The sequence below is a fragment of the Ovis canadensis genome, chromosome Y, assembly GCF_042477335.2.
Source record: "Ovis canadensis isolate MfBH-ARS-UI-01 breed Bighorn chromosome Y, ARS-UI_OviCan_v2, whole genome shotgun sequence".
Taxonomy (NCBI): Eukaryota; Metazoa; Chordata; class Mammalia; order Artiodactyla; family Bovidae; genus Ovis; species Ovis canadensis.
The window spans coordinates 8,149,332-8,221,420 of NC_091271.1; the positions used below are offsets into that span (position 1 = coordinate 8,149,332).

General features: G+C 44.0%; 1 pseudogene; it reads left to right on the forward strand.

Annotated features, from left to right (window-relative positions):
* The first annotated feature begins 8,324 nt into the window (after positions 1–8,324).
* Positions 8,325–56,956, forward strand: LOC138431237 (MYND-type zinc finger-containing chromatin reader ZMYND8-like; annotated as a pseudogene).
* Positions 56,957–72,089: the final 15,133 nt, after the last annotated feature.

The following is a 72,089-nucleotide window of genomic DNA, read 5'->3' on the forward strand; positions in this document are numbered from 1 at the left end:
AAAATTTGTGTTGTTGTTCAGTCAGTAAATCATACCCAAATCTTTGGAATCCCATGGTCTCTAGCCTGCAAGACTTCACTTCCCTGTCTCCCAGAATTTGTTCAGATTCATGTTTATAAGTTTGATGATGTTATCTAACCACCTCACACTCTGCTGACCACTTCTCCTTTTACCTTCAATCTTTCCCAGCATCAGGGCAATTTCGAAAGAGTCAGCTCTGCATCAGGGGGTGAAAGGATGAAAGAATACTGAAAGATAACTAAGTTTCCCAAGGAGAGGTCCTGAAACTATTTAGAAAACAGATGCAGGACACACTTTTGACAAAATTCAACACCCATTTATGATGGGTGTATGGGAAAACCAGGACAGGCTGTGGGATCAGAGGGAATCTTTATCAATCTTCCTAATGAAGGCTGCCACATATGGAGAAATCCACTGTAAACATGATTCCCAGTGGTAAGAAAATGAGAGCTTGTCCAGTAAGGTTGTGAATAAGCCAAAGATGCCCATTCTCACCATTGTTATTCAGTATAGTCTTGGGACTCTGAGTGACAGCAATCAGAGGAGAAGAAAACAATTTTTAAACAAAGTGGAAAAGAAGAGATTAAACTGTCACTATTTGCACATGACATGATACTATGCCCAGAGAATCCAAAGATGCCACTGGGAAATGACTAGAACTAGTCAAGGACTTTAGGGAGGTTGCTGGATATGAAATTAACAGACAGAAACTCTTGCTTTCCTATACAATAAAAACAAACAAACAAAACAAAACAAAAACCAGAAGCTAAGGAAGCAGTCCCATTCACCATGGCAACAAGAAGGGCAAAATTCCTGGGAATAAACCTAACTAGGCTGGGAAGAGACTGGTGCACAGAAAAGAATAAGGCATGGATGAAACAAAGGTGATGCAAAGAGATGGAGAGAGATACTACTCTCATGTACTGGAAGAATCCAATATTGTGATAATGGCTACACTACAAAATGCAGTTTAAAGATTAAGTGCCAGTTCTGAGAAAGTACCAATGGCATTTTTCACAGATGACAGAAAAAAAATTTTTTTTACAACTTGTATGGAAATAGTGAAGACCTTAAAGAACTATGCGGTCTTGAGAGAGAAAAAGAAGAGATGGAGGATTCAGACTCCCTGACTTCAGTCTTTACTACAGAGCTATAGTAATCAGTGCAGCATGGAACTGAAACAGAAACAGGAATACGGACCAATGGAACACAATAGAAAGCCCAGAGATAAATTCATGCCGAAATGGCCCCCTCATCTATGACAAAGGAGGCAGCAATGTGCAGTGGAGAAAATAAGCTCTTTTACAAGTGATGCTGGAAAATCTTGACAGCTAAAGGTAAAAGAATGAAATTAGGCCACTCCCTTCTAGTTGTCCAGTGGCCAAGTCGTGTCTGACACTTCGTGTAGCTGTGGATGGCAGCTCGCCAGGTCTCTCTGTCCTCCACCTTCTCCCAGAGTCTGCCAGGTTCATATCCACTGCCTCAGTGATGCCATCCAACCTTCTCATCCTTGTCTCTGGCTTCTCATTCTGCCTTCCATCTTTCCCAGCATCAGGGTCTTTTCCAGTGAGTTGGCTCTTCACATCAGGTGGCCAAAGTATTAGAGCTTCAGCTTCAGCAGCAGTCCTTCCAGTGGCTATACACGGTTGATTTCCTTCAAGACTGACTGGTTTGTTCTCCTTGCTGCCCAAGGAACTCTCAAGGGTCTTCTCAAGTCCCACAGTTCAGAAAGCATCAGTTCTTTGGTGTTCTGCCTCCTTTATGATCCATCTCTCACAACCGTATGTAGAAAGACCATAGCCTCAACTGTATGGACCTTTGTCAGCAAAGTGATAGCTTTGCTCTTTTACATATTGTCTAGGTTTGTCATAGCTTTCCTGCCAATGAGCATTTGTTTTCTAATATCATGGCTGCAGTCACCATCTGCAGCACTTTGAGAGCCCAGGAAGAGGAAATGTGGCACAGCTTTCCCTTTCCCCCCTTCTGTTTGCCATGAAGTGATGGAATCGGATATTGTGATTTTTTTTTGTTTGGTTGTTTTTTTGGGTTTTTTTTTTGTGTTTTTTTTTTTTAATAATGAGTTTTATGCCTGCTTTTGCACTGTCCTCTTTTACCCTCATCAAGAGGTACTTTAGTCCCTCTTCGTTTTCTATCATTAGAGTGGTATTCATATGCATATCTTAGGGGGTTGACATTTCTCCCAGCAATCATGATTCCAGCTGTAACTCATCCAGCCTGGCATTTCTCATGATGTGCTATGCACTTAAGTTAATTAGCAAGGTGACAGTCAACAGCCTTGTCATCTTTTCTCAATCCTGAACCAGTCAGTTGTTCCCTAGGCTGTTCTAACTGTGGCTTCTTGACCTGCCTACAGATCTCTGAGGATCCAGGTAAAGATGGTCCTGGATTCCCACCTCTTGAAGTGTTTTCCACAATTTGTTATACTTCACACAACCAAAGACTTTATCGAGTGGGCAGTGAAAAGGAGGTAGAGGTTTCTCTGGAATTAATTTGCTAATTCTGTGATCCTGCAAATGGTGACAGCTTGAGCTCTGGTCCTCTGATGTTGCTAAACCTACCTTGAACATGTGGAATTTCTCAGTTCATGTAAATCTGAAGCCTAGCATGAAGGATTTTGAGGATAACTTTATTAGCATGGGAGACAAGCACAATTGTGTGGTGGTTCCAACATTCTTTAGTCCTACCCTTCTTGGGAAATGGGGAAAGAATTGATCTTTTCCAGGCCTGTGGCCATTGTTAGGTTTTCCAGATTTGCTGATGTCTTGAGTGCAGCACCACCATGATACCACTGTCTTTTAGGATTTTAAGTAGCTCTGCTGGAATTCCATCACCTCCCTTGATTTCACACTTCAGAATGGCTGGCTCTGGGTAAAGGATCACACCATCATACTTATCTGGGTCATTTACCTGCATGTTGCTCATCCCAATCAATTTTAGTTCCTTGAAACCTAAGATGTTGAGGTTTACTCTTGTTCTCTCCTGTTGACCCCATCCTTCTTACCTTGATTCATGTACATCTGATTCCAGGTTCCTATACGGTGCCATTCTTTACAGCATCAGATCTTTACTTTGATCTCCAGACACATCCCTAGTGGAGCTTCATTTCTGTTTTGGTCCAGCCACTTTATGATTGCTGCAGCCATTGTTGCTGCTTGGTGAAGAAGCTGTTGCTACTGGCATCTGGAGCAGGCCCTGCAACAGAGATTTGCTGCATCGTGCCTGGGTTGAAGGATTTGGTTTTGGCACAAGAAACAGGGCCACGGGTTCAGCTTTCAATTTCAAAAGTTTGAGCTGCCTGCTAGATTCCTAGTTGGAGAGGACATGAGGGCAGTTGGAGTCTTGAATCAGGCCAGGTCAGGGCAGAACATGTAATTCTGAGAATATAGATTTATTCATGGGATTGGATTCAAAGCAGTAGGTCTCATAACTTAGGGGAAGTGGGGAATGAAGGATGCTGCTGGCAGTGATTGCTGACCAGGGATGCTGCTAAATTTCTGCAGTGCACGGAACAGTCCCCATGATGGAGAATTATGCAGCCGTGATGGCAGTCGTGCTAACGTTCAGAGACCCTGGCCCAGAGCATAAAGGGAAAGTGAGAGGACTGAGCCACTTGTCCATGTTGTTGTTGTTTAGTTGCTCAGTACTGTGTGACTCTTTGCAACCCCATGGATTGTAGCCCCCAGCTTCCTCTGTCAATGGGATTTTCTAGGCAAGAATACTGGAGTGGGTCACCATTTCCATCTCCCAGGGACCTTCCTGACCCAGGAATTGAACCTGTATCTCTTGCTTTAGCAGGAGGGTTCTTTGCCATCAGGAAGTCGAGTTGTGCATGCAGGCACTAGAAAATATGAGCAGAGGAGGCTGAGAAGGGAACAGGAGACAAGCAGAGAAGAAACACTTGGGGGTGTGTTATCTGGAGCCCTTTGAATATACCAGGTTTTAGGGATGAACGGGAAGCCACTGGGATGGATAGAGTGAACCAGCCTGAAGACACAGACTCTGGTGGTCATTGCCGTCTGGGCTCATCTTGTCCTGGGATGCCATTTTCAGATGGAGGAACTGAGGACTGGAGAGGAGGCCCCAGTGATGGGACTGCAGAAGCAGAGGTGGTGGAGCTGGAGCGAGTCTCTCTCCCCACAGAGGCCGAGCCCTCGTTTATCACAGTCACCTGGTCTTGCAGCCTAGAAGTGATGGGACAGTGGCTTGAGGGGCTCCAACTCAGGTTGCCTGGTGGGAACTCCTTATTTGAACATGCAAGGACCCGTTGGTCTCCTCAAGTGCACTCTGAGTTCTCAGAAGTGTGTTTTTTTTTTAACTTAAAAAGAAGTGCTTATATTTTTGTTGTAAAACTTTTTTGGAGGTGTGGCATGACTCATGGCATGCAGAATCTTAGTTCCCTGACCAGAGATGGAACCTGTGCCACCTGTAGTGATAGCAAGGTCTTAACCACTGTTCCTCTTATGGCTGGAGCCTTAGGTTCTCTTCTACAGGGACACCGCAGGGATGAATTGGCTGTTTGGTAGTGTGTTCTGATTTTTGCAGAATCACATAATTGAACAAAAAGCATGTTTTTATATGTAATGAATGCACAAGGGAACAAGCAGTCAAAATTCGATCCTAAGGTCTGTAGTCCACGAGGCTCTTCTGTCCATGGAATTCTTAAGGCAAGAAGACTGGAGTGGATTGCCACCCCCTTCTCCAAGCCAAAGTACAGAAAGACGATTAATGAAAAGCCAGTCTATACCTGTAACCTCTGATCACTTGTCCCTCTTTATCACCCCCGCCCCCACCCCAGCCTGTGGAAAAATAAAAAAAAGAGTGACCAGTGTTGGGTCTTTTTTTTTTTTACCTGTCCATCCTCTGTCCCTGTTAGCTCTATGTAGCCTCCTTGGGGAGTTCTTTTCAACCTCAGTCTGTGTGATCTGGTCCCCATTTAGCAATGTTTAAACACTTTTGAGATATCCCCTGGAGGAGGGACCGGCAACCCATTCCAGTATTCTTGCCTGGAGAACCCCATGGAGAGAGGAGCCTGGTGTGCTACAGTCCATAGGATCACCAAGAGTCGGACATGGCTGAACAAGGACGCAGAGACTTTTGAAGCAGAGAATCCAGGGGAGGGCTGCACTGTGTGTCTCATGTGGAACCTTAGTTCCCAGGATTGAACCTGTGCTTCCAGAGTTGCAAGATGGAGTCTTACTCACTGGCCACCAGGGAATCCCCGGGACCCCTTTCCATTGTCCCAGCTGAGCTGTAAGTGCTACTGCCATCTAGTGGGTGGAGGTCAGGATTGCTGTCAAACATTTTTCAGTGCCAGAACTGCTCGGGCCCTTTACCCTCAACCCACAGAGAAGGCAATGGCACCCCACTCCAGTACTCTTGCTGGGAAATCCCATGGATGGAGGAGCCTGGTAGGCTCCAGTCCATCAGTCGCTCACAGTCGGACATGACTGAGCAGCTTCACTTTCACTTTTCACTTCATCATGCATTGGAGAACGAAATGGCAACCCACTCAGTGTTCTCGCCTGAAGAATCCCAGGGACCAGGTAGGCTGCTGTCTATGAGGTCGCACAGAGTCTAACACGACTGAAGTGACTTAGCAGAGGTAGCAGCTAGGCCCAAATGTCCACATGAGAAGCTCAAGAACATTTCTGCATTTCCTTTCCTCCTTTTCTCCCCTATGCCAGCGCTAATGTCCTTTACTATTTTCCTTAACAGATGGACTTTCCATATCACCACACACAGAGCTATCATGCTATTATTTTAGTGGCTGTATTTTATTCCCTTTAAAGGTGAACAGTAACTTGTACATCCTGACACTTTAGTTATTGAGTAGTTTCCCATTTTTCTGTTGGAAACAGCTTCAGTGGGGACCCTTCTGCCCAGGTGAGAGTGAATCCACAGGATATGTTCCTAGAAGGGGAGCTGCAGGTCACAGGCTCTGTGCTGCTGCTATTTGGAGAGATATTCCCAGATTGCCCTTTCAGGGGTGGTTCCAATTTATGTTCCCTTCAGCAATGTAAGATTCATGCCTCATTTCTCTAATGTGGGTGTGTTTCTTTCTTTCTTTCTCTTTTAATCCCTGGTTTGCATTTATAGCCTAAGCTGTCTTCCTATCAGCTGAGAAGTTCAAATGTTGACAGCCAGGTTGGATTCTGCAGATATTCCAGATATAGAAGGGCAGAGATAGAAGGAGTCTTGATAACCTAATTTTCTGATAAGTCCTGATAAGCTCACATTTTTCTCTCTGTGGAGGACAGTTGAGTCCATACACAGTTGAAAGTTTGAGACACTTAACTCCTGAAGGTCCACTCCCAGGGACCCTAGAGAAGTTGCCTCCCTGGCTTTTGGTGGTTTCTCATTAGGATAAACATTACAATAGCTCATTGACCCCATATATTGTGAAAAGAAGTGCTTTGTTTTTCATTCCCCTTGATTATGAATATTCAGTTTTTAGGCTAAAATTAAGAGACGGCACTTAGTGTAGACACACACAGGGTGGCAACATGCCCTTTAGGCTTCCCAGGTGGCTTCATGGTAAAGACTCCGCCTGCAAATTCAGGAGACGTGGGTCTGATTGCTGGGTCAAGAAGATCCCCTGGAGAAGGAAATGGCAATCCATTCCAATGTTCCAGCCTGGGAAATCTCATGGACAGAGGAGCCTGGTGGGCTGCAGTCCTTGAGGTTTCAAAGAATCAGACAAGACTGAGCACACAGGCCAAAACAAGAGCAAAAAACAAACTAAAAAATGCAGTGTAGACACACACAGCTACACACACATGCTCATACTTGATTATTGTGGTGATGTGTAGATTTGTTTGTATGAACCCGAGGGTTTCATACAAGGTGCACAAGGGTTAACGCAAATCATGAGGCATTGTCTTTACTCACAGACAACATTGGTCCAATACAGGGGCTTACAGCCTTACCTGCCAATTGTAAACACCTGAGGGATATTCATATGGCCAATGCTTAGGCCTTCCCTCATGCCAGTGAATTTAGTCTTTTGGGGTGGGGTTAAGCAATCAGGGTTATTCTTCTGAACCTCTGGACTGGATAGGGAGCGATTTCAATGTTAAGCCAAGGTTAGCAGTCAGGGGCTGGCACAGTTTCCAACCTGTGGACCAAATCTGGCCCCCAACTAGTTTTCGTAAATAAAACTTTATTGGAACGCAGCCACATTCATTTCATGCACATTTGGAGTAGAGGCTATACTCCTGCAAAAGTTCATTTATTCTGTGGCTCTTTATGGAAAAAATTGATTGACCCCTACCTGATATGGCCAGTTGTGTTTTTCGGTGACAGCTGTGTGGAATCTGTTAACCACATAGGAATGTTGTGGAGAGCAGGATGTCCTCCTCTAACATGGGCAACACCACTATCTGCTGCTACTCTGCTTCATGGGAAGTATTTTTGTGAGACACTTCCTTTCCAACATTTTGCATGAAAAGTCCGCCTGTGTTTTCCGTTTGGGATGCAGTGGTTCCTCATTTCTGAGAGCAGAAATGATGAGATGGGCATCCTGTTTCCCCCCTTTTACTGTCATATTGTCAGTTCAGCTGTTGAAGTCCTAATCATGTGGCTGTTTAGTTGGACCTTCCTCTTTTCCATGTTCTTCAGTCCTCCTCCTCCTCCTTCTTCTTTTACTCTTTTTTCCCCTCTTTCATGCTGTCTGTTCACTTTGTAAGATGCCTCTCCAGTAAAATTGAGTGAATATTCTTTGCCCTCAAAAGGAGTTGTGCATTCAGCCATTCTCCTCGCAAGCATCTTCAGTCCTAGCCCTGAGAGGCTCTCTGAAAGGCCCCCGATCAGCATGTGCACACACACCAGACAAACACAAGCATGCACACGTGCACCCTTGGTTCAGGTTTTTTAGAGCCATTTCTTTACTGACAAGGATGCTGTCCCAGTGTGCTCTGAAAGCTCACTTTTGGAATCTCCCTGGTCGCCAACCCCAAGTGTATCCTTGGGGCAGGGCCCTTCCTTATCTTCCCTCGTTATGGTGATGAATGAAGCTGGAGCGATTTGTGGCTCCAGTCTTCTATGAGTGGGTTGGGTGTGGCTTTGGGGTGACTACCTGTGGCCCCTTAAAAGGGTAAATCTCTGGTGTGTGGTATTAGGCGCATCCCCCCTTCTTGGGTGCTGGGCAGAGTGCAAGGGTCATGTTAAGGGGAAGAATGAAGGCTTTGGAGGAGCCCTGCAGTCCAGCACTCAGTCTGTATCTTGGTCTTTGTACCAGGTTGGTGGTTGGAGGTGACATTCTGGGTGGGGGTAGTAGCAAAGAGATGGAAGAAACAGGTAGTGAGCTCATAGCCAGTGGACAGCTCAGAGATGGCTCATCTTTGTCCTTGATGGATCCTTGAGGGAGCCCACATCCTTCCTGACCTGCTTTCAGGGATCAGTCAGAGGAACTTGGCACACCTTATCAGACCCCAAATGCATTTGGGTCTATTGGAGGGGATGTCAGGATGAAAGCCCATGCTTCCTGCCTGCAGAGTCTCTCACTGCTTTCTGGGCCTTTGCTGCTTTCACCATTTTGTCCCGTTTTTATGTTTTGGGGGTCACTAGATGGACATGAATCTGAGTGAACTCCGGGAGTTGGTGATGGACAGGGAGGCCTGGCGTGCTGCAATTCATGGTGTCACAAAGAGTTGGACACAGCTGAGCAACTGAACTGAACTGAGAGGCAATGGCATCCCAGTCCAGTACTCTTGTCTGGCAAGCCCCATGGACGGAGGAGCCTGGTAGGCTGCAGTCCATGGGGTTGCTATGAGTCGGACACGACTGAGCTACTTCACTTTCACTTTTCACTTTCATGCATTGGAGGAAGGAAATGGCAACCCACTCCAGTGTTCTTGCCTGGAGAATCCCAGGGACGGTGGAGCCTGGTGGGCTGCCGTCTATGGGGTTGCACAGAGTCGGACACGACTGAAGTGACTTAGGAGCAGCAGCAGCAGAGGCAGCAGCAGAGGATGTGCAGAAGAAATTCAAGAAATGCATGCTCATGGATCCTTGGGATTCTGGGCCAGCTTGGTCAAACAAGGATCCACAGCAGACATGCGGGGGTTGGGGTGGTGGTAGGGGCAGGCAGGGCTTTTGGACCTGAGTCATTAAGTAGAGGCCTTTGCCCATGGCTGGTTTGAAGAGGAGTTGACATCTTTCCTGAGCAGGAAGACACAGTTTCCTGTCCAAGGCTAATCGGTCCCCATTCCTCAGATAGATACCAGGAGCCAAAGGGAGGTACAGCACACCAGCTGGAGTGTGTGCCTGTCTTCTATTTACCCTTTCTTTAAATATTTATTTGGTTAGGCAGGGTCTTATTTGTGAGATGCGGGATGTTTGACCATCAATGGTGGCATGCAAATTCTTAGCCACGGCCTATGGAATCTAGTTCCCTGACTAGAGATCAAACCGGGGTCCCCTGCTTTGGGAGTATGGAGTCTTAACGTCTGTACCACCAGGGAAATTCCTATTTTCCCTTTCTTTCTATATTGAGCTTCAGACCAGGTTGATGAAGAACAAAGTTTCTGGGTAAATGAGCTGAGGCCCATCTTTTATCAGCATATTCTCTGCGAGGCTCAGCACTGCTTTAGGTTACAAACCCATGCTGATCTGGGCTTGAAATTCAAAGCAAAGTGGCCCGACTCAGTATCACTTTTTTAGCTGTTGTTGAGGTTGAAAATAGTGTAATCTTTGACTTTGGAGGATCCACAATGTTGCTGAGCTTCATGGAAACCAACCATCTGGCTGGAGTAGTGCATTTTCCGTATTGAAAGCAACCCAGGTGATAGTTCAGTAGAAACCTGCCAAATGTTCTTTCAGCCTCTTATGTCCAAGTCAGCCCAGGTGGTCGAGTAGATACTATTGTTGGGATAAACAATAGAGGTATTTAAAGTGTTTTCCTCCTGAACGCAAGAACGTGTTTTCTAGAAGAAGCCAAGTGATGAGTGTTATTTGCTATTTCCCTCCAGTGCCTGATCTCACAAGAGTGTGGTGGTGTCTTCAAGATCAAAGCAAGGCTAAGATGAACCTGATGGAGGTGAGTGAGTCTGTCCAGCAGCAGTCTGCTCCTTTTTCTTCTCCTCTCTCCCAAGGGGCAGATTCACAGTAGATTCCAGCCAAATCTCAACAAGACATAGAGAGTTGCAAAGCACAGTGAGGTGTGTGTCTTGGGTCCTTGCAGGCAGCTGGTCTAGGTCCTCATTTTGTCATTGTTATTAAGGATTTACGGAGGACTTCCTATGCCCCTTGAACTGTGTGTAGATTGTCCTGGAAGGTTGATACTATTATCAAACCCATTATCCAGGGGAAGGGACAGAGGCTCAGACAGGTAGTTTACTCATTCAGGGTCACACAACTAGTAGAAGCAGAGAAGCAGGATCTGAATTCACCTACTTTGGGCTCCAGTATCCAAGCATGTGTGGCCATGTGCCGGGGTCCAACCCCGGTGGATCCAGGGTGATTCGAAGGTGGGGACGGAGTCGGCGTCTTTGGAAAAATACATATTTAATCACAGATATAGAGAGATTAGAAATGGATAGTGTAGTAGGAAGATTAGTGGAGAAAAGGAGGCTGAATAACTTGGATTACGTGGAATAGCATCCATGCTCCAGATGGGAATTCAGCCAGAAAAACGGGAGCAAGAAAGAAGCGACATGGGGGAATCAGTCTTTTTGGAAACTGATCCGATTTCTTTATTTTTGGGTTTGCTTATATACCTTTTGTTACACATAGGGATGAATACAGAGTCACGTGGGGGTCAGCAGTCCTGACCTTTATCAAAATCAGGTGCTTCACATAAATGTAAAAAAAAGGTCTTAGGGATATTACATCATCTTCTGGCCATGAGTGAGACCTGCTGACATTTTATGATCCTTTCTTTCTGATAACCAAAAAACTTATTTCTTCCAAGGGTGTTTTTTCTTAAACCAGGCACCACCCTCCAAATAAATTTACATTCCTATAGGGTGTCGGTGTAGTGAGTTACAATCAAGAAAGGAATTTATTTAACCCAAGGTTAACATGATTAATCTTAAAGGTTAACACTTATTTCTCCTATATGCTTAAAGGTTAATACTTATTTCTCCTATATGTTAGTTATATTCATTATAAGGGTAGGGGACATGGAGATTTAGCAGCAAACATCAGCCCAACAAATGAAAATCCTTTCACCAATGCTCCCCTTAAGATCTATTTAGTCTTAAGATATGATAACTTTACATTTTTACATAGCAAGGACACAGTGATTTATAACAAAGTACAGTGATCTATTACAAAAGAGAAAATCCATTATCTCAAAAAGTCTAGTATTGCTAACATCAAAAACTACTATATTTCCTTTGCTATATTCCAAATACATTGATTAATATATTCCCAAGTGCCTAAGGATATGGAGGCCTGGCGGCAATCACTGACTCAACAACAAGAAAAAGTCCTGTGCTAATTAAGACTCTCAAAATACTCCAAAACTCTCTGTGCTGTTTACGATTGAGAAGTAGTAAACAATCATGTGGCAGGAGTATGGATAATCCTGTCACACAAGCTAGTCTGTCAGCAGAGAGGTTTGACCTGAGACATCCTTGTCCCACCCAGAGCAGGGAATTAGCAGCAGTTTTTGACACAACAAATGAAAAAACCCTTCACCAATATAATTCCTAACCAACTATACTAATAATTTCTAACTCCCCAAAAGATTTTGCCTTTAGTAAGTCTAACACATCTCGTGCCTCTCAAGTTGGGAGGCTATAAACAATCACATGTGGCCGGACAAACCTATACAGGCGGGCTAGATCACCTTCAGAGGAGTCCATAAGCTGAAACACTCTTGTCACGCCCAAGAATTTTTATTGCCTTGGAGCTGCACGTTTACTCCTTCTCCGAGAGAAACGGTTATGGGGGAGAGCCCCCCGTAAAGTCAGAGGTGTAGGTGAGAGCATAAAACAGACTCTGGCTTTGGGGTTAGATGCTCGGGAATAGGGGGTTTCCTGAGGCTTGATCACGCCTTTGCATATGCCAAGCCTCCTTCCTCATGACCTTTGCCATGGGCGGAATTCCTCACGCTGGCCCCTGGCAGCCATGCTTGTCATTCTGTTGGCCAACCTTTAGTTACTAATTGCACCAGCCCTGAGATCCAGAAATTAAACCCAATTTGGTTTTTAGAATCTTTCCATTTGAGTCCTGGAGGAGGTGGATATCGTTCACTCCTGATCCTGCTGGGCTGTTTGTGGTTCTTACCCTTTTATGGTTTTCTCTTCCGTGATCCCACTCAGGGTAACCATTGTTCTAGAATGAAGATAATACAGAGTTGATGGGGATTTCCTCTTTTCAAAATTGTAGGGTATCGGATTATTTGCCTACAGATGGATGAGACCCACTACCAGGAGCAGAAAACATAAATGTGTTAAATGAAATTCTTGTTAGGAAACAGATTTTCCCATTTTTGCTTGTATATGTAGGAAACTCCTGCTGTTTTATTGTTTTCCTTTTGCTTGAGGCATGGAAATGGGTGACTTTCCTCTGGACTCAATTACAAATAGAAAAACAGTTGGATGTGCTGCAGTCATGGGATCTCAAGGAGTTGGACACTACTGAGCAACTGAACTGAACTGAACTGAACTGAACTGAAAATGTTCAGTTAAATGTTAAATGAGTTTTAACAACTCCTCTGTAGCTTTTGCTTCCATGCCTCCCATTCTCTGTGTCTTGGTGTGTTATATATGCGGGCAAGACTGAGCTCTGGATAAATCAGAAATTCATGTAGTCTGGTTCCATGTCATCTTTGAATGTCAGTAAATGATGCTGTCCCGGCAAGTTCCATTTGTTCCCTGTAGTCAGCTGCAACTTAAGTCTACTGCTAACCCCACCAGGCCAGTGTGATGCCATGTATATTCCTTTTTATTCCAGCAGTGAGCATGGAAAATATTTATGGAGTTTTAGTCCTGCTCTTTATTCTGTGACTACACCACATGCTGGTTTTTTGTTTATTTGTTTGTTTGTTTGTTTTTTAGGTTTATCTGTTCATTTGCTTAGGCATACATGAAATCTCAGCAGATGTTTATATGCCTGTGGAACATAGCAATTCAAGGGATTCTGAAAAGTCAGATAGTAGTTGAAATGACTCTATGAGTGATGAGGAGCAGAGGTCCAATAAAGAGCCAGAAGATGCTGAAGAAAAGAGGGGGCTCAGATGTACAAAAAGCCATGTGCTGTCAAGAAAAAAGGCCAAATTGCTGAACCCAGTGGAGATGGAAGAGGAGCTGAAAGCGTGTCACCAGCCAGTGAGAAAGTGGACCCAAGAGCAGTCTAGGAGAAGATGAGCCCCCAGCTTGAGAAGGACTTTTCAGACAAAGCAAAACCCTTGCCTCATCCCACAAAGGATAAGCTGAAGGGAAAAAGGTGAAGTGGAATCCCCAACAGTGCATTTGGGCCTGGACTCCAATTCAAAGAGTGGACTTGACATAGATTCAGGAAAACACCATTCTGCATAGGAGGGTCAAAAATCTAGGAAGGAAGCCAGAGAACTGTCTCCCAAGGAGGAGGGTGAGTGACTGTACCAGTTTCTGGTTTCTTGATTTGGTCTGAGGATGTCACCTTGCCATTTGTACTGTTGCATGTCATGTCACCCTCTGACATCAGAAAGTGTGGCACAACAAAGCTTGGATTAGCTCCTGGTCATGTAGCTAGTTACTGAGCAGGACAAGGACTTAAGCTGGGCCTGCCCACCTTTTACCTTTTTGATACCCAATGTGGTTGACCTTGAGCACCGGAAAATAAGTCTGTTAGAAAGGAACAGTTGCTTCTAGCAGTCAAGTCATTTTGAACCTAAGCAGTTTCTTTTTCCAGTATGTTCACATACATGCCTAAAGAGTTTGTCAATGTTAATACACTGGACAAGACTGACACTGATGAAAGTGTTCAGGTCAAAGACCTTGGTGAATTTATTCTACCTTACCTCCCCTCACGCTGCCCAGGCATCTCAAAATACATTTTCTTACTAGACTATAAGACCTTTTGGGTCGGTGGGACCAGACTGCTGAGTTCTTCTTCAGACCTCTAGAAATCCAAGGGGCATTGTATGATATGCACCTGTGCCTGTGGTCTGCCATATTTGCATGTAACTGACATGGGCCTGATGTTTTGCAACCTTGGCGCTATTGACTTTTTATTCTAGATAATTCTTTGTCCTGAGTATTGAAGGATGTTTAGCAGTATCTCTGGCCTTTACCAACTGGATATCAGTAGCATCTACCCAGTGGTGTCCTGGAAAAGTGTCTTTACAAAGTGAAATCTCCCCTAGTTGTGAACTGCTGCCTGAGTCTTAGCAGTTCCCCCTTTGCTGCTGTTAGGGACTGAACGAGCAGTGGCTGCTCTCAAACCTGCCACACCCCAGGCATGCAGGCAGACCCCCCACAGAACATAGGAATATTTGAAGGATTTCCGGCCCATTGGCAAAGCAGTCAGCGAATTTCTCAGCTGGCTTGGCAAGTGGGAGATGGTATGCCCAAGAAAGGTAAGAATCAATTAAGGACCCAAAGAGACATGGTTTAAGGACAAATTGGAGATTATAGCTATAAAACCTGTTGTACTTTGTGAGTTACATACAGGGATAGCCAGGTTTCATTATGTGGCTCAGTGGTAAAGACTCCATCTGCCAATGCAGGAGACACGAATTTGATCCTTGGATCAGCAAGATCTCCTGGAGAAGGAAATGGCAACCTACTCCAGTGGTGTTGCCTGGAGAATTCCGTGGACAGAGGAGTCTGGTGGGCTTTATAGTCCCTGGGGTCACCAAAGAGTTGGACACGACTTGTGACTAAACAGACAACACACAGCTTTTGACAGGAGCTATCGTCTCAGTTTTGTGTCCCCTGGGGCCTTCCTAGTCTGGCTGCTTAAAGCAGGAAGGGGGATGGGTTTCAAGCATTTTTTCCTGTGTTTGCATCATTGTGAACTGTTCTGGAACCTCAGTTCGGCAGTTCATTGAAAGAGGAGGGACTGTCTCTCAGTGACACAGGGCAGCAAGAGAGAGAGGCAGTTGAGTCAGTCAGGAAGGATGGATCACCACCCCATCCCTTAAAATTATGAATGGCATCTGAAACATCCAACTCTGTGTGGATTGGGGTTTGAGGGACCACATCTGATGTTGTAGAAAGCAACAGGGGTGGCATTTATTCCATGAAGTTTGTGGAATTGTTGTGTCCCAAAGGCAGTGGCACCCCACTCCAGTACTCTTGCCTGGAAAATCCCATGGACGGAGGAGCCTGGTAGGCTGCAGTCCTGGGGCCACTAGGAGTCAAACATGACTGACTGACTTCACTTTCACTTTCATGCATTGGAGAAGGAAACGGCTACCCACTCCAGGAGTCTTGCCTGGAGAATCCCAGAGATGGAGTAGCCTGGTGGGCTGCTGTCTATGGGGCCCCACAGAGTCAGGCACGAATGATACAACTTAGCAGCAGCAGCAGCCCCTGACAGTGTTCCTATGAATGATACATTTATACTATTCCTCTCTTTCTGAAATAGATATTTTGTTTGGTGGTTGTTTTCACCCCTTCCAGAAAGGATTTGTGATATACTGATAGAATGGAAATCAAGACAGTGAGAAAGATGAAAATAGAATAGTGAGAGATGTTTTTTAGTATGTGCTTAGAGAAAATGTAAAAGTTCACAGACTCTCTCCTCTGGAAACTAACTTGAAAGATTAAAGCTGTCTTTAATGTTTTCAGAAAGGGTAGGTTTACATATCTGTGTCTGTCTCTGTTTGGAAAGAAACCCCCTTACCCTTGATTTTGAGAAACTTATGATGGAGTGTCCTCCTTACCTAAAATAGAAAACCGAAGAAGCTGCTTCATGTGAAGATCAATGGCCAGCATAGGACGGGAAAGTAATGAAGAGTGTTCTGGTGGTGAAATGGATCAACAGGGAGACACAAATAAACTGGAAATAATTTCAAAACTAAATAAAAAGCATCTAGCATGTGTCTGCATATTTTTGGGGCAGGTCCTCAGAACAAACACTTCAGCTGCATGTAGGATTCTCAGTTTACTGCGTGGGAATTACCAGTCCATGGAGATTTGTAGAGGGGGTTAAGTCATATGTTGAGGTTGTGTCAGGGGATGCAGTTTTTCCTGTGGGGTGGGAGTTGGGGAGGATGGAGAAAGAAGATAAGGGGCTCATCAATTGTGTTTCTGGCAGTTTTATAAGGGAAATGTGGATATTCATGGAAAGGGTCTGGTGAACAATGGCCAGAGATTGAAAGAGTGGAATGCCATTTTGTTGAAAGGTGGTGCCCCAGGTATCTTCTCTGTTGCATATCATCAGACTTTAAGAGTACATAACAAGGAGAAAGCCTTAACATTCAATTCAATATGAACCTAGAAGGCCATATGTATAAGAGTGTGTATATGAGTACATGGTCAGCTTTGCTGAGATCTGCTTTCTAGAGCTAGATTTCCAGGTAACGTTTTAGGGAATGGGGGAATAAGGTATATGGAAGAGGGCTGTGGCCTAGGGAGAAAGTGAAGGGTGGGAAGGCAGTGAGAATATTAGTTTCTGACAAAAATGACCAGGGAAAAGATAAATTGCCAGGGAACAGATAAACGAAGGAAAACACATCCCATCATAGATGTTTGAGCTCATGTGAACTTTGTTGTTTTTTTTTTCCAGGAACTCAGTTTAAGTACAAAGTGTGCAGGGGCAGAAGTGAGGGGAATGAGGATGTTACGGCCCACCTATCCATCCATGTGCTCTATGTCCCATGCTGCTGCTGTTGCTGCTGCTATGGTGCAGTGGTTAATAACTCTTTCTCAAGGAAGGCTTAACCTCTTTGCCCAAGGCCCTCTATCTGGCCAAGGTGTAGAAATAACATTTTTCTCATGAACCCTCTGGTGACAGTGTCTCTTCCTTGCTGAATGGCTCAGCAAAGAATGTTTTCACCCACAACGGGCCTGTCCTTTATCTAGGGCTATATCACTACTTTGCTCAAGGGCCAATGGGAACACCTGGAGCATATGGAGCTCACTGAAGGTCTGGTCAGCACTTAGGATGGTCCTTCTGAAGTAGATGACTGCTTTCCAGTATTGCATACACCTCTGGATTGGGCAAAGGACAGACTGGCACAAATGGGGTAGGGAGAGTTCAACATCTGTCCCTCCAGTGTTGGCTTCTCTTCCCAGATACCATGGTTCCAACGTGGATATGCCTGAGTGTGATGTCCCGCATGAAGTTCTGTCCCGTATGAAGTTCTCACTCTACAACTTTTCTCCTTGAAGCATCATCTCTTTTGAGGGCAAAGGGTAAATACTGAACGTGAAAGTTCATGGATTTATGGATTTCCCTTCTACATGCCCTGAATGAGATCTGCTCTGGGCCAGCTTTTCATTTTAATATCTACACCCTGGATTGCCCCTTCGACAGAGAAGCATCTACAGCTCTAGAAGGCAAGGCTTGGCCTTCTCTGGGTGATTTCTGAACAACCAGCCCAGGAGACACTGGAAACATGTTTTCTTACTTTTTTAGTCTATAAACTTTGAAGAACCGTCGAGGCCCTGTCAGGCTGGTACCTGTCCTTCTCAGCACTAGTTCAAAATAAAACAAAGCTGAAACTATGGTGTAATAACTCTGCAGTGGGTATGAGATTGCATATTGAGGCATGGCTTTCAGGACTGGGCTTATTCTAGGGAGTGCACCACATTTATCCACATTCAGAAGTTTTAGCAAGGCATTGCAAAGAAGTTAAAGAAAAAACAGTTTAGAACAGTGTCCCTGAATGCCTAATATTGCCTACCAGTGCTTCAGGACCAGGGGTGGCTTTAGCTCTAACCTGTCCTTGAGTGAAGAGTGCAGAGATAGTCATGAATTGGTTAGTAAACTGAACTGTGGATGGTTGACTGGATGGTCATTCTCTGGAAACTTGCCATGACTTGTGTCCCAGTCTCTTTGATGGCTTTCACTTGGGCCCTAAAGTCTAGGTGCTATTAGATTTGAGTGCACACTTGACTGTGTTGTGTAAGGTATTTTCCCACTGAATATCAATGCCTGTGAAACTTTGCAGATTAGTGATGAATTCATGAGCATTCTGGCTCAATCATCCTGAGCTGCATTTGCTTCCTGTTCCCTGGATGTGTTCATGTTTTCTCTGTATAGAATGAAGACTGGATGTCTCCATCGTGTTTGCCCATGAATGTGAGTTGATGTTTCTTCCTGTGGTTCTGCCTATGCCTCCTGTCTTCTTTCATGATGCACACATGCTTTGCCATTAGGCACAGCCCTGCTGCCATAGCTGTCTGAGTTCAACTTGGCAAGTCCCTATTCAACATACATGCATTGTGTTGCTCATATTCACTTTTTTTTTTTACAAGGTACCCCATTTCCTCACCTCACCCTAATTACACTCATTTTTTTAAAAGTTTGTTGATCTTTTTTAGATTGCATGTAAATTCCTGGATCAAGTGCTTCCAACATCTTGAATTGGACTTTTTAAAAGAGTTCCATGATATTTGTGCAGAGCAAGGAATGTTTACAGCAGGAGTAGGTAACAGTGATCCACATGTGGAAACAAGAATACCCATCAGTTCAGTTCAGTCGCTCAGTCGTGTCCGACTCTTTGTGACCGCATGAATCACAGCACGCCAGGCCTCCCTGTCCATCACCATCTCCCGGAGTTCACTAAGACTCATGTCCATCGAGTCCGTGATGCCATCCAGCCAGCTCAGTAATGCCTGATGGGCAAGAATATCACTCATTGAAGTGAGAATATTGATTAGTATCACAGAGGGCAAAGATGTTGCAGGAATGCATCTGTCAGGAAATTTTTTATCTGTCAGGAAAGATTTGGGATTGACTGGTTAAGTGTTCTATGAACACTGCTGCAGGATTGAAATACACTGACTTTTACCCCTACAAATGTATTCTTGCATTGATCATTAAACTGATATTACCCATGCAGAATTTTTTCATGATTGTCAGTAAATTATCACCCAAGTGATAGGAATTGGGGCTTGCCTTTCTGTAAAGAGAAAGTTGTTAAGGAATTCTTGTTGCAGGGAAAAGGGGTGCATGAGCAATTTCAAGTTCAAAGCCCCTTGCTATTTCTGTGTCGTTTCTGGGAGGAAAGCACAGGGAATGGAATCACACCAACCTGATTGGCACTGTGAACCAGTCCAAGGCGACAGAAATAGAGAACACAGGCATATGTCACTCAACTGTCCACAGTGAGGACTTCGAACCCTGCTAACCTCTTTGCATGTCAATCACCCTTATGAGCAAGTACCATTCACCATCCAGGATATATCATAGAAGTAGAAGAGGGCACTGACTTGATCAGCTAGTGAGTGAAAAAAATTAACTGGGACAGAAAACAGGGGTGCTTCCAAAATCCATAATACTGGACAAGTAAACCAATGTTTCCCCATGTGTGCAAGTTTCGTTTCAGAATTGTGTGTGTGTGTGTGCGTGCGCACGCACACATGTGCACTGGAAAAAATGCGCGTGTGAGCTCTCTGAACTGGCCTGGCTGGGAGATGGAAGAATGGACACTGAATGCATGAAAGAGCTTGTGTAAGGTACAAAGATCTTGGGGCAGCCGAAGCACTGACATCCTGGCAAATGGCCCAGGGATCTCACCAATGGAGCAAGCTGTACGTGTTAACAGGCATGTAAGTGTAAACATGGATCCCTAAGCAGAAAGGTGAGGCAGGCAAAAAGCACCTGGTGGAAGTTCAGGAGGATGCCAAGGATCAGAGAAACAGAGTGGGCCAGATTCCCAGGCAGAGAAGAGAGGTTATGCACAGCCCCTAAGACACCTGACTTTTGTTTGGAATGCAATTATCCATATTGCATCTTTTATGCAGAGCACAAAATATTATCTATTGTCTGGTGGGTCAGCTGCTATAGAATCTGTCTGCAGTGTGGGAGACCTGGGTTTGATCCCAGGGCTCAGAAAATCCCCTGGAGAAGGGAAAGTCCATCCCCTCAAAAGTCCACCCCCGCCAGTATTCTGACCTGGAGAATTCCACGGATTGTATAGTCTGTGGGGTCACAAAGAGTCGGACATGATTGAGTGACTCCACTTCACTTAAGGTTTTTTTTTTAAATATTTGAAATGTATTTTTAATATTAAGACAACAGAGAATTATTAAACATTTGCTTCAACATCTGCTAGATCATGAAAAAAGCAAGAAAATTCCAGAAAAACATCTATTTCTGCTTTATTGACTATGTCAAAGCCTTTGACTGTGTGGATTACACGGACATGATGCACGCATATCTGAGTGAACTCCGGGAGTTGGTGATGGACAGGGAAGCCTGCCGTGCTGCGATTCATGTGGTCGAAAAGAGTCGGACACGACTGAGCAACTGAACTGAACTGGACTGAACTGAACTGATCTGAACTGAACTGAACTGAAGCATCCAAAAAAGGCAATGCCAAAGAATGCTCAAGCTACCGCACAATTGCACTCACTCATATGCTACTAAAGTAATGCTCAAAATTCTCCAAGCCAGGCTTCAGCAATACATGAATTGTGAACTTCCTGATGCTCAAGCTGGTTTTAGAAAAGGCAGAGGAACCCGAGATCAAATTGCCAACATTTGCTGGATTATCGAAAAAGCAAGAGAGTTCCAGAAAAACATCTATTTCTGCTTTATTGGCTATGCCAAAGCCTTTGACTGTGTGGATCACAATAAACTGTGAAAAATTCTTCAAGATATGGGAATACCAGACCACTTGATCTGCCTCTTGAGAAATCTGTATGCAGGTCAGGAAGCAACAGTTAGAACTGGACATGGAACAACAGACTGGTTCCAAATAGGAAAAGGAGCACATCAAGGCTGTATATTGTCACCCTGCTTATTTAACTTCTATGCAGAGTACATCACGAGAAACGCTGGACTGGAAGAAGCACAAGCTGGAATCAAGATTGCTGGGAGAAATATTAATAACCTCAGATATGCAGATGACACCACCCTTATGGCAGAAAGTGAAGAGGAACTAAAAAGCCTCTTGATGAAAGTGAAAGAGGAGAGTGAAAAAGTTGGCTTAAAGCTCAACATTCAGGAAACGAAGATCATGGCATCCGATCCCATCACTTCATGGGAAATAGATGGGGAAACAGTAGAAACAGTGTCAGACTTTATTTTGGGGGGGCTCCAAAATCACTGCAGATGGTGACTGTAGCGATGAAATTTAAAGACCCTTGCTCCTTAGAAGAAAAGTTATGACCAACCTAGATAGCATATTCAAAAGTAGAGACATTACTTTGCCAACTAAGGTCCATCTAGTCAAGGCTATGGTTTTTCTAGTAGTCATGTATGGATGTGAGAGTTGGACTGTGAAGAAGGCTGAGCGCCGAAGAATTGATGCTTTTGAACTGTGGTGTTGGAGAAGACTCTTTGAGAGTCCCTTGGACTGCAAGGAGATCCAACCAATCCATTCTGAAGGAGATCAGCCATGGGATTCCTTTGGAAGTAATGATGCTAAAGCTGAAACTCCAGTACTTTGACCACCTCATGTGAAGAGTTGACTTATTGGAAAGGACCCTGTTGCTGGGAGGGACTAGGGGCAGGAGAGAAGGGTATGACAGAGGATGAGATGGCTGGATGGCATCACTGACTTAATGAATGTGAATCTGAGTGAACTCGGGGGTTGGTGATGGACAGGGAGGCCTGGCGTGCTGTGATTCATGGGGTTGCAAAGAGACACGACTGAGCGACTGAAATGAACTGAACTGAACTGAACTGAACAGTTATACGCACTTTAACTAACATGTTCATGGCATTCCATTTCCTTAGTGCTCACAAGTCTTAGATTTAGAATCAGAAAACTAATCAAGTTATTTTATACACATTTCTTTTCCCATTTTTCAGCTTTTCTTGGAAGTTTGAGATGGTGTTTCTTTGCAGCCCAAGTTTATCTCTTTACATATCAATGGTGGAGTTTTGAAACTGTTTTTGAATCTCAGAATAATTTCAAATATTTCCATTTTTATGTTAAAATCTACTTAGATTTCTCTCTCTCTCTCTCTCTCAGTAGCCATCCTGCACTACAAAGGACATCAGATGACTCATGACACGGTTTCCCTAGACAACAATGAGGCTGACCAGATGGCCAGACAGATAGCCTTACAACAGGGGCCTCTGCCTATACTATTTCTTAAGACCTCCCTTACACCTAACTACTCAGAGGCCAAAATGGAGGCCCTCTTCTCACAGGAGGGCACTTCCAAACACCCCTCGGGATGGATCATGCTCCATGACAAACTAGTCTTTCTTGAAAGACAGACAATGTCCATTATCACCCTGATCCACGACTCTTTACACATTGGGCCCCACACACTTTTGACCTTCCTTAGCCCTCTCTTTCCCCCATTACACCTCCCACCTACCATTCAGGCAGTCCATCATCACTGCCTAATCTGTGCCAAGATCTCTCCTCAAGGAGGACTCAGGCCGCCACAAGAAACTCACCAGCTGAGGGGACACCTGCAGGGACAGGATTGGCAGATAGACTTTACTCACATGCCTAGACATCACACCTTCTGGTATATGCTGGCCTCGGTCATCAGGCAAGGTAAAATGCGCTAATGGCATCCTGAAGGCTCATCTGACCAGGTTAATGGCAGAACTTCATCTCTCCTGGGTTGATCTCCTTCCAGCAGCCCTGACCCACATACGGACAACTCCTCATGTCAAGACAGTTTTGACACCTTTTGAACTGCTGTATGGTAGGCCATATCTGCTGACTAAACTTCTGGATCCCCCAACCCCCTTCTAGAGACTTACTTGTCCTATTTCACTCTCCTGAGGTCCCTACTTAGAAAACACGCTGACCATGTCCTCCCTCAACCTGTCAGAGACCATGCCCAAGCAATCCCATCCCCTGCTTTGGCACCAGGAGATCAGGTTCTCCTAAAAACGCTGATGCCTCAACCCCTTCAACCCCAGTGGACTGGGACTTTCACGGTGGTCCTCACCACCCCTACAGCAGCCAAACTGTGGGGACATGAGCCATGGTATCACATCACATGGCTCAAGCGGGCTCCACTACACAGCTACCTTCTCCCAAACCCCTGGAGACTTACACACCTCTAAAATCTTGGGACCTACCAAGATCACCATTACTAAGACATCCTTGCCTCCCACCAGTGACTGACACGCCCCATCCAATGCTTGTCTGGCTTCATCTGCTGTGGCTATTGCCAATCGCAACTCTGGCTATACTCTTTTGCATTAGACTGGCTGTCACAGCCCCTCAGGACTGGCCGCTCATACTTTTGACTTTTACTGGCCCTTGCTTACCTTATTATCTGTTCACTATTCCTGGGATGCTACTCCATTGGGACAACCTGACCTGGCCATATGTCTCTCATCCCGGCCTGCCTTGAAGAATTTATCTTGGCCATACTAACAGGACCTTTGGCTGGCTACCCCAATCACCAACTGTGACTCTTTCTTTCAGGCAATTTCTGATCTACACTTGCAGGGGACCTTCCTCCTTTTACAGAATCTCAAATTGACTTCTTCACTTTTATCACTCTCCTTCTAATATTATAGCTTAACATGCTCTTGCCACTATTCCTCCTGGCCATGATAATACGGGCAGGGTAACCTATGCCCTTCCCCCAGGGCTGCACCAAACAAGACTGCTGGGACACTGGGTTCACAGCCTACACTTATGTCCACTGAGACCATCATGTCTCACCCGCCCAGCCATGCTCCCATGGGGGTAAATGGTACTGGATGGCCAAAAGCCAAACAGCTGAATCAAGCTCAGCCTCTAACTGCTATAAAGCTAGGGACAAAAATCTGTGGTTTACCATGCAAACTCACTACGGAATGACAGAGACGAGAACAAATCCAACATAAGGTCCAAGAGGACCTCATAAAGTTGGCAACTGAAGCCTCTGATCCACACCATGATCGCAACAAACTCCTAGACCAGGTTCATCAGGCACTCAAACCCCTAGATTTTTCACCCCAAATTTTCACCAGCCTCAATGACACCTATCAGACCCTGACTGAAACCTCACCAAACCTCTCATGATGGCTCTATCTTCCCTTGAGACCCCAACCATTCCTTGCTCAACCGATCCCCAGCAAATGGATAGAGGCCCAAAATCTCACTCGAAATGTCACTGAAGTAACCTTGCCAATGGGGCCCTTGACCACTGAGATACTGTACCTTCCAGCCAATGCCTCTTGTATCCTGGCCAACGACACCTCATTAACCACAGTGGTCTGTGATGGCTTAAGACGAGACCCTCTATCCCCAAACCCTCCGATATGCGGAAAACCCGGGATATTCTTTCTCTGTAATCAAACCTCCTTATTACAATGTTTCCCGCCCAACTGGACTCAGCCTTACACCCCAGTCTTCCTTACTCCCTACCTGACCATTCTGACACCGCAGGCAATGGAAGACCAGATCCAGCCAAACCCGCTGCCACCGGAGGACATTGGCTGCAACTCCCCTGCTCCTCAGGGGAGGTCTATTCACAGCCTTAGGACTGGGGGCAGGAGGATTGGGATCAGCCACACACTCCGACTAGAAGCTGTCCGCAGACCTCAATCGAGACCTGGACAAGGTGGCAAATTCCCTAGTGGCATTATAGACCCAGATAACCTCTCTGGCAGCAGTGGCTCTCCAAAATCGAAGGGCCCTAGACCTGCTAACGGCTGAAAAAGGGGAACGTGTCAGTTCCTAAGGGCAGACTCTTGTTTTTTTGTTAATGTCTCAGGGATAGTTCAGAACAAGGTCCGAGAGCTGATAGAGAACATCAGACGTAGACAGGCCGAGTCAGGCAGTTTCAGTTTCTTGAGATGGTGGAAGTGGTCTTGGGCAAAATGGCTTCTCCTGCTTCTCAGACCCCTCACAGCCTTGTTCCTCATCCTGTCAACAGGACCTTGTGCTTTTCAGATCGTCCTCTGGAGGGTCAGGGAGATGAACCAGACGGCTACTGGACAGATGTTGATGGTGGCTACATACTCCAAACTCCCGTCCAGAGACCCTGAGGCCCCCTAAAGGTCACCAGGATCTGGTCTTGACCCTCAGCCCCAGTGGCACCCCATTTCAGCAGGAAGTAGCCAGGAGCAATAATGGCACCCCTTATCCTATCAAAAGGGTCAAAATGTAAGGCCCGACCCCAGGGGCCATGATGGGCTGCCCCTCCTCTCCCTCCTGCCGACAGGGGAAGTCCCTAATGGAAGGAGCCTCCCAGATCCCAGGGACCAACTTAAGCACACTTCACCAACTAAAGCCGCCCCCACTCCAGCCACGTCAAAGGACCTATCAGCCCGAGATGCCTCGGCCTGGTAACCTATCTGAACCCCCATCCAGTAACCTGACCATCCCTCGCAATGAATGTATATAAGCTGCCTCCAACATGGTCCGGGCACAGACTTCCTCAACCTGCCTCGTTCAGGTCCAGGAACCCTGCCCGGGAGCGCTTCGCCATCAAAAAGCCTGTTAGACACTCTTTTCGGTGTCCTGGTCATCTTTACGTAACAAGTATATTGTATTGGTGTTTTTCTTTCTGGCTTACTTCACTCTGTATAATCGGCTCCAGTTTCATCCACCTCATTAGAACTGATTCAAATGTATTCTTTTCAATGGCTGAGTAATACTCCATTGTGTATATGTACCACGGCTTTCTTATCCATTCATCAGCAGATGGACATCTAGGTTGCTTCCATGTCCTGGCTATTATAAACAGTGCTGCAGTGAATACTGGGGTACACATGTCTCTTTCAATTCTGGTTTCCTCGGTGTGTATACCCAGAAGTGGGATTGCTGGGTCATAAGGCAGTTCTATTTCCAGTTTTTAAAGGAATCTCCACACTGTTCTCCATAGTGGCTGTACTAGTTTGCATTCCCATCAACAGTGCAAGAGGGGTCCCTTTTCTCCACACCATCTCCAGCATTTATTGTTTGTAGCCTTTTGGATCGCAGCCATTCTGACTGGTGTGAATGGCACAAAGACAGAAATATAGATCAGTGGAACAAAATAGAAAGCCCAGAGATAAATCCACACACATATGGACAACTTATCTTCACTTTAGTTTATAAAGAGGCATCTCTGTCAGCTCTACCTCCTCCTGGCTCACTAAGGGAGGGCAACCCTAGACTAGGCGACTCTAGTCCTTGAAGAAGAACGATGACTGTGAAAAATTACAGGGGTGTGATTTTTGACTGTTGTCATGATATGGAGGTCACTACAGATGGGGGAGAAGGCAATGGCACCCCACTCCAGTGCTCTTGCCTGGAAAACCCCATGGACAGAGGAGACTGGTAGCCCGCAGTCCATGGCGTTGCTAAGAGTCAGATATGACTGAGAAATTTCATTTTCACTTTTCACTTTCATGCATTGCAGAAAAAATGGCAACTCACTCCAGTGTTCTTGCCTGGAGAATCCCAGGGATGGGGGAGCCTGCCGTCCACACTCATAGCCCAGTTCCTTCAGGTAGATACATTCTGAAAGGCAGTGTTATTCAAACTCTAGTCACTCATATTCATTTTATTTTCTCATTCCCAACCTGCTGGTACAATTACTGCCCTAATATATGTTTTATCTAGAGAAACAGCTCTTTAAAGAAAAATTGATTTCAATTTTGGAATTAAACTTGACTACAAGACTTTAGGTAAAACAGTATTTTGTGCTCTGCATAAAAGATGCAGTATAGATAACTGCAGTCAAAACAAAAGCAATGCTTCTAAATTCTCCATAAATACCATTGTGCTGGGGATGGTTCTATCCTTGGTGTGGAGTTCCCTTGAGTGTTACGTGTCAAGGTGCCAGGCCGTGCTGAGACTATTCTGGAAGGAATTAGAAGAGATGAAACACAATACTCTTCATTCTAGGTGATTCATTGTTATTCAGTGCTTTGGCCATTGGGAGGCTGTCTGATTCCTGTAGGTTTCCTGGCCAAAGAAAGCGTTCCTGTTAATGTCCAGATGGACTTTGGCTAAGTCTTTCTCAAATTGCTTAGTGAACTCTAACTTTGTAAAACAAGGTACTTGCAAGATTCTGTTCATCCACTGGTTCATCGACTAGCAGGTGGGAAACTCCAGGACAGGGACTGGGTCATGTTGGCCTCGGTCACTCAGAGGCCTTGGCAAGTATCTCAAATGTGAGGAAGCATGTAACTCAAGGAGGCTGATGTTTTAAGCTAGAACATGCTGCAGAACTGGCCTACACATATAAAGTGAGAATGTGCTAATAAAGTGAGAATGTGCTAATTATCAGGGAGGTCCTTGGCATGGTATCCTGGGATGGTGACTTAGAGCTCACTTGCCTGGAGACCCTGCAGGTCAGCCTGAGTCTTGTCTACTTTCTGGTTTTTTTTTTTTTTTTTCATGTGTTGGCTTCAGCTGTAGGTAAAGCTCCACCATCCACAACAGCGGGCAGCCAGTCTCCCCCGGAAATGCTGGTCCTCAACCGCTCATCCTCCCAAACTCCCAGGGCTGGGGTAACGGCCACCACCGTCACCACCTGCACAGCCACCATCACTACCGCCAGCACCACGGGAAACCCGGTGAAAAAGCAGAGGCCACTTTTGCCTAAAGGAGACTGCCCCGGCCATGCAGCAGGTTGTGTGGAACTCATCAGGGAAGTTTCAAATGCCCTCCTGAGAGTGGCACATGCAGAAGATGCAGTGTCTGCAGCAGCAGCAGCAGAGGCAGCAGCAGCCTCAGTCTTCCCGGGGGACGAGATACCAGAACAGACAGGCTGTGAAAGGTACCGAGCCTCCCCGCTCTGTTCTCCATGGCACCCGGTCCTTCTTTGCCACATGGACAGGAGAAAAATCGTTCTTGGTTTCTTTCTTTAGTTCCTGTGGTTGCTCGCCCACTGTATCCTGGAGGCCTGACACGTATCATTTGGTATTATTTTAAAATTTATTTTCCAGCTTTGTTTTGACCTTTTCTTTTTTCCTGTTCATTTCATAAACAGTATGTACACGTCTTCTTAGAACGGGGTGAAATGGATGTCTAGACAACAAAAATCTGTCGTCTTTATTGACTTTCTATTTCATACTCCACCCTTTCTCAAAAGTATTGTTAACCATAAGGTCTTTTTCTAATTCATATATGCATATATATTTATCTATGTGTATATATATATATATATATTTATCTATGTGTATATATATACATATGACTTCATAAAGGTTGGTTTTTTTTTCTATTTGAAAACATCAAAATGGTAAATTCCTTGCCTTTTTCTCCCCCCACCTTTCAGCATGTTTTGGAGGTCAATCCATGTCAGTGCATATAGCTCTCCCTTTTTCTTTTGCACTGGTGTACAATATCCCACAGTTTATCTAATAAAGTATTTGCCTACAGATAGGCATTTAGGTTGCTTCCAGTTTTTACTAGTTGTAACTAGCCCTGCAATGAATACCTTTGTGTAAGTTTCCTTGTGCATGACTGTGAATCACTAGGCATAATTTTTGAAAGAGTACAGTATGAGAAGTGGATGGTAAAGGATACCTTAATAACTAGGGATTAGCACCCACCAGCCAATGCAAGAAGAACAAGCATCAAACCGTTGCCAAAGTGCAGAATGACAGCTCCCAGCAGGGGTCTCTTTTGGGGCTGATGTAAGCCGAACAAAATGCTCACCTGATGGGGACTAGTTTGTCTGGCTCTCATGAGGACTGGTACTGGTCTTGTTTCATGGGGAAACCTGCATTGAGATTCTTCATTGCTGGGCTCTTGGATTGAAACTCTCACATACTGAGTGCACCATCAGGAGGAGAACTGGTAACAGTTGCAGCAGGTTGTGAAATGAAAGAGTAGCCAGATATGGAACTGGCTCCCAGTGAAACTCTTCAAAGATTGGGGTGGAGGAAGACCATAGGATTGGACATGGAGTATGAGAGTATAGCCGGATTGATTCTGCTGTCCAAACTATTTCTAGGCCAGAACCGGGTCTGGGATCTTTCAGGCTGGGATGGGGAGTTCCAGGCTGCTGAATCACAGCCCTTAAGTATAATGAGCCTTCCGGGGGAACTTGGGAGCTGGCAAAAAGGAGCTCATTGTTGGTATGGTTCATAATTCCCAGATTGTCCTGTTAAACATAAACAAAACTGACCAGAACTAGTTGAAGTAGTTAGGATAGATTTTAATCTGCTATTTACTATTGCAGTAGGGCAAAACGTCCTGCATGAACTGAAGTCAATTTCAGTGTGTACACAGGGGACTGGGGTTTTAAAAGGAGATTAGGGAATACGGAGGGGGAATCATGGGAATTCTCTAGAGTCAGAAAACGACAATTTTACACAAAGTGGGAAGGGGGAGTTGGTCCATGTGAAATATCTGAGGTTGCTAACTCAGTTACCTCTTAAAGGTAGGCTTCTGCCCTCTCATAGAGACAGGGCAAAGGGCCCTATCCTTAGGTATTGACTGGAGCAAATAGGCAATTCTATTGGCAGCCTTGAGTTTTCTTAGGTGGGACTTTAAAGGGGTGTGGATCATCCTAGGGATGCAGCCTTGAGCTGCTGGAAACTGTATTAGTCCTTAAAGACCTACGTGGAGGCCTTGCTGAGAAAGGGCTCCTTGGAACTATGCTCAGGTTTGGCCAATGGGAGAATCATTGTCTGTTGAAAGCAGGGAAACTTGAGAGTGTCGATTGGCCCCTGCTCCCACCACAGCTTCGAGCTGGGACAGCCTTCCTCAGGCAGTGGGGTGACCAAGAACCATTTGCTTTCACAGCTGTCCAGCAGAAAGGGATCACACAGAACCCATCCACCTCCACTATCACCCTGGTGACCAGCTCCTAGTCGTCGCCCCTCGTCACCAGCTCAGGGTCCACGAGCACCCTTGCATCTTCATTCAGTCCTGCCCATCACCACCGCTTCCTCTGATGTGGCTGCAGACACTACCAAATACACTAGCCAGGTGAGTGTCAGTGGCGGGATAGTGGAGGGCCAGCCTTGGATCTTTCCAGGAATTAAAGGGGACCAGGAAGTGGTGGAGTCCCTCCCTGACTCGCCTGTCCTCATGGCATGGTCCTTGTTAGGGATGGGGCAGGCAGCCTTGCCTGCTCTGTGTTCACTTGTGGGAAAACTCTCCATTTAGGTTCTGTCTTCTGTCTTTTAAAATTTATTTTATTGAAGTATAAGTGATATACAATATATTAATTTCTGCTGTAAAAGAAAATGATTCAGTTATATACACATACAGTTTTAAATATTCCTTTCCATTATGGTTTATCACAGGATATTGATTGTAGTTCCCTGTGCTATTAAAGAGGAGCTTGTTGTTTATTCTATGTATAATAGTTAGCATCTGCTAATCTCAGATTCCCAATGCGTCCCATCTGCCCACACCCCAGCCCTCCTCTCTACTTCTCTCTTAATTTGCCAAGTGCTTTTTTGCTCACTGTTGAGCCCCATCAGAACTGTAGGTCTCTGGGGAGTCCCTTCTGCTCCCTGCTGGGACCTAGAACAGTAATTGCTACATAGTTGTAGAATGAAAGCAGGTTGCTGCCTCATGTCTCAGTGGGCTTCTTATCAGTAACTTTTTAAAAAAAATGTGTACAATTTTATAGTCTTTTTTGAATTTGTTGTAATATTGCTTTATTTCCCTTCTTTGAAAATGTTTTGGGTTTTTTACTACAAGGCGTGTGGAATCTTATCTCCCTGGGTGGGAAATCAAAGCTGTACCCCCTACATTGGAAGGCAAGGTCTCAACCACTGGACTTCCAGGGACATCCTCACACCTATTTTATAGATGAGCACGCTGAGATATGGCCAGGTCAAACAGCTTTTCCAGGGTCACATAATCTGTGGATGTCTAATCGGCATTTGAATGGTAGCAGCCTGGATCTAGAATACCCTCTTGACCTGGCTTTGAGCTCACTTGTGAATTCCAAAACTGATGGGATGTATGTACACTTAAAATTGATTCACTTTGACATACATACAGCAGAATCTAAAGCAACACTGTAATATGACTATAATCCAAAAATAATTATTGGAAATACATTACATGTCAACTATAATTCCAGCAGTGAATAAATAAATTTTAGCCCTGTTTGCAATATATGTCCTTAGGGACATTATGTTAAGTTAAATACTTCAGTTAGAGGAAGATGAAGTTTTTACATCACATGACGTTGTTAAGTTGAAATCCCTATGTTATAGACACAAGTAGAATTTGGTCATCAGGCTAGTGGAAATGGCCCATGATGGCCCAAGTTACCAACTTTGATTCACAGGTTCAATAAGCTCACCAAAGAAGATATTGTAATAGAGGCAGGATGGAAAACGGAGCTGCAGGCCTCAACCCAAGACCATTAGGGAAGTTAGAAAACCCAACACCACCAACAGAAAGCCTCCCAGCAGAATGTACAGAAAGATACATTACAGCCTTCCCACAGAGCCCTCTAGGCCTTTAGGCCTTGGGCTGGGTAATAAACTGTGGAGCTTGGGCAACCTTGGGGACAGGCTGTGTCTTACAGAGTCCCGGATCCCTTGCTGAAGCCACTCACTGACCTGGCCCAGGTTTCAAAGCAATGGCCAATGTGTCCCATCCCCACCTCCATGTCCAAACAGTTGTGGCAGTCTCCATGGGTCACAGTGTACAGGATCCAGCTCCCCATTTGGGTAGACTGAGGAGGCTGAGAGCCAGCTTCATGCTGGGTACCTGGCTCCCTCATTGAAGGTGGCTGGGCAGGGTATGGGGGACCTGGCAAGAGAAGGGCACAGAAAACTGAGAACTGCCTCTTCCAGCTGGGACTGGGCACTTCTGGAAGTAACAAGCCTGGATGATCGATGAATGCTCCCAGACAGGATAATCAGGCTACACAGGGACCCCCTCCTCACAACCAGGACCTTGGAGGGTGACAGTCAATCTTGGGAATCTCCTTTCAGGGAATAGGGAATAATATTTGTTTCGCTTGAGGATTGCTGCTACTGCTAAGTCACGTCAGTCGTGTCCGACTCTGTGCGACCCCTTAGATGGCAGCCCACCAGGCTCCCAGGGATTCTCCAGGTAAGAATACTGTACTGGGTTGCCATTTCCTCCTCCAGAGGATTACAGGAACATAATTGGCTGACCACCACCTTACCTCCAGAAAACAATGTCTGACAGCAACGAGTTTGCAACAGGAAATCACACCCCTCCCTCACATTTCCTATATATGGCCTTTGCTGAAAGCTTTGAGGGAGTTTGTGATTCCTCCCCCGCCATTTGCTTAGGCTTGCATTCTTTTTTAATACAAGGGTTTAAAATTATAAGCACTTATAGACATGCATCTCACGAATTCTGACATGCTGTTTTTATTATCACTGTTAAAATATTTTCTAATATTTCTATTTTTTTACTTCTTAAAAATTTTTATTTTAATTGGAGGTTAATTACTTTTCATTATTGTGGTGGTTTTTGCCATAGGATCACATGAATCAGCCGTGGGTGTACATGCGTTCCCATCCTGACCCTCCCTCCCACCTCCCTCCCCATTTCATCCCTCAGGGTCATCCCCGTGCACCAGCCCTGAGCACCGTGTCTCATGCATGGAACCTGGACTGGCAATCTGTTTCATATACAATAATATACATCTTTCAATGCTATTCTCTTAAAGCATCTCACCCTTGCCTTCTCCCACAGAGTCCCACCCAAAGTCTGTTCGTTACATCTTGTTTCTCTTTTGCTGTCTCGCATATAGGGTCATTGTTACCATCTTTCTAAATTCCATATATATGCGTTAATTTTTCTTTCTGACTTACTTTGCTGGGCATAATAGGCTCCAGCTTCATCCTCCTCATTAGAACTTATTCAAATGCATTCTTTTTAATAGGTGAGTAATATTCCACTATCTATATGTACCACAACTTTCATGTCCATTCACCAGCCGATGGACATCTAGGTTACCTCCATGTCCTATCTATTGTAAACACTGCTGGGATGAACACTGGGGAACACATGTCTTGTAATTCTGGTTTCCTCGGTGTGTATGCCCAGCAGAGGGGTTGCTGGATCATATGGCAATTATATTTCCAGATTTTTAAGGAATCTTTATGTTTCTCCCTGCCAGGGTCCAGCCCCAGTGGATCCAGTGAATTCGAAGCTGGGACGGAGTCAGCATCTGGAAAAGGACTATTTAATTAGAAATATAAAGCAATTAGGAGAGAATAATGTAGTGGGAAATTTAGAGAAGGAAAGAGGCTGTATTCCTTGGTTTACATATAAAGCCAATAAAGCCCAAGACAAGGGGCTTGAACCATCTACATAGGGCCACAGGCGCCCACTTGAATAGCGGAGGGTGCCCTGCCTTGTGCTCCCTCTCACGTGGGTCTTAGAACCCTGAGCAAATTTGTATACATGGCTAGCCTCTATGCCCCAGATAGGAATCAGCCAGAAAGCAGAGTACCAAAGAAAAGAAGACATGGGAACCAGTCTTTCCAGGAACTGGCCCATGCTTTATTGTCCAGAAAACTTTTTATACTTTTGGTTGTACATAGAGATCAATAGATAATACAAAGTTATGCAGCATCAGCAGCCCTGACTCTTATTGAGACCAGGCTTTCTCTCTGTGTACCAATCTGTATACACAAGTCTTAGGTGATTTACATCATCTTCTGGCCAGGAGGCCTTAAGCATTTTATGGCCCTTTTCTGATAAGGGTCCGTCAACCAGAAAACTTATTTACCTTAAAAGTGTTGTTCTTCCCAAAGTCTGGTGCCACTCTCAGAAAGCACTAATTAAGGTTACATTCTTACATAGCAAGGACACAACAATTTATAACAAGGAAAGAGGAGTACAGTGATTTATGATAAAGAGAAAGTTCACTAACTCAAAAGTCTAGTGTTGCTAACATCAAAACTACTATATTCCTTTTTCTATATCCCAATTACATTGATTAATATCCTCCAGGTAGCTAAAAGACAAAGAATATAGAGGCCTGGAAGCAGTCATTGACTCAACAGTGAAACCCATCACCAATATAATTTTTAGCTCTTTAGAAAAGGCTCTAATCTTCAAGACGTTTTAAGCTTCGTGCCTCTCACAGTTGGGGGGCTGTAAACTATCACAAGTTGTAAAGTTCTCTAACTGTCAGGCAAGTTAGAGAGCCATCAGAGGGATTTGAGCTGAGACACTCCTTTCATATGCAGGAGATCAGTAGGAGCTCTAAGTTAACTTTTTTCAGAGAAAGGTGGTCAGCGATAGCCCCCTGTAGTGTCAGAAGAGTAGAGTATAGCAGACAGTAAACAGACAGATTTTGTTTCAGGGTAGATGCTCAGGCAGAGAATCCCTTGAGACCTAACTCGCCTTGCCCTGTCAGGTCACTCCGCATGACCTTGTCATGGGTAGGAACCCCCATGCTGGCACCCACTAGTAGCTGTACTAGTTTGAATTCACACTGAGAGGGTTCCTTTTTCTCCACACCTTTTCCAGCATTTATTGTTTGTAGACAATAAATAGATGGTACCTCATTGTAGTAATAAATAGATGTTTGGTAATACAAAATAAATAGATGTTTGTGACAATAAATAGATGGTTCTTCATCGTGGTTTTGATTTGCATTTCTCTGACAATGAGTGATATTGATTACCTTTTCATGTGTTTGTTAGCCATCTCTATGTGTTTTTGGAGAAATGTCTGTTTAGTTTTTGGCCGATTTTTTGCTTGGGTCACTTACTTTTCTGGAGCTGAGCTGCAGGTGTTGCTTGTATATTTTTGAGACTAATTCTTTGTCTGTTGCTTCATTTGCTATTATTTTTCTCTTATTCTGAATGCTGTCTTTTCATTTTGCTTATAGTTTCCTTTGTTGTCCAAAAGCTTTTAAGATTAATTAGATCCCCCCTCCCTTTTTTTTTTTTAAGTTTTCCTTTATTGCCATTATTCTGGGAGGTGGATCATTTTGTTGTCATCAGGTCTTACTCGAGGACCACTTACTATTTTGAAAATTTTGTAATGAGCTGATTGGCTAGGTGGTATATGTAGAATATATATTTTGTCTTGTCAGTCTTTTAGTAGTTTGCTTACCATGTGTATCACATTATGGTTTAAATCATGCTCCAAGATAGAAATGCTTATGCCATGGAGAAGAGGGGCACCCAAAGTGAAATCATATAGAAGCCTTTAGTGCCAGTTTCAGAGAGAAAATGCTCATCTCTCAGCATGTGATTGACATCAGAGAGTGTTTTGCCTTTGTTTTCCTTTAGGAGTGTTATAGTTTGTGGTCTTATGTTTAGATTTTCAATCCACTTTGAGTTTATTGTGTATGGTATTAGAAAGTGTTCTAGTTTCATTCTTTTACGAGTGGTTGACCAGTTTTCCTAGCACTGCTTGTTGAATATATTGTCTTTTCTCCATTGTATATTCTTGCCTCCTTTGTCAAAGATAAGGTGTCCATAGGGAGTGGATTTATCTCTGTGCTTTCTATTTTGTTCCATATATCTATGTTTCTGTCTTTGTGCCAGTACCATACTGTATTGATGACTATTGCTTTGTAGTATAGCGTGAAGTCAGGCAGGCTGATTTCTGCAGTTCCATTCTTCTTTCTCAAGATTGCTTTGGCTATTGAAGGTTTTTTGGATTTCCATACAAATTGTGAAATTATAGGTTCTAGTTCTTTGAAAATTACCCTTGGCATCTTCATAGGGATTGCATTCAAGCTATAGATTGCTGTGGGTAGCATATTCATTTTCACTATATTGATCCTTCCATTCCATGAATCTGGCCTATTTCTCCATCTATTTTTGTCATTCATCAATGTTTTATAGTTTTCTATATATAGGTCTTTTGTTTCTGTAGGTAGATTGCGATTTTTAAAGGCATAAGCCACATATATCCTTGCATTGCTCTGCAATGAAGTATAACTCTGCTTTAAACTCCAATGTTTCAATACTGCTTGGCCTAAGGAAGTTCAGTGCATGGTTATTTTGTTACAGTAGCAAGTTATGTCTCAAGTCTGTGCAAGGTAACAGACTCTCTGAGAGAATGGCTCATTTCAAAACCACATACACTCAGAAAATGTATGAGCAGTTTTTTCCTTCTGTGTAAAGAAAATTAGCAGACACTTAGAGCTCTCCCAATCACCAGGTGAATTTAGGACAAAGTGTGACAAAGTTGTCATCAGGTCTTACTCGAGGACCACTTACTATTTTGAAAATTTTGTAATGAGCTGATTGGCTAGGTGGTATATGTAGAATATATATTTTGTCTTGTCAGTCTTTTAGTACTTTGCTTATCATGTGTATCACATTATGGTTTAATACATGCTCCAAGATAGAAATGCTTATGCCGTGAAGAAGAGGGGCACCCAAAGTGAAATCATATAGAAGCCTTTAGTGCCAGTTTCAGAGAGAAAATCCTCATCTCTCAGATGATCAGGTCAATAGGATTCAGATCACTAACAACACACAGCTTAGCTAAAAGTAAGTGCAGGTTCCCTCTATGGAACTTAATAAATTTCAGTGCAGGCCTGTCTTCATCCTCTCATTTCCATTCCTCAAATGTTTCCAGTCAGTCAGCAGGCAGCTCAAAATATGGACAATGGATGGGCACTCATGGAATTCAGTGAAGCCTGCAAAACAGAGAATCTCCCAGGCTAGGAACAGAATTCTACAGGTGGGTGATATGCCGGGCAGAATTGGAAAGGAGAATGAAGGGGAGATTTCTGAGCTACAATCTGGCTTTCTGAGGTGGTGGCAGATGCTTCAGATGTGTCTTCAGGCCTTGGGGACATATTTCCTAATTTAATAAAGAAATGTAGCCACTGGTCTCCGAGCTTTTACCGTTAATGCCTCAGCGTACTAGACTAGACCAAGTGCAGTGTCACCAGTTAGAAATTTAGGATATTTAGCGAGTTCTGTGGAACCTGTGAGAGACTTGCTGTATCAGATTTGTTCCAACACTTTGAATACTTCATAGCGATGGAGCCAGGACTCAGCTATAGTGGTTGGATCTCATAAGCATTATTCAGTTCAGGTCAATTCAGTTGAGTTGCTCAGTCGTGTATGACTCTTTGTGGCCCCATGGACTACAGCACCACAAGCTTCTCTATTCATCATCAGCTCCCCACCAGCTTGCTTAGACTCGTGTGCATTGAATCAGTGACGCCATGCAACCATCTCATCCTCTGTCATCCCTTTCTACTCCGGCCTTCAGTCTTCCCCAGGGTTAGCATCTTTTCCAGTGCATCAGTTCTTCACATCACACAGCCACACTGTTGGAGCTTCAACATCAGTCCTGCCAATGAATATTCAGGACCTATTTTCTTTAGGATTGACTGGCTGATCTTCTGGAAATCCAGGAGACTCTCAAGAGTCTTCACCAACACCACAATTCAAAAGCATCAATTCTTTGGCTTTCAATTTCTTTATGGTCCAGTTCTCACACCCATCCATGACTATGGGAAAAACCATAGATTTGACTGGATGAACCTTTGTTGGTAGATCAATGTCTCTGCTTTTCAATGTGCTCTCTGTGTTTATCATAGCTTTTCTTCCAAGGAGCAAGTGTCCTTGAATCCCATGGCTGCATTCAGCATCTGGAGTGATTTTGGAGTTGAGGAAAGTAAAGTCTGTCAGTGTTTCCACTGTGTGCCTTTCTATTCAGCATGAAGTGATGGGACCAGATGCCATGACCTTCGTTTTTTGAATGTTGAGTTCTAAGCCAACTCTTTCACTGTCCATTTTCCAGTGCATCAGTTCTTCACATCACGTCAGTTCTTCACAGACTCTTCAGTTCCTCCTCACTTTCTCACAAAAGGTGGTATCATCCTCATATCTGAGGTTGTCATATGCACATCTCATAGGCATATCTGTGGTTGATATTTCTCCCAGCTATCTTGATTCTGGGTAGCACTTCATTGAAGCTGGTCTTCCGTATGATGTACTCTGCATATAAATTAAATAAGCAAAGTGGCAATATACAGCCTCGACGTATTCCTTTCCACCAATTTGGATCCAGTCCATTTTTCCAAGTCCAGTTCTAACTGTTGCTTCTTCACCTGCATACAGATTTCTCAGGCAGCAGATAAGGTATTTTGGTGTTGGTGTTTCCTTAAGCATTTTCCAGTTTGTTGTGACCCACACAGTCCAAGGCTCTTTTGTTCTCAGTGAGGAGAACTGCATGTTTTACTGGAATTTTCTTCCTTTATCTGTGATCCAGCGGATGTTGGCAATTTGCTCTTAAGTTCCTCTGCCTTTTCTAAATCCCGCTTGAGTGTCCTGAAGTTCTTGGTTCACTTGCCACTGAAGACTTGGAGACTTTGAGCATTCCTCTCCCAGTATGTGAGATGAGTGCAATTGTTGGTAGTCTGAACATTCTTTGACATGCTGTTTCTTTGGGATAGGAATGAAAGCTGAACTTTTCCAGTAGTGTGGCCAATGCTGAGTTTTCCAAGTATGCTGGCCTACTGAATCAGCCCTTTCACAACCTCATCATTTAGGATTTGAAATAGCTCAGTTGGAATTCCATCACCTTTACTAGCTTTGTTCTTATTGGTGGTTCCTTAGGACCAACTCACTTCTCATTCCAGGAAGTCTGGATCTAGGTGAGTGAGCACACCATTGTGGTTATCTTGGTCATTATCAATAGTTCTTCTGTGTATTCTTGCCACCTCTTAGTATCTTCAGCTTCTGTTCGGTCCATACGGTTTTTGTCCTTTATTGTGCCCCTATTTGCATGAAATGTTCCCTTGGTATGTATACCTTCATAAAGAGATCTCTAGTGTTTCTCAGTCTATGGTTTTCCTCTAATTCTTTGCACTGAATGCTTCAGTTCAGTTCAGTTCAGTTCAGTCACTCAGTCATGCATGACTCTTTGTGACCCCATGAATCTCAGCATGCCAGGCCTCCCTGTCCATCACCAACTCCCGGAGTTCACTCAGATTCGCGTCCATTGAGTCAGTGATGCCATCCAGCCATCTCATCCTCAGTCGTCCCCTTCTCCTCCTGCCCCCAGTCCCTCCCAGCATCAGAGTCTTTTCCAATAAGTCAACTCTTCACATGAGGTGGCCAAAGTACTGGAGTTTCAGCTTCATCATCATTCCTTCCAAAGAAATCCAGGGCTGATATCCTTCAGAATGGACTGATTGGATCTCCTTGCAGTCCAAAGCACTCTCAAAAAGTCTTCTCCAACACCACAGTTCAAAAAGCATCAATTCTTTGGCTCCCAGCCTTCTTCACAGTCCAACCCTCATGTCCATACATGACTACTGGAAAAACCATAGCCTTGACTAGATGGCCCTTAGTTGGCAAAGTAATGTCTCTGCTTTTGAATAGGCTATCTAGGTTGATGATAGCTTTCCTTCCTAGGAGTAAGCGTCTTTTGATTTCATGGCTGCAGTCACCATCTGCAGTGGTATATACTCCCAAAGTTTTAGGACAAATGAAATTTTACATGGCCTTTCCTCCCCCCGCCACCACTGCCCCCAGTAAACCATCAGTATCTGCCAGGATCCAGCCCCAGTGGATCCAGGGAAATTCAAAGGATGAACGGCATAAGTGAGGAAAACTTATTTATTTAATTAGAAATATAAAAGAAATTAAGAAGAAATAGTATAGTAGGAAAGTTTAGTGGAGAAAAGATGCTGAATAACTTGGCTTATGGGGAAAGCCAATAAAACTCCAGGACAAGAAGTCTGCACCATCTACGTTAGGCCACTGGTGCTCGTTTAAATAGTGGAGGGTGCCCCACCTTTGGCTCCCTCTCTCACGGGACTTAAAAGCTGGGGCAAGTTAGTAGATGTGGTGAGCCTCCCCACTCCAGATGGGAATTCAGCCAAAAAAGGAGAGGAAGGGAGAGAGAGAAAGAGAGAGAGACACGGGGTGACCCAGATTTTCAAGAAACTAGTTCAAGAGTCTAGTCTGAAAAACCGGTCCATCCTTTATTGTTCAGAAGGCTTTTTATACTTTTGATTGTACATAGAGCTCAATAGGTAATACAAAGTTACACAGCATCAGCAGGCCTAACTCTTATCAAAACCAGGCTTTTCTCTCTGCATACCTATTTGTATACACAAGTCTTAGGTGATTTACATCATCTGACCAGACAGCCAATTAGCATTTTACAGCCTTTTCTCTGATAAGGGTTTGTCAACCAGAAGACTTATTTTTGTTGTTCTTCCCAAAGTCTGATGCCACTCTCAGAAAGCACTAAATAAAGTTACATTCTTACATAGCAAAGGTACAACAATTTATAACAAGTAAAAGGAGTACAGTGATTTATAACAAATAAAAGTAATTAACTCAAAAGTCTAGTGTTGCTAACATCAAAACTACTATATTCCTATTTCTATATCCCAGTTACATCGATTAATATCCTTAAGGTGCCTAAAAGATAAAGAGTATGAAGGCCTGACAGCAGTCATTGACTCAACAGTGAAAACCCGTCACCAATATGATTTTTAGCTCTTTAGAAAAGGTTCTGTATCTTTAAGATGTTTTAAGCTTCATGCCTCTCACAGTTGGGGGGCTGTAAACAATTCACAAGTTGTAAAAAAAAAAAGTCTGGGTGAACCTACTAGGCAAGTTAGAGAGGCATCAGAGAGGGTTTGAGGTGAAACATTCCTTCCAAATACAGAAGACTGAAGCCCTAAGTTAACTTTTTCCAGACAGTGTCAGAAGTGTGGAAAAGCACAGTACAATAAGGCAGGCAGAGTCTGGTTTTTTGGGGGTAGATGTTCAGGAAAATCCAGCGGAAACCCCTGAGTCCTGACTCACCTTACCCATCAGGTCTCTCTGCATGACCTTGTGATGGGTGGGATCTCCCCTGCTGGCTCCCAGCATCTCCCCCTTTTTTATTTTTTAAAACAGGTGCAGTTCAGTTGCAAGATTCTGAATGCTCTGCCAAAGAATCCTGACAATACAAGGAAGAATGATTATGAGGAGCAAGATTAGAGCACCCATAGCAACATAGCTGAAAACAGTAGACAGAATAGTCTTTCCAGAAATGAAGTTAGAGAAGGTGTGGGAAAAGTCATTGGCTTCTACTGCGGCAGTAAAATCTAATCGGGAGTGTTCCAAGGTCTGTGTCTGACTATGAAATTTCCCTAAGTCTAAACTAATATCTGAGCTGTTCCAAACACCCAAAATATGATTTTTGATTCTTTCCCATTCAAAATCTGCCTCATTTACTTTCAGGGATGTAACACATATCCACCGGTAGTCAGTATGACATGAAAGAGCCATTTTCAATTTTAGACTCTGTAATTCAGTCCCAATATGCATTATTGCTTCTTCTGGGCCATCAACCCTCATTTCTAGTTTCCTATCTATAACTTCCTGTATTGCCAGCATTAAAGAAACATTTTTTGGACACAGTATTAACATATTGGGCAGTGTGCACTTGTTGAGTCAATGATATTGCTGCCACAGTACCAGAAGTAATTGCAGTTATCAAAGCTGCTATTCCCAAAATAAGTAAGCCCACAAACCGTCATGTCCATGTTAAATCTTGTAGCTACAAATCTTGTAGCAGTACAGCAAGGCCATGGTTATCATGCCAATATGTGGTTACAGTTACAGGCACCATGAGATAGGGTGGATGTTTTAAAATCACAAAAGAACAAACATTATATTGAGGAGTTAAACAAGATGAAAGCATACATTGTTCACAAGACACTACATTGGGTTCACCTGTATAATTCAATCGTATATTGTTTTCCAGAGTCATTAGTAAAAAGAAAAACATAAGGAGAGGGTAGACAAGCTAAAATAGAGTAAATAGAGTTATTTTCCGGTCGGGTTAAAGTAATAGGGGCCGTAGGGGCAAGGGCTCTCCAAGTTTCTGGCTGCCAAAAGGTTTTGCCTTTAGCGGTATAAGAGAGCATAGGGGGAACGAATTGATTATGATGCCGTCTAGTGGCGGCTAATGGCCAAGAAACTGAATATTCTTTCCAATTGTCCAATCTATGATAAAGTCATCATCGGACACTGGGTCCTGACCTGGATTTGGGTTGCTCCCGTCCTGAATTGTATAATTTCTTCCTTCCAGTATTCTGTGATCAATTCTCGAATTATAAGTACAAGATTTCCAACTTGGATATCCTAAATGATCATCTATAGTTTTCCATATGACATCTGAGGGAGCAACATCGTCACAATTTGGATATTCTGGTGGAGTTTTGAGAAACAAGGACTTATAGGGGTCAAGGACCCCAGGCGTAGGAGCTTGTAATATCCAAACAGACCGATCCCCTTTAGATGCAAATTTAGAGGTTGGGGAGTCTGTCATAACTGCTTTTTTAGAGGCTCCAACACATCCTTTCTTGGTAACAAAGTTTCCTGTATGGCCAGAAGGAAAATTAAGACAAACAGGAAAATCATCTGTTAGTCCCTTAAAGGTATAATTGAAATTAATAGAGTATTGGTCTTTTATATAGAAAGTATAAGATCCTCCCAAAAGGAGAGGTTGGCTGTATTAACCTGTATGGGGTCACTGTTCCAAGTAACAATTTGGAAAGTTAGAGGATCCAGGAGAAACGCCCAATATTTGATCGGAATGGGAGAGGTGCTTACCTGGCAAGAGAGCAAAGCAAGCATGGCAAGAAACACCTTTTCAGGAGAGACTGAAGACCCCTGTAGGGAAACTATCCCCTGTGCCTGGTGACAGAGCACCTTAATCTGTCCCCAGGTGGATATGGAGGCTAGTTGCGTTGACTGAGCTGGGCGTCCTGGCAGTCTCCTGTGAGGCAAAGAATTAGGGGGAGCAATATCCCATATATGAAGTTGTGACATCTGTCTGGTGGGTGGCTCCGTTCCTTGCTCATCCGGGATTTCTGATGTCTGCTGTCCTGGGGTCAGCAGCGTGTCCTGTGCCAGTGTAGGGAGCAGGAGTAGAGGAGGCTTCTTCCTTTTTAGAGATCGCAGTGGCGGGGGAATCTGGTATTCAGGGAGCTGAGACATGGCAAATCAGTCTGTCTGGAACCCAAATCGGAGACCCTGCATCCTGTGGAAAACACAAGCATACCCTCAACTGCTGGTTAATAAAGGGTTGGGACCTTTCCATTGTCCGGAGAGGAGGTCCCTCCATTTTACTAATGGTTTTGCATTCGATTGCTCCAGGCACCAATGGCAAAGCATTGCAGTGTTTCCGGATGAGTCAGCATTTAAGTTATTTATTATGAAAAGAGCATGTTGCAAAATCTGATGGGGGGAACTGTATTTAAATTCCCCTTCTTTTAGTTTTTGAATATGGATCTTTAGTGTTTGATGTGCTCTTTCCACAATGGCTTGTCCCTGCGGATTATAAGGGATGCTGGTGTCATGTTTAATTTGAAACTTTGTATAAAATTGCTAAAAAGATTTAGAAGTGTAAGCAGGGCCATTATCAGTTTTTAAAGCTTTTGGCAGGCCCAGATATGAAAAACATGTAAAAAGATGTTGTATTACATCTTTAACTGCTTCCCCTGTATGAGCAGTTGCAATAATAACATGAGAAAAGGTATCCACAGTTACATGAACAAAAGACAATTTTCCAAATGAAGAGACATGAGTTACACCCATTTGCCAGAGTGCGCTAGGTTTGAGACCATGAGGGTTAACTCCCAGAGGCAAAGTATTCATGGTAGTAGGACAATGTGAACAAGAACAAACAATCTCTTGGGCAGATTCTCAAGGAATTTGAAACTGGTATCGTAAGGCAGTGGCATTCTGATGATGAAGTAAGTGAGAAGCTCGGGCTTCTTGGAAAACAGAAGCCACTGAAATCCTGGTTAGCGAATCTGCCAATTAATTGAAAGCATTTAAAGGGCCAGGCCAACCGGGATGAGCCCGAATGTGGCTGATAAAAAATGGTCGATTTCTTTCCCAAATTTGCTGCTGTAACCTAGTTAACAAATGGAAGACAGCAGTTTTGTTTTGGGGCTGAACTGCAGTCTCAATGTGTGGAAACAGCCTGACCACATACTGAGAGTCAGAGTAAAGGTTAAATTCCTCCTCTGCAAACATAAAAAGGCCTCTATAAGAGCTGTGATTTCAGCTCTTTGAGCTGAAGTTTCTTGTGTTTCCAAAGCTTTCTGATGATTTCTTGTAACTATGGAGGCTTTACTGTTTGGTGACCCATCAGTGAAGGCTATTTGAGCGTCTGGAATAGGGAACTGTTTACATCTAACAGGAAAAATAACTGGATGTTTGGACATAAAGTTTAGCAAAACATGCGAGGGTAAATGATGCAAAATTTGACCACAATAATTCCCTATAGCAATCTGCCAGTCTTCGGCCAAACATTGGAAGAGCATCAAGCTGCTCCTTATTATATGGAATTACAATCTCTGATGGCTCTTTACCAAACAATTCAATGCTCCACTTCCTTCCTTTAGTATTAATGTGGCAATTAGACCGGGATAAGAAGCCACAACTTTTTTAGTTTGGGCGGGAAGATGGACCCATTCTAGAGGGCCACTTTGCCACAGAACTCCCGTAGGTGCCGTTGGAGTAGCTAGACAGAGGAACTGCCAAGTCACCGTCAAATCAATCCTTTTTACATAACTATTCGATAAGGCTGCTTCTACTTTGCCTAGGGCCTCTCCAGCCTCAGCAGTTAATTGTCTTTTAGAGGTTGGATCGGGATCCCCTAGTAAAATGTTAAAAAGAGGTTTCAATTTGGCAGTGGTTAATTTTAAATATGGTCTAATCCAATTTATATCACCTAAGAGTTTTTGATAATCATTTAAAGTAATAAGGTGGTCTTTTCTCAATTGTAGCGGGGCATGAGTCACTATTTCTGAATTTATGACTCTTCCTAAGTAAGTTATGGGCGGACTGATTTGAATTTTTTCTGGGGCAATCTTTAGACCTTTATCTGTCAATGCCTGGATCAAATCTTGGAGGACAGTTTGCAAATGAGCTCTATCAGGATGAGCTATTAAAATATCATCCATATAGTGAATCATATATACCTGTTCATATTTAATCCTAGTATCTTCTAGAGCAGCATTAACAAATTTCTGGCATAGGGTGGGGCTATTTTTCATTCCCTGAGGCAAAACCTTCTACTGAAACCGGAAGTAAGGCTGTTTAAGATTTTCTCATGGCAGACTAAAGGCAAATCGCTTTTTATCCTCAGGGTTTAAGGGAATAGTGAAAAAGCAATCTTGTAAATCAATCACAATTATATTATCCCTCTGGAATGGCTACTGGGGAAGGGAGCCCAGGTTGTAAGGCTCCCATGTTCTCCATGATGGCATTAATTGCTCTTATATCCTGTAAAAGCAGCCATTTGCCAAATTTTTTCTTAATAACAGAAATAGGAGTGTTCCAGGGGCTATTGGAGGGCTCAATATGTCCCAATTCTAGTTGTTCGAAGATTAACGCTTTAGCTGCCAGTAATTTTTCTTTAGGCAGAGGCCATTGTTCCACCCACACCGGATCTTGAGATTTCCATGTAATGGGGTCAGCAGCAAAAACAATGGCCTCCATTATAAATTTGGATAGCCCAATCCAGTACGTAACTGTCGAGGAGTTGGGCAAATTGGCTCAATTATTCCTGTCTGTTGTTTACCTAATCCTTTCAATGGATCATAGCCTATTTGCAGCACTTTCGAGGACACTTTATCATCAGGGCTGAAAAGTAACACTTCCATTTGAGACAGCATGTCCCTCCCTAACAGGGTAAAGGGGAGTGAAGGAATGACATAAGGTTGGAAATGTCCACAGGTATCCTGAAATTGCCAATCTAAAATGTTTGCACTTTTAGCTACTCTGGGGGCTCTTCCTATCCCCACCAAGTCATTTTCAGTAGTATGTGTGGGTCAAGAGCTGGGCCAGTCTTCTCCTGAAGTTCAAGAAACATCTGCTCCTGTGTCTAATAATCCCACAATAGACTTGCCATTAATCAGAATAGTTTTCATAGGACGTTTCTGAGTAATTTCTGTTATCCAAAAAACCATATCACTAGACCCAAATCCTTTCTCCTGCCTTTCACTCTGAGTAGCTGTGTGCCCTATGGCAGCGCGGTAAGGCAAAAGTAAAAGCTGTGCTATTCTTTGTCCCTGATGGATCTGGAAAGTTTTAGTTGGGGGTGAAATCATTATCTGAATTTCTCCTGTATAATCTGAGTCAATTACTCCAGGGATAATTGTGAGACCTTGCATAGCTAAGGAACTTCTGCCTAATATAATTCCCATCAAGCCTGCCAGTGATGGGCCTTTAACTCCTGTCGGGACTTTTATAGTGGGGCTATCTGGTGTTAATATTGTTGAGGTGATGGAACTGAGGTCTAGACCTGCGCTGCCTGGGGTTGCTCTGATGAGTTCTGTGACGGGACGAAGGGAATGAATGGGTTCAGTGAGGCTACCCCAGTTGTTGTCAGGGCCTGGGGCTGGCCCCTCAATCCGTTTCCCGACTGCTGATGAAGGCCCCAAAAGGCTCCTTTTCTATGGAACTGTGACCTGCATTCTTTCGCCCAATGATATCCTTTTGGACAATGAGGACAAGGGGATTTGGGGACGGGAAAATTTTGTGGAGTGGAAACAGCCAGTGGGGCAGAATTTGGCTGATAAGAGCTGGCTGTTTTTTGAGGACAGATACGGAAGACATGTCCCTCTTGGCCACAGGAAAAACAGGTTTTAGGGAAGGTATCTCTACATTGGTTACTGAAATTGCTCTGTGCTGGGTTATTTTTATTTGTAAAGAGGGATTGTACTGTCTGCTGATAAGAATTTCCTTTCATTGCTGCGGCTATGGCAACGCCCTGCATCACTGAGGGTCCTATGTCTGCACATTGCCTGATATAATCTTGTAGAGTTCCAGTTTTCTTTACAGGACGTAAAATAGCCTGGCAGGTAGAGTTAGCGTTTTCAAATGCCAGTTGTTTTGTCACTATATTAGCTACCTCAGAATTAGAAATTACTCTGTTTACCGCCTCTGTGAGCTGCGAGAGAAAATCCTCATATGGCTCTTCAGGTTTTTGTTTGATATTAGAGAAGGAGGAGATTGATTCTTTTCCTTCAGGCAATGATCGCCAAGCCCCGGTAGCGCAGGCGGCTACCTGTTGCAGGGTCATTTTATCTAGTTCCATTTGTTCTGGAAGTAAGGCATATTCATTATTCCCTATCAACATATTTTTTACAATATGTTTTGGACCATATATTAGGTTGCTATCAGCCTGTTTTGGGGCCAGGTCCTCATATTCAGTTCTCCAAAGTATGAATTGTCCTCCAGATAAGCAAGCTTTAGCAACTGCCTTCCAATTTTAGGGTGTCATCCAGCTGGCTGCTAAAATTTCTAATAACTGTAAATTGTGTGGGGCTGTAGGCCCATACGAAGCACAAGCATGTTTTAATTCTTTTATCATTTTCATTTGAATGGGTTCCCATTGGATGGCTCCTGCCCTTTCCCCTTGCTTGCTATCAAATATTACAGGAAAGCAAGCTTCCAGGTGAGGATCAAAATCATCATTAGGGCTAAAAAGGACCCTTCTCCTGGGAACTTCTAGTGGGGGGCCCTTCACCCCTATAGGGAGGTGGGGGGCAGAAGAGGGCCAGAATATGCCATATCTTTGTCTTCATATTTTGAAGATCTTTTAACTGTCTGATGTTTAGATCTTACAGATTTATTAATTGAAGTTGTCTCCCTTAAGCTCCAAGGGGCATATGGCCTGATAGGAGACATTTCTCTTGAGCTCCTGAGAGCAGAAGGCCTAACTGGGGAAGTTTCTCTTGAATTTCTAGGAGTGGTTAGTCTGATAGGGGATGTTTCCCTTAAACTCCTCGGAGCATCCTTAATTAGAATGGTATTGAGTTACTTTTTCTTCGAAATCTTCCTCATCTAAAAACTGATCTTTTTTTCCTCATCTCTATCTTTGGCCTTTTCCTGAGCAGTCATTGCAGCTAGCATTTTGTTCAACTGCCAATGGCTAGGTATAGCCTCCTTTTCCTCACCCTCCTCTTTGATAGATTCCTTTTGGTCTGCACTTTCCTCTTTAAGATGTACTTTTTCAGATTCAGAGGCAGGGTCTAGAGTGTCCCTAATTGTGTTCCATAAGGAAAAGGCGTCAGTAGGCACATTTTCTGAGCCATGTTCAGCATGGTAAGTTTTTGTTTCCCTATGCTCTCCCAAGTATCTAACAGTGCCCTCTTCTGGAAACCAAGGACACTGTTCTTGTAGAAATGGAAAAAAAAAAAAAAAGAATGAATATTGGATTTCTTAACTTTAATTCCTCATTTAGTTAGCAACTGCAAGATTACTCCTATAAAAAGCTGTCTTTCTTTTGATTCACTGTTACCCATGTCAGAAAATTGTCTAATAGGAAAGTCTGCCTCGTCAAGGGTTTTACCTTTGGCAAGGTGGGTTTTCTTTTCAACCCAAAGAAAGCAGGTTTCTTTCAACCTCTGCAAAACCAGGTTTCTCTTAAACCCTTCAACACTTCCCACTCCTACTCACCCTGTCTATACTACAGGGGGGTCTGCAGCACCCTGAGTGGGGTCCTAGCCATCCTGAAAACTCAACACCGGGGGAGTAATCGAAAGTACTCCAGGGGGAGTGATTAAATCACTCTAGGTGGAGCAACAGAGAGTGCTCCGGAGGGAGCATTTGCTCCAAAGAAGCTACCTTCGAATAGCCTGTTCTGGGTGCCACTTGCCGGGGTCCAGCCCCAGTGGATCCAGGGAAATTCGAAGGGTGAACGGCGTAGGCGAGGAAAGCTTATTTATTTAATTATAAATATAAAAGAAATTAAGAAGAAATAGTATAGTAGGAAAATTTAGTGGAGAAAAGAGGCTGAATAACTTGGTTTACAGGGGAAGCCAATAAAACTCTAGGACAAGAAGTTTGCAAGTATCCTTCAGAAATTAAAATATTTTAGTGTTTAAGTGACACACCCAAGGGTGTGTCAAGGCCTGGAATATTTTCAGATTGCATATTTCTGTTTTTGTTGTTGTTGTTTGTTTGTTTGTTTTAATTGGAAAAGAGCTCCAGTGGGACTCTATCAGAGTGGTAAACATGCCAGAAAGCCAGCTATTTGCTTTTGCAAGATGAGAGAGGAAAAGGACCTTTTCATGGTTGCCCTTTGCCTACGGAGCTATCGAGCTAGCATAATGAAAAAGACAGAATATTTTTTAAGCACATGGACAAAATGAGAGGCACTTAAGTTGCTTTTGCAGGTTAGAAGCCTTGCCTGTGGGATCTCTGCCTTTTAGAAGGGCCAAGCTCAAAGCCACTTCTGCCCCTGCAAGGGGAAGGGGCAGTGGCTGTGACTGATATCCGAAAGCTTGTCCTAGGCAAGGATGGGGGCTCCTCACTCTAGGTAGAGATCTACTCCCCGCCCCACCCTGTGTTCCTGCCCAGGACGTTGGCTGAATTCTTCCCCAGAGAAGCAAGAGGGCCTGCCAGTTGTGTAACAACCAAGACACCCCCACCCCCAGGCAGAAAAATCAGCCTGTCAGCACACTTTTCCTTTCACACTCCTTGGTTGTCACGGACCCACAGTTAACTGAAAGTTTCCCCTAGAATAATCAAGAACTCCTGTCTTTTCTGGGTGATAGAAATCTAAAAATGACAGGCATGGAGTCATGCAGCAGAAGCATGCTGGGCCCTAAAAGAGGTGTTAAGGGCTTTCTTGGTGGCTCAGATAGTAAAGGATGCGTGTGCAGTCCTGGAGGCCCAGGTTTCTTTCCTGGGTCAGGAAGATCCCCTGGGGAAGAAAATGGCAACCCACTCCAGCATTCTTGCCTAGGAAATCCCATGGACAGAGGGGCCTGGCAGGCTACAGTCCATGAGGTTGGAAAAGAGTTGGACACGACTTAGTGACTTCACTTTCAGTCCTTCTTAAAAATGTGTGACAATGTGTCCAGGCACATCGTCTGAGATCAAGGATGCTGACTTGCACCAGTGTTTCTTGTGTGAACATGAGAGCATCTTCTCTGGGCCTACATGTTCATCTCTCCAGTTCCTGGGGCCCCTGCAGTCAGAGCTGGCCCCCTTCCCCTCACAGATGAATATTCTTGTGGTCACACCTTCTCCACTGCTCAATGCTTCTGGCTCTAACCTGCATTCTGGCCAGCCTTTCTCACTGTCTGTCCTCGTTCAGTGAAAATCTGCCTATTCTTGGGCATGTCTTGGCTAAAACTGTTCTCCTCCAAATTTTCCCTGTTGCCTGTTGAAATCCTGCCCTCCACACTCATAGCCCAGTTCATCACAGTAGATACACTCTGAAAGGCAGTGTTTTTCAAACTCTAGTCACTTGTATTTATTATTTTTGGCATTCCCAAGACCTGATCATACAATTACTGCCTTAATATATTTTTTATCTGAAGCAGCAGCTCTTTTGAAAAAAAAAAAAAAAAGAATGATTTCAATTTTGGACATAAACTTGACTACCAGACAGTAGGTTAATACAGTATTTTTGCTCGGAATAAAAGATGCAATGTGGATAACTGCAGTCAAAACAAAAGCAACTCTTCTGAATTCTCCATAAATACCATTTTGCTGGGGATTGTTCTGTTCTTGGTGTGAGTTGCCTTGAGTGTTAGGTGTCAAGGTGCCAGGACCATGCTGAGACTATTCTGGAAGGAATTAGAAGAGATGAAAACAATACCCTTCTTTCTCAGTGATTAATTGTTATTCAGTGCTTTGGGCATTGGGAGGCTGTCAATTTCCTTGGGGTACATGCTCTGTAGGTTTCCTGGCCAAGGAAAGCATTCCTGTTAATGTCCAGATGGACTTTGGTTAGTCCTTCTCAGTGCTTACTGAACTCTAACTTTGTAAAACAACGTACTTGCAATGATTCTGTTCATCCACTGGGTCATCAGCTAGCAGGTGGGCAACTCCAGGCCAGGGGCTGGGTCAGTTGGCCTCAGAACCTCAGAGGTTTTGGCAAGTATCTCAAATGTGAACAAGCACCTGACCCGAGGAAGCTGATGTCTTAAGGTAGAACATGCCGCAGAAGAGGCCTAAGAATATAAAGTGAGAATGTTCTCATTCATGTGGAAGTCTTTGGCATGGCAGCCTGGGATGGTCACATAGAACTCAGTGGCATGGTGACCCTGCAGGTCATCTGAGTCCTGTCTACTTTCTGTTTTGTTTTTTCATGCATTGGCTTCAGTCGTAGTAAAGCTCCACCATCCACAACAGTGGGCAGCCAGTTGCCCCCTGAAATGCTGGTCCTCATCCGCTCATCCTCCCAAACTCCCACGGCTAGGGTCACGGCCACTGCCATCACCACCTGCACGGTCACGGCCCAGCCGCCGGTGCTGCCACCAGCACCATGGGAAGCCCGGTGCAAAGGCTGAGGCCGCTTTTACCGAAAGAGACTGCCCTGGCCATGCAGCAGGTTGTGTGGAACTCATCAAGTAGGTTTCAAACGCCCTCCTAAAAGTGGCACGTGCAGAAGATACAGCGCCAGCAGCAGCAGCAGCCTCAGTCTTCACAGGGGACAAGATATCCGAAGAGACAGGCTGTGAAAGGTACCGAGCCTCCCCGCTCTGTTCTCCATGGTACCCTCTCCTTTTTTGCCACATGGACAGGAGGAAAATAGTCCTTGTTTTTTTTGCTTAGTTCCCCTTGTTTGTGTGGCCACTGTATCCCGGAGGCCTGACACATTCCATTAGGCATTATTTTTAAAAATTATTTGGCAGCTTGCTTTTTTTCTTTTTCATTTTCATTTGATAAACAGTATATACACATCTTCTTAAAACGGGGTGAAATGGATGCCTAGACACATAAAAATCTGTTGTCTTTATTGACTCTCTGTTTCTTTCTGCACCCTTTCTCAGAGGTATTGTTAACCATGAGATCTTTTTCTAATTCATGTATGCATATATATTTATCTATGTGTGCGTATATACATATATATATACATAAATGACTTCATAAAGTTATTACTTTTTTTCTCTTTGAAAACATAAAAATTGTACTATCCTTGCCTTTTTCTCCCCCGCCTATCAGCATGTTTTGGAGGTCAATCCATTTGAGTGCATATAACTCTCTTTTTCTTTTGGACTGGTGTGTAATATTCCACAGTTTATTTAATAAAACATTTGCCTATTGATAGACATTTCAGTTGCTTCCAGTTTTTATCTGTTTTAAGACAATGCACAATAAATACCTTTGTGTAAGTTGCTTTGTGCATGTTAACGAAACCCTGGGCATTATTTTTGAATGAGTAGAGTGTGTGAAGTGTATGATAAAGGATACCTTAATACCAAGGGATTAGCACCCACCATCCAATGCAAGAAGAGCCAGTGTCAAGAACCATTGCCAAAGTGCAGAATGACAGCTCCCGGCTGGAGTCTCTTTGTGGGTGGACAAAAGCGGAACAAAGTGCTGATCTGATGGGGACTAGTTTGTCTGGCTCTCATGAGGACTGATACTGGTCTTGTTTCATGAGGAAACCTGCACTGAGATCCTTCATTATTGGGCTCTTGGATTTAAACTCTCACATACTGAGTGCACCATCAGGAGGAGAACTGGTAAGGGTTGAAGCATGTTGTGAAATGAAAGAGTAGCCAGATATGGAACTGGCCCCCAGTGAAACTCTTCAAAGATTGGGGTGGAGGAAGACCCAAAGATTGAACACAGAGTATGGGAATACAGCCGCATTGATCCTGCTGTCCGAAATTTTGCTAAGGCCGAACTGGGTCTGGGATCTTTCAGATTGGGATGGGCAGTTTCAGGCTCCTGAATTTATAACACTTAAGTATAATGAGCCTTCCAGGGGAACTTGGGAGCTGGCAAGAAGGAGCTCACTGATGGTATGGTTCCTAATTCCCAGATTGTGCTGTTAAACATACACAAAACTGTCCAAAACTAGTTGAGGTAGTTAGGATAGATTTTAATCTACTATTTACTATTGCAGTAGGGCAAAATGAACTGACATCAACCCCAATGTGTACACAGGGGACTGGGGTTTTAAAGGGAGAATTTGGGAATAGGCAGGGGGAATCATGGGAACTCTATAGAGTCGGAAACTGACACTTTTACGCAAAGTGGGAAGGGGGTGTTGGTCCATGTGAAATATCTGGGTTTGGTAACTCTGGTACCTCTTAAAGGTAGGCTTCTGCCCTCCCATAGAGACTGGGCAATGGGCCCTATCCTTAAGTGTTGACTGGAGCAAATAGTCAATTCTATTGGCAGCCTTGAGTTTTCTTAGATGGAAACTTTAAAGGGGTAGCGGGGTCATCCTAGGATGCAGCCTTGAGCTATCAGAAACCTAAAGACCCAGGTGGAGGACTTACTGAGAAAGGGCTCCGTGGAGCCTTGCTCGAGTTTGGCCAATGTGACAATCTTTGTCCCTTGAAAACAGAGAAACTCGAAGAGTGTGGATTGGGCCCTGCTCCCACCACAGCTTCCAGCTGGGACAGCCTTCCCCAGGCGGTGGGTGACCAAGAAACTTTGCTTTTTCTGGTGTCCAGCAGAAAGAGATCACACAGAACCCATCCACCTCCACCATCACCCTGGTGACCAGCACCTATTCGTCACCCCTGGTCACCAGCTCAGGATCCGTGAGCACCCTTGCATCTTCTGTCAGCCCGCCCATCACTACTGCTTCAGCTGATGTCACTGCAGACACCACCAAGTACACTAGCAGTGTGAGTGCTAGTGGTTGGATAGGGGAGGGCCAACCTTGGATCTTTCCAGGAATTAAAGGGGACCGGGAAGTGGTGGAATCCCTCTCCAACTTGCCTGTTCTCTTAGCATGGTCCTTGTTAGGGATGTGGTGGGCAGGCTTACCTGCTCTAGGTTCACTTGTAGGCACACTCTCCATTTAGGTTCTGTCTTTGGTCTTTTAAAATTTATTTTATTGAAGTATAGGTGATGTACCATGTTGTATTAACTTCGACTATATAAGAAAATGATTCAGTTATATACACACATACTTTTTCATATTCCTTTCCATTATGGTTTATCACAGGATATTGATTGTAGTTCCCTGTGCTATACAGAAGGACCTTGTTGTTTGTTTTATACATCATAGTTTGCATCTGCTACTCCCAGATTCCCAAAGTGTCCCATCCACCACCCCAGCCCTCCTCTCTACTTCTCTCTTAATTTGCCAAGTGGTTTTATGCTCACTGTTTAATCTGGGCAAGTAAAGCTTGCAGATCTCCTTGCTGTTGGATGAGAGTGCTCTGGAGTGAGTTGCAGGTTCATGTCTGTAGAACCCAGAGAGTGAAAATCACCACCAGAATTGCAAGTCTCTGGGAAATCCCTTCTGCTCCCCACTGGGGCCTAGAACAGCAATTGCTACATAGTTGTAGAATGAAAGCAGGTTTTTGAATGAAAATCTAATGTCTTTTGAATTAAAGTCTAATGTCTCATTGGGCTTCTTTCCAGTAACATTCTTGTTTAATGTGCACAATTTTTAAAGTCTTTATTGAATTTGTTGCAATATTGCTTTATTTTCCTTCTTTGAAAACGTTTTTGTTTTTTGACTACAAGGCTTGTGTATGGCAAAACCAATACAGTATTGTAAAGTAAAATAAAGTAAAAATAAAAATAAAATAATAAAATAAAATAAAGACTTGTGGAATCTTATCTCCCTGACTAGGGAATCAAAGCTGTGTCCCCCATATTGGAAGGCAAGGTCTCAACCACTGGAATATCAGGGATGTCCTCACACCCGTGTTATAGATGAGCACACTGAGATCTGGCCAGGTTAAACAGCTTTTCCAAGGTCACGTAATCCGTGAATGTCTAATTTGCATTTGAATGGTAGCAGCCAGGATATAGAATACCCTCTTGACCTGGCTTTGAGCTGACTTGTGAATTCACACCAGGCCTGCTGACCACAGCTCTCGGGTGTCCACAAACTGATTGTTCTTACATGTGGCTTTTTAGAGCAACCCCGCTGAAGAGTCAGTGTGGCTAAAGAGATAAGATCCAAGTCTTAGGGTTATGTCTCTTATTTAGTATTTCTGTCCCCCCATTTTGAATAAAAGAATTTTTATCAAGTCTCTGAATTTCAGAACAGGGAGGGTTCAACTATTAAGTGTGGTCGCATCCTCAAGGATTTTGACTTACCTATTCATCACCTTGAACTACCATTGACTTCATATTTTAATTTATAGTGACTTCATACCTCAAGCATGAAAATCACTTTATATATGAAATAGAAAATTCTGTATTTATTGTAGGAAAATTGATGCCAATTCTTTCCATTGTTAAATATACAGTATTCTGTACTTGATGAAGGAAAGTCAGCACACAGATTTTCAAATGAGAAATCTGAAAAATTCCATATTTCATGTTACCTTGTTTATCCCCGATTCAATGTGAAATACAAGAATTTCCTATTTCATAGGAAAAAGCTCTGTGCCTAGATTTTCAAATGCCAAAGTAGAGAAATCCAAATTTCATGTAGGAAAATCAGTGCCCAGATTTTCATTCATTAAATACAGACAACTGCATATTTCATGTAGGAAAATCACGACCCAGATTTTCCTAAATGAAATAGAAAAAGTTCATTATCTCATGGATTAAGTCTCTGCCAAGATTTTCTTATGTGAGATATAAGGAAATCCATACTCAACAGAGGAAAATCACTGCCTTAAATTCCATACATAAAATTAGCAAAATGCCATATTTTGTGTACTAAAATCAGTGGCCTGATGTTCATAAGTGAAATACACAAAATTCCAGATTTCATGTGGAAAAGTCAGCACCCAGTTTTTCATATGTGAAATACATAGAATTCCAAACTTCATATAGGAAAGTAACATGTGCATACATTTTTATATAAAGAACTTCATTTTAGTTTTAGAAGGATTGTGGTGAGATTTTCACAGGTGAAATATACAGAATTCCATATTTCATTCAAGAAAACTTAATGCGTGTATTCTTACGTGAAATAGAGTTCCGTGCTTCAAAAGAACACATTTGGGCACATGTCAAAATGTGACACAAATTCTCTGTGTAGAGAGAGATTTACAGATGAAACATCTCTAAATACAGAGATGCTAAGAGTGTCCCACTAAGAGCCATGGCTCACCAGTGCCAGAGGAATTGAAGTCTGCCCATTTATTGTGCAGAGGCCCTTTCAAAGTAGTTCTGTTCTCATCCAGCCTCCAGGTGAGAACACACCCCAGCCTACCCCATCAGCCCAGGCCTGTAGAACTGGGAGGGGTGAGAGGATCAACCTAAGACACCCTTTTAAGGAGTGATGTTTCAAACTGGCAAACTCTGAATGTAGCAGTTGCTTATGCTACGGAGTCATCAGTCTCTGAAACCTTACAGAAAAGGGCAAGCTGTGTTCATATTGCTGGTCATGTGGCGGAAAAAATGTTCCTTCACTTGAGGACAGAAAACCCTTTGTAGCCAGGTGTCTTGGGGCGTGTGTAGCCCCTCTTCTGTGCCTGGGAATCTGGCCCACTCTGCCTCTGCTCCTTCGCATCCTCTGTGATTGCCCCCAGGTGCCTTTGGCCTGCCTCTCCTTTCTGCCTCTCCTTTCTGATACATGTTTACACTTACATGCCTGTTTACATGTACAGCTTGCTCTGTGAGTGAGATCTCTGGGCTTTTCTCCAGGGCGTCAGTGTTTCTGCTGCCCCAAGATCTTTGTACCTTACACAAGCTCTTTCATGTTTTCAGTGTCCATTCTTCCATCCCCCAGCCAGCCCAATTCAGAGTTCACACACTCATTTTGGCAAGTGCACGTGTGTGCTTGTGTGTGCGTGTGTGCATGCACACACACACACAAAGAATTCTGAAAAGAAACTTGCAGACAGGCGGAACTATTGGTTTACTTATACAGTATAATGGACTCTGGTGAGCACCTCTCTTTTTGGCCCCGGTTAATTTTTCACTCGCTAGTTGATCATGTCAGTGTCCTCTTCTACTTCTGTGACATATTCTGGAAGGTGAATGGGATCTGCTCATGAGGGGGACTGACATGCAAGGAGGTGGCAGGGTTGGAAGTCCTCACTGTGGACAGCTGAGTGACCTGTGCCTGTGTTCTCTACTCCTGTTGCCTTGGACTGGTGTGATTCAGGTTGGTGTGATTCCATTCCCTGTGCTTTCCTTCCAGAAATGACGCAGAAATAGCATGAGACTTTGAACTTGAAATTGACCATGTATGCCTTTTCCCTGGGACAAGAATTCCTTAACAACTTTCTCTTTACAGAAAGGCAAGCCCCAATTCCTCTCACGTGGGTGATGATTTACTGACAATCATGAAGAAACTCTGTATGGGTAATGTCAGTTTAATGATCAAGGCAAGAATACATGGGTAGGGGTAAAAGTCAATGTATTTCAGTCCTGCAGTAGTGTTTTTAGAACACTTAACAAGTCAACCCCAAATCTTTCCTGACAGATAAAAAATTTCCTGACAGATGCATTCCTGCAACATCTTTGCCCTCTGTGATCCTAATTAATATTCTCACTTCAATGAGTGATATTCTTGCCCATCAGGCATTACGGTAAGTGTATGGGTATTCTTGTTCCCACATGTGGGTCACTGTTAACTGTTCCTGTGATAAAGCATTTCTTGACGTGCGCAAATATCATGGAAGCCTTTAAAAAAGTCACAATTCAAGATGTTGGAAGCATTTGATCCAGGAATGAAAGAATAGGTCAAATTCACATGCAGTCTAACAAAGATACACAAACTTAAAAAAAGAAGTAAATACGAGCAATACAACGCATGTATTTTGAGTAGGGACGTGCAAGACAGATATGGCAGCAGAGCTGTGCATAATGGCACAAGCATAGGTGCAACATGAAAGAAGACAGGAGGCACAGGCAGACTCACAGGAAGAAATATCAACTCACAATCATGGGCAAACACAATGGACACACCCAGTCTTCATTCTAAACATAGGAAGACATGAACACATCCAGGGCACAGGAAGCAAATGCAGCTCAGGATGATTGAGCCAGAATGCTCATGAATTCATCACTAATCTGCCCAGTCTCACATGCATTGATATTTGGTGGAAGAAAACCTTACACAACATATCCGAGTGTGCAGTCAAATCTAATACCACCTAGACTTTAGGGCCCAAGTGAAAGCCCTAGAGTCTGGGGCACAAATCATGGCAAGTTTCCAGAGAATGACCATCCAGTCAACCATCCACAGTTCAGATTTACTAACCGATCCATGACTATCTCTGCACTTCACTGCAGGACAGGTTAGAGCTAAAGCCACCCCTGGTCCTGAAGCACTGGTAGGAAATATTAGGTGTTGGGGGACACTGTCCTAAACTTGTCTTTATCTTCTTTGCAATGCTTAAAACTTCTGAATGTGGATAAATGCCACGCAGTCCCTAGAACAACCCAGTCTAAGGTCCCGAAATCCATGCCCCAATATGCTATCTCACACCTGCTGTAGAGTTACTACATCGTCGTTTCTGCTTTGTTTTGAACTAGCACTAAGAAAGACAGCTACCAGCCTGCCAGAGCCCTAAGGATTCTTTGACGTTTACAGATTAAGAAAGAAGACATGTTTCCAGTGTCTCCTAGGCTGCTTGTTCAGAAATCACCCAGAGAAGACCAAGCCTTGCCTTCTAGAGCTGTAGATGCAACTCTGTAGGAGCAAAGCTGGGGTGTGGATATTCAAATGGAAAAGCTGGCCCTGAGCAGGAGATCTCATTCAGGACATCTTGAAGGGGACATCCATAAACCCGTGAACTTTGACATTAAACATTTACCCTTTGCCATCAAAAGAGATGCTGCTTCAGGGAGAAAAGTTGTAGGAAACTTCCATGTGGGACATCACCCTCAGGCATGCCCATGTTGGAGCCATTCTATCTGGGATGAGAGGGCAACTCTTGGGGTACAGATGTTGAACTCTCCCTACTCCATTTGTGCTGGTCTGTCCTTTGCCTAATCCAGAGGTGGACACAATTCCGAAAAGCAGTCATCTACTTCAGAAGGACCACCCTAAGTGCTGACCAGTCCCTCAGTGAGCTCCATATGCTCCAGGTGTTCCCGTTGGCCCTTGAACAGAGTAGCAACAAAGCCCTAGATGAAAGACAGGTCCGTTGTGGTTGAAAACATTCTGTGCTGAGCCATCAGCAAGGAAGAGAAACTGTCACCAGAGGGCTCGTGAGAAAAATGTTATTTCTACACCTTGGCCTGATAGAGGCCCTTGGGCAAAGAACTTAAGCCTTCCTTGAAAAAAGGAATATTTACCACTGAGCCATAGGAGCAGCAGCAGCAGCAGCAGCATGGGACACAGAGCACACGGCTGGGTAGGTTGGCCCTAACATCCTCATTCCCCTCACTTTTGCCCCTGCACACTTTGTACCTAAACTGAGTTCCTGGAAAAAAAAAAAAGAGTTCACATGACCTCAAACATCTATGATGGGATTAGTTTTCCTTTATCTGACTCCTTGCAATTTATCTTTTCCCCTGGTCACTTTTACCAGAAACTAATATCCTCACTGCCTTCCCACCCCTCACTTTCTCCCTAGGCCACAGGCCCCCTCCATATACCTTATACCTGATCCCCTAAGATGTTACCTGGAACCCTAGCTCTGGGAAGCGGACTCTCAGCAAAGCTGACCGTGCACTCATATAAACGCTCATATACATATGGCCTTCTAGACTCATAGTGAGTTGAATGTTAAGACCATTTCCTTGTTCTGTACTCTTAAAATGTCTGACGATATGTGACAGAGAAGATACCTGGGGCACCACCTTCCAACAAAATTGTGTTCCACTGTTTCAATCTCTGGTCCTTGTTCACCAGACCCTCTCCATGAACATCCACATTTCTCTTGTAAAACTTCCAGACACACAGTTAATCGGCCCTTCATCTTCATTCTCCATCCTCCCCAACCCCTTCCCCATAGGAAGAACTGCATCCCTGACACAACCCCAACATATGACTTAACCCCCTCTACAAATCTCCATGGACTGGTAATTCACACGCAGTAAACTGAGAATCCTACATGCAGCTGAAGTGTTTGTCCTGAAATCCTGCCCGAACAATACACAGACACACACAGTAGATGCTTTTTATTTATCCTTCACAATTATTTCAGGTTTATTTGTGTCTCCCGCCCAATCCATTTCAGCACCAGACCACTCTTCATTAATTTCCTGTCCAAGAGAACTATGCTGGCCATTGATTGTCACATGAAGCAGCTTCTTTGGTTTTCTATTTTAGGTAAATGGAGACACTCCATCATAAGTTTCTCAAAATCTGGGGGGAGGGGGTTCCTTTCAAAACAGAGACACAAATATGTAAACCTACCCTCTCTAAAAACACTAAAGACACCTTGAATCTTTCAAGTCAGTTCCCAGGGGAGAGTGTCTGTGAACTTTTACATTTCCTCTAAGCACATAGTAAAAAACACGCTTCCCAGTCTTCACCATAGAACTATTTACAATAGCTAGGACATGGAAGCAACCTATATGTCCATCAGTAGATGAAGGGATAAGTTGGAGTACAGGTACACAAGGGTATGTTACTCAGCTCTAAAAAGGAACACATCTAGGTCAGTTCTAAGGAGAAGGAATGAATGCGGAGCCTATTATACTGAGTGTAGCAAGTGAGAAAGAGAAAAATGAACACTGAAAGTTAACACAAACATAAGGAGTTGAGGACCTTGTAAGCAGTACTGAACATCCAACATGCAGGGCAGCAAATAAGAAACAGACATATAAAGAATGAATGTGGAGCCTATTATACTGAGTGTAGTAAGTCAGAAAGAGAAGAACAAACACTGTACGTTAACACAAATATATGGAGTTGAGGACCTCATAGGTGGTACTGAACATCCAACATGCAGGGCAGCAAATAAGACACAGACACATAAAGAACAGACTTTGGACTCAGTGGGAGATGGTGATGGTGGGTTAATATGAGACAATAGCCCTAAAACATTTACATTAGCTTATGTAAAATAGATGACCAGTGCGAGTTTGACGCATGAAGTAAGGCAACCAAAGTCATGCTGTGGGACAACCCAGAAAGACAGGTAGGGCAGGTCAGTGGGTGGTGGATTCAGCATTTGGGGGGACACATGTTGGCCAATGTAGAGCAAAGCCTGTCACGGTATTGTAAAGTAATTATCCTCCAGTTAAAATAAATAAAAGACTCTTCTCCATAATCCTGCACAGTGGTCAGTATTCTCAGAACGAGGGTGGTAGGTGAAAAAGGTGCAAAAGAAAATTAAAACACATAACAAGTGTGATGATCAAAATTGAATCAAATGATGGGTCAGTGAGGGAACCGCCTTGCACAAAGGAGACTCACAGACCTTTTTGGAAAGGGGACTTCATGAGGAATAGTAGGTGGGTCCCAATTTAAGAGGAGACTGAGGGTGGACTTGTTGGCCATGGAATGACAGTTCAGAGATGTGCAGCTGACTTAAAATTGGAGTGACTTTGGCCTGGCCAGGCCACTTCCTCTGCCTCAAGCTTCTCTAGTTAGAACCTGTTCTTCACTACAGTCCTATACCCTTGCTGTCTCTTGGTGATTCCCTCATGCCCTGGTGTCTCTGTATTCCACGGAGTCTTACTTTCTCCACAAGTGAAATAAACGACCCAAGTTCCTGGACAACACATATGCCAGTGCTCAGACCCTGGGCACCACACCTCTTGTCCTTCCAGTACCTCTCGTGGTGGAGCCTTCCTCTTCACATAGTACTGCAAAGGATTGGGCCACAGATCCTTTATGATGATCTGCCAGGGAAATGAGCAAGGTCAGCACAGGGCTGGCCAGACCATGAGCCCTCCCATGTACCACCAGCAGCTCCAACATTTATCACCAGTTCTGGCCCAATGGCTACATGGGACCCCACCTCAGCAATCCGGTCAGACCCTGAGAAGTTGTGGTCAAAGAACCAGCTGAAGAAATTAACGCTGCTGTCATGGTGCCTGCGGCTGTATGCCTTACGTTCAAACCCCTGGTACCACTGAACTGGAGTCGAACAAGATGCTTGGTATCCTGCAGGGAAAGGCATATGGGAGAAAGACCTAAATCACTTTCCAATTCAACCTACATTATTCTGCCCCCACCTCCCAAATCCAGGGAGCTGCTTCTTACCAGTGACGTTAATCAGATACTCCTTAACAATCACTTCATTCTGGAAATACCTATTCCTCCGAAAGGACAATGTCATCTTGCAGTGATGGGTGGGGTGCCTGAATTCCTCCACCTGTCAGGACAAAGTGTGGGGAGCTGGGGGGTGGGGTTGGTGTGCAACCTCTTTACAGAAGAGCTGTCCTTCCACGTTTTAGGGATAAACCATGTCCCCGCCCAGTCACCTCCCCTCCACAATCATCAGTGTCCCCTACCTGACCTTCAAGTTGGTCATGAAGTGAAGCATGTCCTCATCTTGGTTGCTCATCAAAATTGACATTTGGGGGTGGTTCATAAACTGCTTTAAGTCAAGGAGCCTCTAGATGCTAGAGGGAAAAGTGCTGGAAAAACAAAGCTAGCCTAAAGAGTAGAATGGCACTGTTTGACTTCAACTTGCTACTAGTTAACTCGTCACATTTCTGTTGACGCAAACTGTATGAATGCTGAATAAGGTCCAAGGCTGTGCCTATGCATGCACTATCCGGAGGTTCTCTTCCTAAGAGCATAAGCTTCATCGCAGCCCCTTGAAAGTTAGCTTACTTGTGCAAAACAAGCACTCCTAGCTAGAACAGGTATGACCACTTACTCATCACAACCTCACCCCCAAATTCACTCAGCTTTTCGGAGAAGAAATGGATTCCAGACAAGCCTTTTTTCTGAAGAGTCCCTGGTGCTAATGACAATTCTGATTGAGACCTCTGCAATAAAGCCCAAGTATCAGTTTGTGCTAACCAGAATGCTAGGACATCACACCTACTTTCAGGAACAGATATGCAGGACGGTAACCAATACCCATCTTCCAAAAAAGTAAATTTTGTACCAGAACTGCCAGATCTGTAAACTGCTCCTGCAGTAGCCCAGGTTTAAAAAACAAACAAAAAAAATTCACAAGCACCACACCAAGGGATACAACTTCGAGACAGAAGCCAGGGATTCCCTGGATGATGGCACTTCTGTGTTCTATTTGCACCCTCCGCCTCTGGCAGTTCTTATGTTTCAGGCGAGCACGCGCCCTTTGGGCTTTCTTATTCACGTGATCTGATCCAACTTCAGCTGCAGGGCCACCAGTGCCTCCAGTGCAGGCCGGTCACTCGGGGCTCTGGGCCTTGGATGTTCCTGGCCTTGCTCCTCCGAGGACACCTGCTCCTGCTCCTGGTACACCACCACGTCTGCGTCCTCCATGATGTCTAACACCAGTGAATCCTGTCTAACTCCTGCCTGAATCCCGCCACCTCTCCCTCCTCCAGGGCTGCACCTTCTTTCACTGCCTCCACCCAGAAAAGGGCGGCCTCCTCGCCTGGCACACCACCTGGGGCCTGCATCGCCTCTGCCACCAGGCTGGTAGGTCCCAGGGCCCCTCCCTCGTGAAGACCCGGGCTCACAACTAAGATCCAGGATCCTGTGGTGTTGCCGCCTTCCTCTGGCCCCGTCTCACTCTCCATTCTGTTCTCGCCGTAGCCCCGAGCTGCAAACAAGCTGGACACTAGAGCACAGCAGACAGCCCTCACAGTCCGCCCACCGGCCACAGTATACGTGGTACTCCAACGGGTTACTTGCCCACAGCCAACGAACAGGGAAAGGGAGAGATGCAAGCGCAGAACCCTATGCCACCACGCATGTCTAACATGGCGGCGGGAAGGGGTTAAACTCTCCACCCTGACCTCCAGACCTCATCACAGAACCAATCAAATGGAGCCTAAAGGCGTTAGCTCTTTGGACACGCCCCTTGGAATTCTGGGCCTTCTGGCAGCAGGTGAAGAGCGGCCAAACCCGGTCCAGTGCAAAGGGGGCGTGTCCTCGCAAGCAGTTTGCCTAACAATGTAGCAGTGCATAAGGAGCGACTGGGAGAGCCAGGCCACCTGCCACTGCAATCATCCTCAAGCTTGAAATTGCCCCTGGGGCAGTGGGCGACTCCGTGTGCTCAGGGATCCGCACAGGTGAGACAGGTTTCCTGGGTACCTCAGGTTCAGAGTTGCTCACTTCCGATCCAAACTGCAAGCCACTGGTTGGGGATGGAGGGAGTAGGAGGGAGGGGGGCAGGGTTGGGGGGTTGGGAGGGGAGTGCACGGTGGAGTGGGTGGGGGAAGGTGGGCAGGTTAGGGGAGGGCTTACGCTGACCTAACCGATGTGCTTGTGCTTTAGAGTAATCCCTAAACTTGTGCCTTAGACTTGAGCAGTGTCAAGAATGCAGCCATCCTCTGAGGAAGAAGCAGAGCACTTTCCTCAGCTAGCTGTCTGAGCTCCACAGTGCTGCCCCTAGCCAACCCCCACTGAAGCCCCTGGCCTACACTCGGTCAGCTCTTGGCACATCCCCCAGGCCTGTGGCTTAGAGCAGGCACCTGGGTAGTTAAGGATGTGCACCTGGGGATGCACTTCCCAGAGGAACAGAGGTATTCCTGTAAGTGTTTCAAGTGGCCCAAAGTGCTCCTCCTGACCATTAGTTACTCCTACCTCCCGGCCCCATAGTTAAGGTGAGCACACTCAGGTTAAGTGCCTGGACAGTTTCCACTGCTCACACTCTTGTCTCCTAGGATGTCTGGTGTTTCACACTGAGCACCTATCTTAGGCCTGACACACACACACAGACACACACACACACAAACAGGTGACACAAGTTCACACTTGTACACGTGTGCAACACGCATAGACACAAAAAGGTGTTTCAGAGACTGAAGAACCAGTGGTTTGCATGAAATGCATAGATTTCTTTATTTCTCACAGGAAAATGTTCATTCTGGTCTTCAGATGTGAAATATAGAGACATCCAGCTTTCATGAAGGAGAATAATGCCTAGATTTTGATACAGGAAATATAGAGAACTCCATATTTCATGGTGAACAGTCCTTGTTTTATACATTAGAAATACAAAGGATTAAGTATTTCACAAGGAAACGGTGGTGCCCAGAATTTCATTTATGAAATAGAGATAATTTCAATTCCATATTGGTTCCCCAGATGTTAATTACACACTTCATGTCAGTAAAATTTCATTGAGATTTTCATATAGGAAATGTATACAGTTTCAGAATTCAAGAAGGGAAGTGTATGCTCAACTTTTCATATCTAAAATATATAGAATTCCCCATTCATGTAGGAAAACATGTGCACAGATGTACCTCTGGGAAACAGGCAAGATTACACATATGATGAAGAAAATTACACAAGTAGATTTTCAAACGTGAAATACCAATTTCCTATTTCAGATAGAAACATCTGCATCCATTTTCTCACATGTGAAATAGAGAAAATTACATATTTTGTGTAGAAAAATCATCGTCCATGTTTTCATCTGCATGAAGCAGGGCATGCAAAGCAAGGGGTCTGGAACAACCCAGAAGAATAGCGTAGGAAGGGATGTGGGAGCGGCTCCAGGATGGGTGGGACACCTGTGCACTTATGGCTTATTAATGTTGATGCATGACAGAAACCATCACAATATTGTATTGTAATTAACCCCCAGTTAAATTTTAAAAACTACTATGTTTTGAGAAAAGTAAAAGAAGAAAGGGACTCAACTGCTCTATGGTGGCATAAATGGGAAGGAAATCCAAAATTGATGGGATGTATGTATGGATGTGAGAGTTGGACTGTGAAGAAGGCTGCGCACCGACGAATTGATGCTTTCGAACTCTGGTGCTGGAGAAGACTCTTGAGAGTCCCTTGGACTGCAAGGAGATCCAACCAGTCCATTCTAAAGGAGATCAGCCCTGGGATTTCTTTGGAAGGAATGATGCTAAAGCTGAAACTCCAGTACTTTGGCTGTGAAGAGTTGACTCATTGGAAAAGACTCTGATGCTGGGAGGGATTGGGGGCGGGAGGAGAAGGGGACAACAGAGGATGAGATGGCTGGATGGCATCCCTGACTCGATGGATGTGAGTCTGAGTGAACTCCAGGAGTTGGTGATGAACAGGGAGGCCTGGCGTGCTGCGATTCATGGGGTCACAAAGAATTGGACACGACTGAACGTTTGAACTGAACTGAACTGATGTACACCTAAAATTGATTCAGTGTGACATACGTATGGCAGAAACTAAAGCAACACTGTTATGCAACTGTAGTCCAAATATGACTGTTGGAAATACATTACATGTCAACTATAATTCCAGCAGTGAATAAATAAATGGTAGCCCCGTTTACAGTATATGTCCTTGAGGACATTATACTAGGTTAAAAACTTCAGTTAGAGGCAGACAAAAGCCTTTACATCACATGACATTGTCAAGTTCATATCCCTGTGTTATAGAAATAGATTAGAATGTGGTCCTCAGGCTAGTGGAAATGGCCCATGATGGCCCAGGATACCAACTTTTACTCACATGTTCAATAAGCTCATCAAGGAAGATAGTGTAATAGAGGCAGGATGGAAAACAGAGCTGCAGGCCTCAGCCCAAGACCATTAGGGAAGTTACAAAACCCAGCACCACCAACAGAAAGCCTCTCAGCAGAATGTACTGAAAGATATATTACAGCCTTCCCACAGGGCCTTCCAGGCCCTTGTGCCTTGGGCTGGGTAATGAACTGTGGAGCTTGGACAAGCTTGAAGACAGGCTGTGTCCTGCAGAGTCCTGGAGCCCTTGCTGGATCCACTCACTGGCCTGGCCCAGGTTTCAAAGCAATGGCCAACATGTCCCATCCCGACCTCCGGGTCTGAATGGTTGTGGCAGTCTCCATGGGTCACAGTGTATAGGACCCAGCTCCCCATTTGGGTAGACTGAGGAGGCTGAGGGTCAGCTGCATGCTGGGTACCTGATTCCCTCATTGAAGGTGGCTGGGCAGTGTGTGGGGGCCTTGGTAAGGGAAGGGCACAGAGAACTGAGATCTGCCTCTTCCAGCTGGTACTGGGCACTCCTGGAATTAACAAGATTGGATGCTAGATGAATGTTCTCAGACAGGATAACCAGGCTATACAGGGACCCCCTCCTTGCAACCAGGACCTTGGAAGGTAAAAATCAATCTTTGGAATCTCCTTTCAGGGCATAGGGAATAATATTTGTTTCCCTTGAGGATTACAGGACACAGCTGACCCCCTCCTTAGCTCAAGAAGACAATATCTGACAGCAAGAAGTTTACCACAGCTAATCACACTCCTCCCTCACGTTTCCCTATATGTGGCCTTTGCTGAAAGCTTTGAGGGAGTTTGCAATTTTTCTTTGCATTGACTTAGGCTTTTATTATTTTTTAATACAAGCATTTAAAGTTATAAGCACTTCTAGATATGCATCTCACGAATTCTGATCTGCTGTGGTTTTATTCTCACTCAGTTACAATATTTTCTAATCTTTCTTTTTATTTTTTACCTCTTTTTAAAATTTTATTTTAATTGGAGGTTAATTACTTTACATTATTGTGATGGTTTTTGCCATACATTCATGTGAATCACATGCATTCCCCATCCTGATTCTCCCTCCCACCTCCCTCCCCATCCCATCTTTCAGGGTCGTCCCCGTGCACCAGCCCTGAGCACCGTGTCTCATGCATCGAACCTGGACTGGTGAGATCTGTTTCATATATGATGATATACATGCTTCAGTGCTATTCTCTCAAACCATCACACCCTTGCCTTCTCCCACAGAATCCTAAAGTCTGTTCTTTACATCTGTGTCTCTTTTGCTGTCTCGCATATAGGGTCATTGTTACCATCTTCCTAAATTCCATATATATGCATTAATTTTTCTTTCTGACTTACTTTTCTCTGCATAATAGGCTCCAGTTTCATCCACCCCTTTAGAACTGATGCAAATGCATTCTTTTTAATAGCTGAGTAATATTCTACTGTCTATATGTACCACAAATTTCATCTCCATTCGTCTGCCGATAGACATCTAGGTTGCTTCCATGTCCTGTCTGTTGTAAACAGAGCTGCAATGAACATTGGGCCACACGTGTCTTGTAATTCTGGTTTCTTCGGTGTGTATGCCCAGCAGAGGAATTGCAATTATATTTCCAGGTTTTTGAGGAATCTTTACATTGTTCTCCATAGTGGATGTACTAATTTCAATTCACACCGACAGTGTGAGAGGGTTCCTTTTTCTCCCCACCCTCTCAAACATTTATTGTTTGTAGGCTTTTGGATAGCAGCCTTTCTGACCGGCCTGATATGGCACCTCATTGTGGTTTTGATTTGCATTTATCTGATCATAAGTTGTGTTGAGCATCTTTTCCTGTGTTTGATAGTCATCTGTATGTGTTTTTTGGAGAAATGTCTGTTTAGTTCTTTGGCCCATTTTTTGATTGGGTTGCTTACTTTTCTGGAATTGAGTGCAGGAATTGCTGGTATATTTTTCAGATTAGTTATTTTTCTGTTGCTTCATTTGCTATTATTTTTTCCCATTCTGAATGCTGTCTTTTTACCTCGCTTATAGTTTCCTTCGTTGTGCAAAAGCTTTTAAGTTTAATTAGGTCCCATTTGTTTTATTTTTGCTTTTATCCCCATTATTCTGGGAGGTAGGTCATAGAGGATCCTACTGCGATTTACATCAGGGAATGTTTTGCCTATGTTTTCCTGTAGGAGTGTTATAATTTGTGATCTTAGGTTTAGACCTTCCATCCATTTTGAGTTTATTTTTTGCTCATGGTGTTGGAAAGTGTTCTAGTTTCATTCTTTTATGAGTGGTTGACCAGATTTCCCAGCATCAATTGTTGAAGAGATTGTCTTCCCTCCATTGTATCTTCTTGCCTACTTTGTCCATAGGTGCATGGATTTCCCTCTGGGCTTTCTATTTTGTTCCATAGATCTATATTTTATTGTCTTTGTGCCAGTACCGTACTGTCTTGATGACTGTTGATTTGTAGTATAGCCTGAAATCAGGCGGGCTGATTCCTGTAGTTCCATTCTTCCTTATCAAGATTGCTTTGGCTATTGGAGGCTTTTTGGATTTCCATACAAATTGTGAAAGTATTGGTTCTAGTTCTCTGAAAAATACCCTTGGTATCTTAATAGGGATTGCATTCAAGCTATAGATTGCTGCGGGTAGTATATTCATTTTCACTATATTAGTCCTTCCATTCCATGAACACTGTCTATTTCTCCATCTATTTTTGTCATTCATCAGTGAATGATGAATGTAGTTTTCTATATGTAGGTCGTTTGTTTCTGTAGGTAGATTGTGATTTTTAAAGGCATAAGCCACCCATCTCCTTGCATGGCTCTGCAACAAAGCATATCTCTGCTTTAAACTCCAGTGTTTCCATATTGCTTGCCTAAGGATGTTGGTTGCATGGGTATTTTGTTACAGTAGCAAGTTATCTTTCAAGTCTATGGACGGTAACAGACTCTCTGAGAGAATGACTCAGTTCTAAACCACATACACTCAGAAAAGTATGAGCAATTTTTCCTTCTGTATAAAGCAAATTAGCAAAGACTGATAGCTCCCCCAATTACCAGGTGAATTTAGGACCAAGTGTGACAAAGGTTGTCATCCGGTTTTACTCAAGGACTACTTACTATTTTGAAAATTTTGTAATGAGCTGTTTTTCTAGGGTGCATATGTAGAGTATATCTTTTTTCTTGTCAGTCTTTTAGTAGTTTGCTTATTGAGTGTGCATCAAATTATATTTTAACACTTACTCCAAGATAGAAATGCTTTCCTTCCATTATGTCTTTGAGGAGAGGATTTCTAGATTGGTTATAAATTCTGAATTTTGTCTTCATCTGTATTACCCCTGGACAATCCTTTTTTCTAACCAGATATTTTCTGTGTTGTGGAGACATACTTCATAGGGTGAACAGAGAGAGAAAGATACAGCAGTACCAAGTGGAAAGAAGAAACTTGATATTATGGAATAAATTGTGTTCTCTCAGAATGTGTATCTTGAAGCTCTAACAGTCTGTACTTTATGTATAGTCAAACTGCATAAAGTATCATTTATTTCTGAACCCTTTGGGAAATAGGGTCTCTATATAGGTAGTTGGGTTAATACGACTGGCACTTTATAAGAGCAGGAGATCAGTCACAATCAACACAGAGACATTACTATGTGAAGACAAAGGCAAAAAATGACCAGTCAGAATCCAAAAGAGACGTCAGAAGAAGACAAATCTGCCTACCCTTTGATTACTGACTTGATTTCCAGGGTTTGGAGAAGACATTTATTGAAGCTACCTGGTATGGGCCACTTTGTTATGGCAACACTAGCAAACCAGTACATGCACTTTCTCTGGAAAAGAAACTGTCAGTTCCAAAACAGGCATCGTTTTCATACTTTTTAAAAAATTTTTCTTTATTTTAATCGGAGGTTAATTACTTTACAATATTGTATTGGCTCTGTCATACATATATTTTCAGGGAATGGAAAATGCTAAAGAGCTCTTTTCCCCATCAACTGATAATCCTCACGGATTCCTCATGCTCCCTAAGAGCTTTCACTGTCTCTTTAGAGATTCAGCTGGGCTAGAACGTACTCCTCTTTCATGGATCAAGTTGATCTATTAGAATGAGCATAATTCACAGGCAGTGGTAGATGAAAATAAGCACATCAGGAAGGCAGTCTGACCTCATTAAAAAGACACAGTCCTCTCCTTTTAAATCCGAGGAGGCGAATGGTAGTGACCAAGGCATCGCTGCCCATTGCTGTAGTGAAATCACACAGTTGTGATGTCATGGTCACCATGACATCATGGTAAGGAGGGAGGTCTAGGCCTCCCTAAACCTCCCCTCACCAAGACTCTAGGGTGCAGTAGCCATGAGGCAGCCTAGAGGATCTCAAGCCCTCTCAAACCACTGGAGCTGCCTGGGCCTGCCCCCCACACAGTTGGCCAGGTGGGCGTGTTGGTGTCACTTTGTCCACAGCAGAGTTTGTTGTCTATGGCTGGCACTCTTCTCTCCAGTCCTCTGGATTCCTGAGACCCCAAAGAGGCCACCATTCTAGCCTCCTAACTACATATCTGGAAAAGAAAAAAAAAAGGAATACAATCCAGTCCAGACTGAAGGGTCCCAACCCATGGAGAGGTACATGGTCCTCAACCCCAACAAGGGCCACTGTGAGCAGCAAAACCACAGCTCCAGGCAAGCTCACCATTAACACTTTCAGCCATGCCAGGGGCACATCCCCAGGATTGATAAAGGGTATAAACTTCAAGTCTTCTACCAGCTCAAGAAACTCTAGTTAGACCTCTAGCAAGACCTCTCAACCATCCATGTTAGCCACGCCTGGAAGAGTCTCTACTGCAGCACATCAGGACCAAGGCATGCTCAAATAATAGGTAACAGTAAGGTACAGTAGGCCTTGGAGAAGACGAACACCCAAAGTGAAGCCATATAGAAGCCTTTAATGCCAGTTTTGTAGAGAAAATGCTCATCTCCCAGATGATCAGATCAATAGGATTCAAATCACTAAACACACTCAGCTTAGCTAAAAGGAAGTGCAGGTTCCCTCTATGTAACTTAATTAATCTCAGTGCAGGCCTGCCTTCATTCTCTCATTTCCATTCCTCAAATGTTGCCAGTCAGTCAGCAGGCAGCTCAAAATATGGACAACGGATGGGCACTCATGGAATTCAGTGAAGACTCTAAGAACAGAGAATTTTTCCCAGGCCGGGGACAGAAAATCTGCTACAGGTAGGTGATATGATGGAGGAAGTTGGAAAGGAGACTGAAGGGGAGATTTCTGAGCTACGATCTGACTTCTGGAGGTGGTGGGAGCTGCTTCACACATGTCTGGAGGGCTTGGGGACTTATTGCCAAATATGATAAAAAAATGTGGCCACTGCCCTCTGAGCATTTATGGTTTTAGTGCCTCAGCATACCAGACTCGATGGACGTGAGTCTTAGTGAACTCCAGAAGTTGGTGATGGACAGGGAGGCCTGGCGTGCTGCGACTTATGGGCTCACAAAGAGTCGGACACGACTGAGCGACTGAACTGAACTGAACTGATGCCAGACTAGACTAAGTGCAGTGTCACCACTTAGAAATTCAGGACATATTTCTGTTAGCCTTTCTATTCAGCATGAAGTGATGGGACTGGATGTCATGAGCTTAGTTTTTTGAATGTTGAGTTCTAAGCCAGATTTTTCACTGTCCACTTTGACATTCATCAGTACAGACTCTTCAGCTCCTCCTCACTTTCTGACAAACGATGGTGTCATCTGCATATCTGAGGTTGTCGTCTGCACATTTGAAATATGCATATCTGCA